Genomic DNA, 71,116 nt, shown 5'->3' on the forward strand with positions numbered 1-71,116 from the left:
TTTCTGAGCAATTAATCTAAGTGGCAAGTTTCCTTTAAGCGTATATGTTTCCTTGTTGGCACAGCCTTTTAATCAAAAGAGAAATTGGAGAACTGTTTCACCTGAAGTGCTCTAAATCTTTGGCTGGGGTGCTCAGTGGTAGACAGTGCTTTCCTCAGCATGCTGAGTTTGATCTCCAGTGGTACATAAAAAAGTGCTCTAAATCTTATTTTATTGTTTTTTTTTTTTTTTTTTTTTTTTTTGGCCAGTCCTGGGGTTTGGACTCAGGGCCTGAGCACTGTCCCTGGCTTCTTCCCGCTCAAGGCTAGCACTCTGCCACTTGAGCCACAGCGCCGCTTCTGGCCGTTTTCTGTATATGTGGTGCTGGGGAATCAAACCTAGGGCCTCGTGTATCCGAGGCAGGCACTCTTGCCACTAGGCTATATCCCCAGCCCCCTAAATCTTATTTTAGACCAATTATCCTACCTGGTCCCTTCCCTTCCTTCCCTTCCTTCCCTTCCTTCCCTTCCTTCCTTCCTTCCTTCCTTCCTTCCTTCCTTCCTTCCTTCCTTCCTTCCGTCCTTCCTTCCTTCCTTCCTTCCCCTCCCTCCCTCCTTCCTTCCTGTTTTTGTGGTACTAGAGCTTGAACTCAGGATAGTTGTCTTTGGATACAAAAAAAGATGCAGGGCTGGGGGGCAGCAGTAGCTCAGTGGTGGAGCATATGCCTAGAATTCCTTCTCCACGAGGACCAGTGTTCAATCCCTAGTACTACCAAAAAAGGGGGAGAAAAAAACCCTGAATATCAGTTCAACATGGTTATTTAGGGGGTTAACAAAACATCTATAGTCTAAAAATGACTTTAGTAGTCTTCAGAATTGTCATACTTTGACACTGCTCCTTCAGGGAGTTCCTGGATCTGTTCAGTTGGGCTGTGGGAAATCTGAAGAAGCATGGGACAGGAGGATGCTCCATCTTAACCTTGCTGGTTTGATATGCATCATTTCCAAGTTAATTCTTAAAATGGTAAGGTGTTACCATTCAAAGTCAAGAGAGAGGTGATCTTTCCACTCACATCCTTCCATCAAATGTGTGACTCAACAGAAAGGAATGAAACAGTGCAAATCAACTCCAGGGTGAGCCCCATTCTCAAAAGCATTTTGTCTCCATGTAACTGTCTTCAAAGTTAGTAATATATGATCAAAGTATCTTGTTAAACAAAAGAACAGCTGCTGTTGTGGTAACTGGAAGTCTGGCTGTTTGGGAATGCTATTTACATAAATGTGTGCCCATGGTACTTTGAGGAAAATTAGGACAGAATAGCAGCTGGAGAATCTCTGTTTGTGGATGTGAATGCATCTGTGTGTTTGTGCAGATGCTGTGCTAACGGCACTGCTACTCAGCTTCCTTTATGTCCTCTTGGTCTGAAGCACTGGAGATGTCATCGTCTGTTTGCTCTCCAGAGAAATAGAGCATCAAAGCATGTGTCTTATGAGTTATGGTGACAGTGCAAGGTCCTTGGGCCCAGGGCTCCCCATCTACTTGCATTGGCATCATTGAGCACTTCAAAATCAGCTGAAATCAGGAAACAAATAAGTAGAAAAAGTCAGTTCCAACAAAGTACAGAAAGGTCTACCTGACTAGTATTATTCACACGGTCTCTAACCTTTCTGCATTTCATCTTTATTAAGTTAATCTGATTGTATTTTTATTTATTGATTCTTCAGTGACTCTTTCTCAGCCAACAGTTTATTTCTTTAACTAGATTGTGGGCCATGCTTCTCGTTTTTTCCTTCCCCATTAAAGTCCCAGCAAAAGCAATCAGCATAGGCATCTTCTATGTATCCATGGCTTGGAAGTGAACTGGGAACACTGGTCCATTAAGAAATTATTTCACCTACCCTCACTGTATGCGCCTGTCCTATTCGAAAAGGATTTGCCAGCTTCACCTGAATCTGAGCACAGTGGAAAGACCCATACACACCAACGACTTCCAGCAACCCATCGTCATGCCTAATAGTGGAAGAGGAAAACATGAATTATATGGTGGGACAAAATGGAAGTCAACCATGGAACAGCAGTTACTTTTTTAACATAAACTTAATAAAATACTGATGTTAATGAGATATATAGAAGCAAAAATCTAAAGAAAAACTGTGAAAGTCATATAAAGAACAATACAGTGCTTTAATGCACTTTAATGCAGCGAGACAAATGGCACACTCCTGTAATCCCAGTGCTTGGGAGGCTATGGCAGGAGGGTCTTGAGTGAGGACTCCCAGGGCTGAGTTCCAGTCTGGGCTACACGGAAAACGGCCTCAAACAGAATAGAGCGACAATTGAGGGTGCATCTATACATACCTGGCTAGAGGGTAAGTCTCATCTCCCATCCCTTCCCAGAGTCTGCAGCCACCGCCCCAGTAGCCAATATTCAGAACAATAATACCTTCCAAATTAGGCAGCTCGACTTGCTCACCGTCCAGTTCTAGCTTTAAGGAAATAGAAGTAGCTATTTAGTATAGAGCATACTATTTCTACACATATCTGCAGCAATTCACACCCACTTACACACGTGTGTTTACATGATGCATGAGTAGAGGGCTACTTCCCATCTTGCTTAAGGTAATCTAGCCTTTCCTCTTCTATGGTGGAATTATTTTTTATCAAGACATCAATGATGTCCTTCTCGCTAATTTTCCTCCAGTTGTGGGGCTTGAATTCAGGGCCTGTGTGCTATCCTATCCCTAGGCTTTTTTGCTCAAGGCTAGCATTCTACACTTTGAGCCACAGCACCACTTCCAGCTTTCTGGTGGTTAATCGGAGATAAGAGCTTCATGGAGTTTCCTGTCTGGGCTGGCTTTGAACTGCGATCCTCAGATCTCAGCCTCCTAAGTAGCTGGGATTATAGGTATGAGTCTGCCCCCTTTTATTTTTGGTATAACACACTGCTATGTAGTTCAGGTTGGCCTTGACCCAAGATCCTCCTGCCTTACTAACCTTGAGTGGCCAAATCCCATCATTTTTTCAGGCCCTATGTATACCACATTTCAGTGGCACCTGACCTTGCTGCTCCTCCTGCTCTTCTTTGCTTGTGGGACTTCACACTGCTCCTCCTCAGTCACTACTGGAAGCTCCAGTCCTGCCTTGTGTGGGTACCAGGCCCCTGCTCTCTCCCTCTCATGCTTCAGATTCTGAAAACTGTTAACTGCCATCTCTGTATCCATCCCCCTGGGGTAGGAAAGTGAACTGGGCTAAATCTACCCACACAACTGCTTATAGAACACTGCCATTGATGGTGCCATCCAACTCTCTCACGGGCAAGACTGCCCAGATGCTTTTCCCCAGCCTGCTATTAGGAAACAGCAGTACAGCCCCTCTTAGCTCCTTAAAAGCTCCCCAACTGGGCATTACCTTGATCCACCTAAAAACAGGTGATGCTTCTTTTATGTTTCTTTCCTAAACTTAGCTTGATAAAGAGCCATCATCTCTTCCCTAACCATGCCGAGCCTGTTGCCCCTAGCCTTACTCTTTTTAGGCGCCTTTATATGGCAGGTGAATGACACAGTGGAACCTGGTATTCCTTTATTCAGCCCTTTAGGGCTGGAGGTGTGGCTCAAGAGAGCACCTCACTAGCAAGTGTAAAGCCCTGAGTTCAAACCCCAGCATCACAGGCAAAAAAGAATAAACAACCCTGCAATGGTCATGACAAGTTTCCAAGTTCCTTAACAGGTGGGTATCACCTGCTTCCACTTGGCCTCTGTCCCTCTTTCTGCTCCTCTCTCCAGCCTTAGCTCCTGCCACCATCCTCCTAGCAAGCTAGGCTTCAGCCCGAGTGTCCTCCTGCACTTCCTGCTGTCCCATGCCTTGGGGCTGCTCACACTAGCCGTTCTTAGCCTAGAATACCAAGTGTTCCTCCCTTCTTCACTTGGCCCTTGCTTAGTTTCTCACTCTAGAAATATTTCCACATTACTGTCATACTTCCCAGATAGTCTGTATTTTGTGTGTGTGTGTGTTACTAGAGACTAAACCCAGAGCCTCAAGCATGTAAGTACATGCTCTATCACTGGGCTAAACCACCTTTCTTCCCCAGCTAAAAGTTTAGTATGAGATGGGATCTCACTAAGTTGTTCAACTGCTTCAAACTCCCAATTCTCCTGCCTTAAGCTTCAGCTGGGACTACAGACATGTACCATATACTGAACCACATGCTTTCCTCATCAGATCACTTCTTATTCTGCGTTGCATTGTGCTTTAAGTATTTTGCTTCTTCTTAGTTATAAACCTAAGAGACAGGACATTTTGTATTTTTATTTTATGTATTTGTTTTATGAGACAAGTCTTACTAAGTAGTTAAGACTGACCTTAAACTCACAATCTTCCTGCCTCCTCTTAAGTGCTGGGATTACAGATGTGTGTCACCTATCTTTATTTTGCTTTTTTTTTTTTTTTTTTTTTTTGCCTGTCCTGGGGCTTGGACTCAGGGCCTGAGCACTGTCCCTGGCTTCTTTTTGCTTAAGGCTAGCACTCTGCCACTTGAGCCACAGCACCACTTCTGGCTGTTTTCTGTATATGTGGTGCTGGGGAATTGAACCAGAGCCTCATGTATACGAGGCAAGCACTCTTGCCACTAGGCCATATCCCCATCCTATCTTTAATATCTAGGAAAGTGCCTGATATTTTGTAGACAGCTCCACAAACAACTTTTTAATAAATTAAATATCAGACAATAAAATAAAGGGCTTGTTATGTTTCATTCTATTGATAGTATCAAAGTTCCTCCAAAAAAGAAAATATGATAAAATAGCAAAAAACTTTCACAAAGCCAGGAATGGCTTTGTGTGCATGCCTATAATCCTACTTTTCAAGGCAGAGGCAGGAGGAGCCTGAGTTCCATATTAGCTTGGGCTACATAGGGAAATCATGTCTGGAAACCACTAAGGGCTGTGGAGGAAGCTCACGGCAGCGAGCTTGTGCAGCATGCTAAGGACCTGTGATCATCCCCAGCACTACAAAACGGTTTTATGAGGATGTTCTTATTCCTTCTCTGGGTGAGGACTCCCAAAGGCTTTTGGGGCCTACTGGAGAGCAGCCAGATTTCCTCTACTAAAGTATAAGTTGATTAGTTTGGGCTTTCTCTAAAATCTTTTTGTTAGTATTACAATTGGAGACTTTTTGGAGGGCTTTGTTTTTGTTTTGACAATCCTGAAGCTTGAACTCGGGGTGGGGGGCGGGGGAAGACATTGTCCTAAACTTTTGTGCTCAAGGCTAGTACTTTACCACTTGAGCCACAGCTCTACTTCCAGCTTTTTGATGGTTAACTGAAAATAACAGAGAATCTCATGAACTTTCCTGCTTGGGCTGGTTTCTAACCATAATCCTCAAATTTCAGCCTCCTGAGTAGCTGGGATTACAGGCCTGAGCCACAGGTGCCCAGCTCTTCTGAGGTTTAAAACTCATGGCCTACTGCTTGCTAGGCAGTTCTGTCACTTGAACCATTCTGCTAGTGTCTTTTTGTGTTGCTTTATTTTCTTTAAAAAATTCTATTATTATTAAGGAATTGTACAGAGGGGTTACAATTCCACAAGTCAGGTGTTGAAAACAGTTCTGCTTGAACAATGTCACCCCTCCCCTTGCTTTCCCGCAAGTTACCCTCCCATCCCTGTCTACAAATGGTGCATAGTTCATTTTTTTACATAGTATATATTGAATATCATGACTACAATTGTTCACTCTTCCTCCCTCCATTCCTGTGCTCCCCTGTTGTACTCCCCTACTAAAAATGTGTTGCTTATTTTCAAGACAGGTCTGGCTCTGGGGCTGGATTGATGTGAGCTTTGCTCCTATTTGTGCTTCTCTTTGTTCCTTGGGTAACAGGCACATGTCACTGTGTCACTGACTGAAATAGAGTCTAAAAATTCCTGCTCTCCCTACTCCCTGTTCCCCAGCTGAGCTGCAACCCCCCTATCTCTTCCTCCCAAGTAGCCAGGATTATAGACTTCAGACGTTATATTCAGCTAGGGTCTTTGTTGCAGTAAGCAAGAAATATATTCAAGATTTTGCCATATCACAATGCAAAGAATACAATAGCAATAAGCAATCACTAATATTGCTTATATAAAATTTAATATACTGTTTAGTATATTGTTTATTCTTTAAGGACATAGAGATGTCACATAAAATAATTTGAATTAGGGGCTGGGGATATGGCCTAGTGGCAAGAGTGCCTGCCTCATATACATGAGGCCCTGGGTTCGATTCCCCAGCACCACATATACAGAAAATGGCCAGAAGTGGCACTGTGGCTCAAGTGGCAGAGTGCTGGCCTTGAGCAAAAAGAAGCCAGGGACAGTGCTCAGGCCCAGAGCCCAAGCCCCAGGGCTGGCCAGAAACAAACAAACAAACAAACAAAAAATAATTTGAATTAGACTCTGAATTTAAATGCATCTTGAGCATTTATGAGTCAGGCACTGTATTAGACAACTTGAAATTTGTTATCATTCAGCATGCAAATTAAGCCAATTCTGGAGTCCAAATCCTGATCTAGCTACTTGTGGACTCTGTATGAAGTCAGGCAAATTACTTAATTTCAAACCGTTTTTCTTTTCTGCATAGTGAGACTATAATAACCTTTTCCTTACAGGGTTGTGGTAAGAATTCAGAGGGGAAAATAAATTCTCCATATAATTAGTAAACTATGATAACAGAAAACTCAGCATTTGGAAAACTAAGTCTTAATCATACAGAAATTACTTAATGCTTTAGAAAAGGGGTTAGTAGCTTACCTCAACTTTTTTATTCAAATCTTTACATTCTTGCACTAAACAATCTTTGGTTCCATAGAATAAATAAACAGCCTGAAACACAGATAAAAATATCCTGTTAAAATAATCTCACGAACACTGTAAACTATAAGTAGAAGTGAGCATGGCTCCCTGCTTGCCTGTTGGACACTGGTGGACAGAAGTGGCCCAAGGCTTCTTCCTGTGTGAGTCCCGGGGCACTCTTTCCAGTTTAACACTACATCCTGTTACACTGTTCATTGTTGTATAAACTCTGTTACAACAGACAAAATGTTAATCATCCCTCTCTTTAGAAGGTGACTATCACTCTTCAGTTAAACTAGATTTTTTTTTTTTTGAGAGGGGAGGTATAATGTGGGTGGTTTGTGTTTCAATGGTGGTGTTGCCTGATTTATCAAAAAATCTGCATTCTATCAAAAATATTATTTTGTAACTAGAAAATTATACTTTTTCCTAGTGCTTCAGATGCAAGTAACTTTTGAGTACAGGAATACTGACAGAAGTAATAAAATGCTAAAAGTTAATTTCCAGTTGATAAATGGTAATACTGCTGTATTAACACAAATAGTTTAAATTCTGAACTTTACAAAAGAGAACCAGGAATGCAAACCAGAAACTGAATTTCACATGTTGTTGCTCAATCAGCATCAAAGGAATCAATCAGTCTGGAGACCAGGGTGCTGACCTTGCTAGGAGCCAGCTGCCCTGTTCTTTCTTATCTGCCTTGTGCAGTTCCTCCATGCTAGTGGAATGCACTTTCATTAATGACTAAACCAGAAACTTATTCTTCTTAAATTTCTTTCCAATTTTAGTTGCCATTTACAATAAGTTACCATATATTCCATTTAGTTTCTATCCAAGCAAAATATGCTTTAAAACATCCCAACTTTGGGGCTGGGGATATGGCCTAGTGGCAAGAGTGCCTGCCTCGGATACACGAGGCCCTAGGTTCGATTCCCCAGCACCACATATACAGAAAACGGCCAGAAGTGGCGCTGTGGCTCAAGTGGCAGAGTGCTAGCCTTGAGCGGGAAGAAGCCAGGGACAGTGCTCAGGCCCTGAGTCCAAGGCCCAGGACTGGCAAAAAAAAAACAAAAAAAAAAAATCCCAACTTTGAATTCTACAAATTTTATTACAGTTAATAAAATATATTTAAGGATCTAACTTGAGAGTCTAGTGTTACACAAAAGAGAACAGGAAGATATTTCCATAAATTGGTTGAATCTGAATCTAAGAGTGCCAAGTATAATTGAACGGCTGATTTTTACTATACCTTCGGTGATAAGCAGGAAATGTTATTTTATCCAACACACCTTATTAAGAATTCTGCTGGAAAACAGAGACGGTGCCTTCTCACGGTGAGCATGAAAATTGAGAGCCATGAGAGCATCAGGTCCAATAGAAAAATAGTTGTTCATTGTGAATTCCTGTGGGAGAGGGCGAGGATAAGCAACAGATGATGCTCCTATATAAGCTGGTGTCAAACTTGATTACACAATTCTCAGTCCCTATGGTTTTTGACTAGTGAATACTTTCTCAATTTAGTTTTCCCTTGCATCTATGTTTATACTGTCTGGTTAACTTACCAGAAATAAAGCTTCAGTTCCAAGCTCCTGTTTTCCAATTCTGTCAACATGCCACCTCTCAGAGCTTACCATCTAGAGTAGCTCTGATTTTTGTGTACAGGCTTTTCACTCCTGTGTTCTCAATGCTTTTGCTTTCTGTCTTCTTTGTAGTTCTCTGGTTCTAAGCTTTGGTCAGTCTCAACAGGCTATTGGTATTTCCTTAGTCTATCCTACCCAACCTGCCTAGATTGCTCAACCTACATAACTTGCTCTGTTCTTGCTCTTGATGGAAGAGCCCAAATTTCCAGCTTCTTGTTCAGCACTTAGAGCTGTTTGTGTTATTCCCCAAACCTACCTAGCCTGAGATGAGACATTCTAGTTTTCTTATCTTGGTTAATGTTTCCATAAGTCAACCATGAAAATTAGGATCTAGTAGCAATATGTGAGTATATATGCAGTACTAGGGATTGGACCTAGGGTCTCAGACATGTGAGGCATGTGAGCCACCACTTGAGCCATGTCCTGGCCTGTTTATGTATTTTAGATTTTTTTTTAGTTTTAAAATTTAAATTCAAAACAGCCTGCTCTTATCTCTGCTTGCTCTGTAGCTCCATTTTATATATTTTCTCTCTTGTTTTTGGTATCAATCAGCTCCCAAATCTTGATCAATTCTGACTTTAAAACGTCTTTGAGTTGTCTAATCCTAAAATTTCCCACAGTTTCGCCCTGTATAGGCTTCTAGGGTATTTTCACACTATCTTTAGAGATCTTTTTTAAAACACATATTTGGGGTGAGGGTGTAACTTAGTGATAGAGTGCTTGCCTACCTGCATGGGTGAGGCTCTGGGTATGATTCCCAGTACCAAACAAAAACAAAAACACAGGTCGCTGTATTATATTTGTTATTTGCTAATAACCATGTTTCACCTTCTTGTCTTTATCCTTCTGCCTGGAAAGTCCTTGGCCAACCTTTCTCTGCTAATCTAAATTGTGCTAAGGACTGCTTCCTCTGCAATCTTCCCAGCCTGATCTGCACACCAAGACAGATACAAGTGTACTTGTATCCCCACATCATGTTTTACAGGCCAGCTAGGAGGCTGGGGAAGTGGCTCAGTGGCAGAGTGCTTGCCTAACACAACACAAGAGGCTCAGGGTTTGATCCCCAGCACTGAAAAACAACAACAAAAGCACAGGAACAACAACAAAGAAAACGCCAAATGCAGTCCAGTTAATGAGGTGAGCACACGAGTATCTTTTCTGCTCCATAATCAGCTGGCTCAAGACCCTGGGTCTCTGAGTGCTCCCCAGGTGCTGCTGTGCCTTGTGTAGTGAGCATCAATGTGTGTTCACAAAAACTACTCACAACTGAAGCAATGAACACATACCTTGGGTTTTCTTAAGTTGTAGTATCCTTTATTTGTTACCTGAACTTTCCATCTAAAAAAACAGAAGTGTTAAAAAAATAGTCATTTTTGCAATAAAAACTGTTTTCTGGGTGTCTGATGAAGGTTTTCTACTAAAATAGTAGTTACTTGAGAAAGTAACCACATCCAAGTAAGTGTGCAAACTCTGTGGAAGTAGTGAGCGTAATTTGTGACTTAGAACAGGATGTCAGAATCTGTGTACAAGTACTATTAATAATCTTTTACATTTAAATTGCATTTAGTTTTTATAGTTATACAAGTCTTAATTTGTAAACCAAATATCCTCCAAGTTCAGGAAATATATATGTGTTTTTCCAAAGTGTAACTTACCGATCTAGTTTGATTCCATCGGCTTCCATTACATTTCTTAGGACCTGTGCAACAGGGATTTCTCCTGCATAACCGGTACCCCAGCCCAGCGTATTGGACAGATCATTGCCTGTTCCCAGAGGCAGGACGGCAACCTGTGGAATGTATTTCTCTTGTCCCTAAAACATGGGAGATAGTTTAAATTTTCCTTTTTAGAAAAAAATTTGTAAAATTTCAAGACCAAAGAAACACACTTGTGCCAACCATAGACTGTGCTAACTGCTTAATTACAGTGTCTCTTTTTTTTTTTTTTTTTTTCCCCTTGCTGGTGCAGGGGCTTGAACTTAGACATGGGCATTGCATTGTCCCTAAGCTGCTTTTTCATTCAAGGCTAGTGCTCTACCAGTTGAGCCACAGCACCGCTTCTGACTTTTTCTGAGTAGTTTGTTGAAGAGTCTCAGGGACTTTCCTGTCCAGGTTGTCTTTGAACGGTGATACTCAGATCTCAGCCTTCTGAGCAGCTAGGATTATAGGCATGTGCTACCCACACCTGGCTCACAGCACCTCATTCTTATCTATTCTGGAGATGATGTCTAATAGTCACTTGCATAATAAAAAATACCATATATCTAACTTAGAAGTGCTTTTTTTTTTTTTTTTTTTTTGCCAGTCCTGGGGCTTGGACTCAGGGCCTGAGCACTGTCCCTGGCTTCTTTTTGCTCAAGGCTAGCACTCTGCCACTTGAGCCACAGCGCCACTTCTGGCCATTTTCTGTATATGTGGTGCTGGGGAATCGAACCCAGGGCCTCATGTATATGAGGCAGGCACTCTTGCCACTAGGCCATATCCCCAGCCCTTAGAAGTGCTTTTGTAGGTTTTTTTTTTTTTCTTTTCCTGTGGTGCTGAGGATTGAACATAGGGCTTTGTACATACTAGGCAACTACTTTACAGTGCAGTCACATCCTCAGCCCCATTATGGCAGTGTAGTACTGAAGAGACGAGATACCTTAATCTTCATTTCATCAACTGCATCCAGGACCCAGCCCACAGTACCATCTCCTCCACACACAAGCACTCTAGCTGAGTAATAGGGAAGAAGAGTACAGAGTTGCAGGGCTTTGATAGGGGGAGTTTTTGTTACATCAAAAACCTAAAAATGAAGACAGAAGAAAAAAATATTTGTATCCAAAACCATTTTCCATCTGAGTACAATTTCTAGGTTAGAGATGTGGTTAAGTAAGGACATTATTTCTGTGTATCTCCTTTTAAAAATAAGCTAGGCACAGTGCCAGATCTATTCACTGTGGCTCATTCCTGTAACTCACATACAAAGAAGTTGGCATCATTCTACTGACCAGGATGATAAGGCATAGAAAAGTTATATTGCTTGCTTGTGGCCCTGCAGAAAATTAAATACTACAATACAAATTAAAACTATAGTCTATTATTATATTACAGTACCTCTTTCCTACACATGAAACAAAAAAATGGCCAAGTTCACTAATTTGTTTTTAAGCCAGGATCAATGTAACTGAGGCTGGTCTTTAACTTTTGATCCTTCTGTTTCAGCTTCCCTCACGCTGGGATTACAGGCCCGCAACACTACACCTAGCCTAGGTTCACTTTTACCTACAGTTTAATATTTATGGTAGTTTTTTTTTTCTTCTCAATTTTTCTCTCACTAGTGCAAGTCACTACAAATATCTGAAAATAATTTAGAAAAAAAATAAAATGACTTTTGATATCTTTAAAGCTGTAAATGAGGGCTGGGGATATGGCCTAGTGGCAAGAGTGCTTGCCTCGTATACATGAGGCCCTGGGTTCAATTCCCCAGCACCACATATACAGAAAATGGCCAGAAGTGGCGCTGTGGCTCAAGTGGCAGAGTGCTAGCCTTGAGCAAAGAGAAGCCAGGGACAGTGCTCAGGCCCTGAGTCCAAGCCCCAGGACTGGCCAAAAAATAAATAAATAAATAAATAAAAATAAAGCTGTAAATGACCCTAGGAACATATTTCAAGAGGCTAAAATGTCCTGTGTAAGATCCTTTAGCGATAGTCTCAACCTCTGGTAGCAGAACACTATAAAAAGAAATTATGATATATCTCTTCAACTATTTAAGTCAGTAGATAGGTAATTATGAGGACTATATTACAACAGGGTAAATACTGACCACTAAAAGAACAGAATGCAGCTGGGCATTGGTGGCTCACACCTGTAATCCTAGCTACTCAGGAGGCTGAGAGCTGAGGACTGAGGTTCGAATCCAGCCCAGGCAAGAAAGTCTGTGAGACTCTTATCTCCAGTTAACCACTAGAAAACTGGAACTAGAGTTGTGACTCAAAGTGGTAGAGTGCTAGCCTTGTGAAAAAATGCTCTGGGACAGTGCCCAGACCCACAACAACAATAACAACAATAACAAATACAATTTTTTTTCCTTGCCATCAATTTAATGTCAATCTCATTTTGCACACTTTATGGAAAATATAGAAATACAAAAAACATCTAATACTATGTCCAATCCAGGAGATACCTGATTTTCCCAAAACAAAATTAAGCTCCTCTAATCCTGCGTAAGTAAAGTGCACATTAGTCTTACTATTTTTTCCACTTTTAAATTCTCCTCCCTTTCAACTGGAGTGGACCACTCATTGGCTCCCTCTAGCACAACTGCTTACTAAAATCTGCTGAAGACTGAACTCAGGGTCACATGCATGCTAGGTAGGCATTTACCATTGGGCTATCCCCTCAACATTCAAAATGTAAAAATCTACAAATTGGAAGGAAAAAACCAATTATATTTCTTTTTTTTTTTTTTTTGGCCAGTCCTGGGCCTTGGACTCAGGGCCTGAGCACTGTCCCTGGCTTCTTCCCGCTCAAGGCTAGCACTCTGCCACTTGAGCCACAGCGCCGCTTCTGGCCATTTTCTGTATATGTGGTGCTGGGGAATCGAACCTAGGGCCTCGTGTATCTGAGGCAGGCACTCTTGCCGCTAGGCTATATCCCCAGCCCTATATTTCTGATTGTTGCAATAAATGGCTTTAGTGTTCTTATTTTAAAAATCATGGGGCTGGGAATATGGCCTAGTGGCAAGAGTGCTTGCCTCGTATACATGAAGCCCTGGGTTCGATTCCTAAGCACCACATATATAGAAAACACCCAGAAGTGGCGTTGTGGCTCAAGTGCTAGCCTTGAGCAAAAAAAAGCTAGGGACAGTGCTCAGGCCCTGAGTCCAAGGCCCAGGACTGGCAAAAAAAAAAAAAAAAAAATCATGGTATAACTTTTATATCACAGAATTCCCCCAAAGGTGAACAGATCAAGTTTTTGTAGGTTTGTTGTACTGTGCAGCTCCCACTGTAATGCCTCAAGGTCCCTCTGCCGACACAACACATTTCTAGACTCAGACTCAGGCAGTCAACAGTCCACTCTGTCCCGAATGAATTTTGTTTTCTGGACAGATCACTTAAATGGAATTATACAGTTTCTGCTCCTTTGCGCCTAGGCTTTTTTCACTTAATATGTTTCAAAAGTTTATTTACTGTAATAAACTTATGGGTTTATATATCACTGACCACATTTTCACTTTATGGGTACATGTGATTTATCTATTCACCAGGTGATGGACAGATGAGCAGCATTCACTTTTTAGTTATTAAGAATAATGTTGCTATAAACATTTGCATCCAAGTCTTTGAGGGACATATGTTTTCATTTCCTGTGGATATATAATATTCCTGAAACTGGGAATGCTATTAAGTGATAAGATTTCTGTTTGTCCATATATTTGAATCACTTGATTCTTTTAGAGTTGCTATTCTTGTTATAACAAGGTGATCACTAAATGTGTGTGTGTGTGTGTGTGTGTGTGTGTGCGCCAGAACACTATCCCTGAGCTCAAGGCTAGTGCTCTACCACTTGAGCCACAGCTCCACTTCAGCTTTTTTGGTGATTAACTGGAGATAAGAGTTTCATGAACTTTCCTTCTTAGGCTGTCTTCAAACCTCAATCCTCAGGTGTCAATATCCTGCGTAGTTAGGATTACAGGTGTGATCCACCAACGCCTGGCTGTGAACAGTATTTTAAAGCACCAATACTCACTCCCACTGCATTTTAGGGAAAATTAAAACCTAAGAATGCAAAGATTTATAAAGAAGATTTTTTTTATGTAGTTACCTGGACTGGATTTAACAGGATTCTAAATTCTCCTAATAATCCTTCTCCCATATTAGTTCCACTGCGAGAGTTGGCCAGGATTATTAACGGGGTCCACTGCTTTCCAAACTTAGAGGCCAGCTAAAAAAATTGACATGTATGAAAGGGTTAACATTTCAGGGATGGAAACACTATTCATTCCTTGATAACAATGTAATTTATTGAAACAAAAGCAACTATATGAGTAGTATCAATACAGTAATACAAAAACCAAATAATCCTAAGACTGGAAGAAAACATCTTAGAATATTATTCTAGATAAGTCACCCAGCAATATGCTTGGACACTTGGATTAAAATAAAACTCAGTAAGGTAGCCTGTCCTACTGAAAAATTAAGTACAAAGTTCTGACTTCAACTGCATTGAACATTTGTCTCTCAATAATTTGTATTAATTGTTCTACTTGTATTTCTTTTTTTTTTTTTTTGGCCAGTCCTAGGCCATGAACTCAGTGTGTGAGCACTGTCCCTGGCTTCTTTTTGCTCAAGGCTAGCTAGCACTCTGCCACTTGAGCCACAGCGCCACTTCTGGCCATTTTCTGTATATGTGGTGCTGGGGAATCGAACCCAGGGCCTCATGTATATGAGGCAGGCACTCTTGCCACTAGGCCATATCCCCAGCCCCCTACTTGTATTTCTAAAACACTAAAATCACTCAGATGACTGCTCTCCAGCACTGGATGCATTGTACAGGGTGAATAAATAACCCTTAGAGGGGCTGGAGATATGGCCTAGTGGCAAGAGTGCTTGCCTCATATACATGAGGCCCTAGGCTCGATTCCCCAGCACCACATATACAGAAAATGGCCAGAAGTGGCGCTGTGGCTCAAGTGGCAGAGTGCTAGCCTTGAGCAAGAAGAAGCCAGGGACAGTGCTCAGGCCCTGAGTCCAAGCCCCAGGACTGGCCAAAAAAAAACAAAAAAAAAAAACAACCCCTTAGAACCAGAAGGTTGCTTTCTAAAAATTTTGAAATATTTGCATATACATGAAATATCATATGGACAGTACTGAAGCCCAAACACCAAATTCATTGCTTTCTATATACCTCCTTATAGCACAAAGGTAATTTTATACAGTTATTTTTAGTAGGCTTTTGTTTTGATCACAAGTTGTCACATGAGGTCGGGCATGGGATTTTATACTTTTTGTGTCAGGGCTCAGAAACGTTTTATTTTGTATTTTTAGATTAGTTACTGAACCTGTATTATATATGAGTTTGTCCCTGGGCAATACATTCAAATTCTTTCACTATTCTAGCTAGAATAGATATTAGTTTTTCTCTGATTTCCTTTGATTTTACTTTTCTGGATGTACCATAGTGTTACAAAAGTTTCTTCTTTTTGTAAATGAAGTCTCTCATGTAGTCCGGGGCTGACCTCAATCTGGAGATCCTACTGCCTTGGTTCCCATGCTGGTATTACAGGTGTGTGCTATCACAACTGGCCCTGGTTAGGGCTTGATGGCTTACCATAATGGCATCTACATCTCTACTTAAAGTATTTAAATTTATTTTATTCTAGGAACTGATTCTTCTTGCATGCACAGAATTAACTATCTTACATACTGACCTAAACACCTTTTGAGAAACCAATTATAGAATAAACAAATTACCATTTCATAATCCGTTTTTTTGTCTTTACGCATCTGGTGAATGGAAGTTAAGTAACTTGGTGGAATGATAAGGTTTTTAAATTCTCCGAAATCACACTTTTCATTCTTTAAGCTGTTCTTCATGCATTCATCGTGTACAGTTTTCTGACACCAGATGCACCTGAGGGAAGAAGGAAGACAAGGCATCAATTTTAAACCATTACCATCTAACAAACCAATTTTTTGTCACAAACATTAAAACAGTAATTCCATCATTACTAGGCATAAAATCTGGCAAACTAGATACGTACCTGCATAATGAAATCAGACCTATAAAGGTTTGTATGTATTTGGCAACTTAATCTAACAGTGGTTCTTAAAATGTGGAGTCAAGATTCTTTCTGTGAGTCTGAAATCCTTTTTTCTTTTTTGTTGTCAGTCATGGGGCTTGAACTCAGGGACTGCATGTTGTTTCAGTTCACTGGCTCAAGGTTAGTGCTCTACCATTTTGAGCCACAGTTCCTCTTTCCATTTTCTAGTGGTTAATTGGAGATAAGACTTTCCTGCCTAGGCTGGCTTCCAACCTTGATCCTCAGATCTTCAGCCTCTTGACTATCCAGGATTACAGGCGTGGGCCACCAGTGCCTGGCTAAAATCATTTAAATAATAATACTAAGCCACTGTTTTACCCTCATTCCCCCAGAATGAGGTGTTTCCTGGAGGAAACATGACATGTGCTATTACAGAAGCAGAAGGAAAATTTAGCTGCTAACCCAAGGCAATGTGTACAAACGTACCATGTCATTGCTTATTTTTCAGAAAATACATTTGTTACTTTAAAAATTAGAAATATTCCAACAATTCCTAGTTTTAACTGCAACATGGCAGACATCTATAGACATACTCCACGCAAATACAAGTGACCTAGAACAATGGTTGTGTTAGCTGTATTTTGCTTCAGGTATGTTCATGAGATCTACAGTCCTTGCTGCCTCAGTGGTCCCTGGCCTGTGCCTTGAAAAGTTCTTTGGTCCAGTTGAGACTTCTATAAACTTGTAGATATGAGTAAAGAAAGCAATCCATTTCTTTCTGGCAGTTGATATTTAAACAATAGGCCTTTTTTTCCTCTTTGAAATACAGGTAGCAGAGCCTCAGCTTTCAGACTTGCCTGTGTTTGTAGTGGTTGGGAACAGTGCTGGCAATGTCTGAGGATTCTATTATTAATCTGCTAAGTATTTAATCCACTTACCAATGAGGCAGATTTGACCAGACAGACAAAAGCAGGTTACCAGAAAAGAATGGTTATAATTAAATACGTCATTTTTTTTAAAAGAGGAAAAACACTGTTTTTGCTTTGATAACTAACTCTCTTGGCCTTCTACTTTAAAGGTGTGTTTTTCCTTTGGATCCTCAAATATGTCAAGTTGACTCAGAAGGTCTGTTGACTGCTAAAACAGTAATATGAATAACCTATTAAAGAGAAAATTATGGCATAACTTGGGACAATAACATTTGTTGACACTTGCTTTCAAACTGAGCTTGAAAAACTGTAATAAAGTATAACACCTCCATTTATGAGCCTACTATTAACTTTATGGTAGTAGTGTGCAAATCTTTTTCTCTAATTGTCACCAATATATTTATTTGTGGAAGACTGGGTCAAATCTTTTCGTGAGCTTGTTAACTGAGTGGACTAAAGACAGTTCTGCCTAACTGGTAACTAGATCCCATCCACACACAGGGCGCCACCATCACAGAGACAAGCACTAAACAAACTGATTCTGAGGAGTCACATGCATTCCCACTCAGAAGGTGCTGCCCTTGTAGCAGGACCTAGCTTCAGCTTCCTAACTCAGGGCTAGGCGGCATGGTGGCTGTGTGAAAGGGGAGCACACTCTAAAAAGTCTTTATTGAATGTAATCTGAATTATTTACAATGGTTTTCTCATCAAGGAAAGAACTGATGAAAAGGAAAATTTTCAACTTTTTACCCTATATTCTCTTGTACTGCTTACATTTCAATATATTAAAAAACCCAGGGGGCTGGGAATATGGCCTAGTGGCAAGAGTGCTTGCCTCGTTTACATGAAGCCCCTAGGTTCAATTCCCCAGCACCACATATATAGAATACGGCCAGAAGTGGCGCTGTGGCTCAGGTGACAGAGTGCTAGCCTTGAGCAAAAAAAAAAAAAAGCTAGGGACAGTGCTCAGATCCTGAGTTCAAGGCCCAGGACTGGCAAAAACAACAACAAAAAACAAAACCCAGAATATGTTCATGAAATTCTTGAGTAAAGCTTTAAAATTAAACTTTCATTAACACTTTGTGATACTTGAAAACTCTGAAACATAGAAAGGCATAAAAGAATCATCTAAAGATAGAGGCTTTCAGGTTAGGGACATGAATTGGATATTGCTTTTCTTCATCATACCATGAATTATTTTTTCCTTTTTTGAACTGGGGTCTCTTTGTTGTTGTTGTTTTGGGTTTTTTTTTTGCTTGTTTTGTTTTTTGCCAGTCTTGGGCCTTGGACTCAGGGCCTGAGCACTGTCCCTGGCTTCTTTTTGCTCAAGGCTAGCACTCTGCCACTTGAGCCACAGCGCCACTTCTGGCCGTATTCTATATATGTGGTGCTGGGGAATCGAACCCAGGTCTTCATGTATATAAGTCAAGCACTCTTGCCACTAGGCCATATTCCCAGTCCCACTTCCAGCTTTTTCTATATATGTGGTACTGAGGAATCAAACCCAGGGCTTCATGTACATGAGGTGAGCACTTCACCATTAGGCCATATTCCCAGCCCCATTGAACTGGGGTCTTGAGTACGCAAGATAAGTAAGTGCTTTACCACTTGAATCACATGCTTAGGCCCATCATGAATATTTTCATATGATTTGTAAATAATGTGTATTATGTCATGTAGACATAGTACAATTTATTTAAGCTATTTATTTTGGTGACTTGACTTTTGCCCAGGACTGGCCTCTGACTGCAATACTACCTACAAGATGTGGGCTCTTGTGTAACTGTGATGAAAGGAGTGAAGTTAACATAGTCACTTAGTTTTACCTGGGCTGGTCTAAAATCATGATCTTCATGATCCTCATGTCCTAAGAAGCTTGGATTACAGGCGTCAGCCACATTCATAGCCCCTTTTCTAATAACAGTGTGTGTGTGTGTGTGTGTGTGTGTGTGTGTGTGTGTGTGTGTGTGTGTGTGTGTGTGTTGGTACTACGGCTTGAACTCAGGGCCTAGGTACTTCCCTTTGCTTTTTTGCCAGAGCTATACTTCTGGCTTTTTGCTCATTGACTGGAGATTAAAGTCTTTTGCAGGCTGATGCTGATGACTCACACTTGTAATTCTAGCTATTCAGGAGGTCCAGATCTGAGGATTGTGGTTCAAAGCCAACCCGGGCAGGAAAGTCTGTGACTCTTATCTCCAATTAACCACCAGAATACTGGGAGTACAGTTGTGGCTCAAAGTGGTAGAGCGCTAGTCTTGAGCCAAAGAGCTCAGAGACAGAGCCCAGGCCCTGAGTTTAAGCCCACAACTAACAAAAAGAGAGAGAAAAAAAGAAGAAAACGTAGCAAGGAAGAACATTTCCTGGCAATGATGATTATTACTTTTTCTTAGCAACAGCATGTGGCCTCTCTCAGCAATGCTGGTGATTAAACCCAGGGCCTTGTGTATGCTAAGCAAGCACTTGGGAGGTAGCTATACCCCTTGTGTAGGTATACTTGTAGGTAGCTACACCACTAGGTTCACCCCCCCGCCCCGCTTTTGCCATGTATTTAGTTATTTTGCCGTTCAGGCTGTTAGCCTTGAATGCACTTAGGTAGTCCAGGCTGGCCTCAAACTCTATATCCTCCTCCTCCCAAGTGCTAGAATTACAGGTATGTGTCATTTAATTGAATATAGAAATATAAAATAAACTATATTTAATGACTGAATATAGAAATAGAAAATTCAAGATCAAATCTGAGGCAAAAGTGGCCAACGTATTCTTTTAAGGGTGGGGCTAGGTTTTGTTTTACTGATCACAGGGGCGAGTAGGTAGGTAGAATGGGATGAAGAAAAAGCATGACAGAACACAGATCACTACATTCTCTCCCTTCACTAAGATAGAATAATATAGGGAGACAGGTTTATTTAATGAATGAATATGTAAATCTAGCCTAATTCCTTATGATGATTAAAAGAGAAGTGCAAAGAACAAAGGGGATGGCTAGGGCAGAGGTGATAAAGAGTACCTGGAGAATTGCACGGTAGTGGTTGGGTAGAGGCAGGAACATACAAAAAGGAAAAAAAGCCTATGGAGGTAGATGCTAGCACAGTGTTTGGCACAAAATAGATGCCCAGTAAGTGCAACACCTTTGGCAATTTTTTCCTTTTTTTTTTTTTAATGTAATGCTTCACGAATTTGCCTGTCATCCTTGTGCGGGGCCATGCTAATCTTCTCTGTATGGCTCCGACTTTAGAATATGTGCTGCCAAAGCCGGCACCTTTGGCGCTTTTTTTTTTTTTTTTTTTGGCCAGTCCTGGGCCTTAGCACTGTCCCTGGCTTCTTCCCGCTCAAGGCTAGCACTCTGCCACCTGAGCCACAGCGCCCCTTTTGGCCGTTTTCCATATATGTGGTGCTGGGGAATCAAACCCAGGACCTCATGTGTAGGAGGCAAGCACTCTTGCCACTAGGCCATATCCCCAGCCCCTTTGGTGCTTTTTCTGATAAGAGTTTAAGAGTTTCAGAATCAGCCATGACCTGTCATCAGACTCTTTGGAGTGCCAAGTTGCTGACCAGTCTCCAGGATTCACCAACTTCTCTAAGAATGACGTATAGAGAAGGAGTCCATGCCAACGCTGACAAAACCCAGAGGGAGACAGTCTGGTTTGTGTTCAAAGGCTCTAAGCAGTGGTGCTTTCCAAAATATCTCATTGCTAAGGAAGACTGTAATTCTGATGAAATTAAAATGCATCATAATGAAATCATTGGCTAAACCAGTTCAGAACATTGTAGAATATATACAACTTCAGGACAGTGTGCTCTGTTCTCCTGAAAATAAACCCTTCCTACGTTACATGAAGACTGTTTTTACCATGGGTGAGTGATGCAGCATGCTGGGAACAGATTGCTCAGTAACCTGTAAGAGCACGTTAATGAGGACAATGTGACCTGACCTATCATTACAAACACCTACTGTGCTCAATCTAGTGCGCTAAAAAGACAGGCTCATGTTTTAATATAGCCATGGTTTCTAGTGCCAGAATTATCTTCAGGACCTGTGAAGACAAAGACTTCTTATCTCCAGCCCAGGTTTCTGATTCAGTGGGTATGGAGTGGGACTAGATAAAAACAGGATACCCAGAAAAATGTGAATTTCAGGAAAAACACATTTTGGGGGGCTGGGGATATGGCCTAGTGGCAAGAGTGCTTGCCTAGTATACATGAAGCCCTGGGTTCAATTCCCCAGCACCACATATACAGAAAACGGCCACAAGTGGCACTGTGGCTCAAGTGGCAGAGTGCTAGCCTTGAGTAAAAAGAAGCCAGGGACAGTGCTCAGGCCCTGAGTCCAAGGCCCAGGACTGGCAAAAAAACCACAAAAACACAAAAAACACATTTTGGGGGGCACATTTTAGTTTTATTTGCATTTCAATTTGCATTTCTAACGGATTCAGGGACCTTACTTTGAAACCCCAGAGATACAAATTATTACATCATTATCAAGGAAAATTTGGGGGGGAAAGGAAGGTGAGTAAAACCAGGTAAAGGAAGGGCTGGGGATATAGCCTAGTGGCAAGAGCGCTTGCCTCATATACTTGAAGCCCTGGGTTTGATTCCCCAGCATCACATATACAGAAAATGGCCAGAAGTGGCGCTGTGACTCAAGTGGCAGAGTGCTAGCCTTGAGCAAAGAGAAGCCAGGGACAGTGCTCAGGCCCTGAGTCCAAGGCCCAGGACTGGCAAAAAAAAAACAAAAAACAAAAAAAAAAAAACAGGTAAAGGGTCCTAGAAGCTAACAGCTTTTAAGGGTACTCAGACACTAGCAAGGAGGATGCTGAGAGGAAAGCTTTGTGAAAAAGAAGCATATAAGGAAAGGCCTGATATTTTAAGGAAACTACAACCAGGTGTTGCTGGTGTCTGTACAGGTGCATGCAGGTAGTGGCGAGTAAGCCTAGAAGAGCACAGAGGCGGAGAGCCTGGTATGCTGTGTTAGCATTTGGAACCTACACATTAGGTCACTGGTATGAGTGATGAGGAACACTGAAAGGGTTTTAGGCAGCGCAGGGATTTGACTAGATTGCAATTTTAAATCACTTGGAATCAGAAGCACTTGGATTATCTGTGCAGGAATATCTGAAACACAGTTAAAATATTCAAGGAAGCCTTTTTTTGGATGTGGGAGGGTTTGGCTCATGGTGGCATAGGAATAATCAGTTTCAAGGGAGCATTTATTTTTTCTTTTCCTAGTCCTTGGGCTTGAATTCAGGGCTTGGGAACTGTCCCTAAGCTTCTTTTAGTCAAGGCCAGCTCTCTACTATTTGAGCCAGAGTGTTACTTTCAACTTTTTCTGAGTAGTGTATTGGAGGTAAGAGTCTCACAAACTATCCTGGCGGGCTGGCTTTGAACTGAGATCCTCAGATCTCAGCCTCCAGCATAGCTGGGACTAGAGGCATGAGCCACCAGCGCCTGGCCCATGGAAGCCATTTTTATCTCATTCTGCACATAGAGAAGGAAAGATAACAATAGTAAATTCAAGGTATTACTGTTAGCAGCACTCACCAATCAGACAAAAGACAAGGGCATTCAGAAGGCCAATCTCAAAAATTTTAAAATAATGAATAAAAATGAACAGCTAGCTGGGCACTGGTGACTCACACCTCTAGTCCTAGCTACTCAGGAGGCTGAGATATGAAGATTGAGGTTTGAAGCCAGCCCAGGCAGGAAAGTCTGTGAGATTCTTTATCTACTATTAACTACTAAAAAAGCTGAAGTAAAGCAGTGGAACAAGTGGTAGAGTTTCCAGCCTTGAGCAAAAAAAGTTCAGAGATGGCAGCCTGGCCCATGTTCTAGCTCCAGGACTGGTGTATACACACACACACACACACACACACACACACACACACACACACACACACACAATGCCCTTCAAAAAACAAAGAACAACAAAATGTAGCTGCCCCAAATAGTGCCAGTTTTCTACTTTGGTTCGTAAATGTGTTTATGGGTCTTCCTACTCATCATAAACAAGAACCTATGACAACGAAGACGTCCAGACTTAAGGCTCAGAGGAGGCAAGGTATTAATGTTTCTAATCCTATTCTGGGTGTTCTTAGAGATCCTGGAAGCCATGGGGCTGGGAATATGGCCTAGTGGTAAAGCACTGGCCTTGTATACATGAAGCCCTGGGTTCAATTCTTCAGCACCACATATGTGGTGTGTGTGTGTGTATACATATATATATATATATGTATGTGTGTATATACACAAAGCTGGAAGTGGTGCTGTGGCTCAAGTGGTAGAGTGCTAGCCTTGAGCAAAAAGAAGACAAGGACAGTGCTCACGCCCTGAGTTCAACCCAGGACTGGCAAAAAATAAAAATAAAAAAAAATCCTGGAAGCCAATCCTATTTTACATTTAATTTTCTCAGTGTGAAATGAGTTAAGATCAATGATTTGCAAAGCACCGTTGCCTTCTACCAATCTCTAGCAAGCAAAGGATATCTTCACCGATTTCAGGCAATAATTCACATCACAAATATTGTTTGGTGTGTATAAAGAAGCCATAAATATTTTTGGTTTAACGAAGCTCCCTTTTCTAAAATGCTTTAGTTTTGAAAGATTATGTCAAGGGAACTATTCCTCTCAGTTTTCTTTTTGGGTGTATTTCACTACAGCACCAAGATTAGCAAAAGACGTTTAAAAACATGTGGCAATAACACCTGTTCTATAGCTAAAAGATAAAGTGCTTCGTTTTTCCTTATGTAAGTTGAGGAAAAAGATGGCTACAATCCAAGTAGCCCCTAAGATACCTGTGCATGAAAGTTAAGAACCACATGTTGTCACCCACAAAGTTAGGTTGGCTAGAGTGAGGAGATGATATGTATAATTTCTGCAACTTGTGCGCGTGCGCGGGCGCGCCGTCCTGAAGGTTGAACTTCAGGAACTGGGCACTATCCCTGAGATTTTTTTTGCTCACGGCCAGTGCTCCACCCCTTGAGTAACGAATCCATTTCTGGCTTTTTGGTTATTAGTTGGGGTAAGAGTCTCAGGGACTTTCCTGCCCAGGCTGGCTTCAAACCACAATCCTCAGATCTCAGCCTAAGTAGCTACGACGGCAGGCGTCAGCCACCCGCTCCCGGTTTCATCTCTGCCAACTTTTGCAGAGCTGCCAACAACCAGGAACGTAACGCACAGCAGCAGGCATGCGAGGGGAGCGCCTTGGGCCCTGTGCCAAGAGGCACGCAGGTCGTACCGCGCAATGGTGACAGCGCTCAGCGGCTGGACGGGCACCCACCACGGCCGTCCTTACCTGTAATCGCAGAGCTTGGGCTGACAGCCGCACTGCTGCTTGCAAAGCACACAGTAGCTGCACAGGGGGACGTTGCCGCGGATCCAGTGGTGCGGCATGGCGGCGTCGGGGCCGCCGCCGTCGCTCTTGAGCATGATCTCCTTGCAGGGGAAGCGCTTGTCGGCCTTCTTGAGGCAGGCCTCGTCCACGCGGAGCCCGCAGCAGTCGCAGAAGGCGCCCTGCAGGATGTGCTGCGCGCAGACGCAGCAGTAGGTGGGCTGGCCGAATAGGTCCGTGTCGTGCCACCCGTGCTGGCTCCTGCGGAAGATGTCCCGGCGGTGCAGCTGCCGGCGCGAGCGCTGGAGGCTGCACCAGAACGTGATGAACACCGGCAGCAGCACCGAGCACAGCGTCCACAGGACCAGGTGTCCGTCGGCCAGCAGGCTCCCGGCGGGCGGGCCCGGCGCGGACCGTCTCTCTCCGTCCATCCTCGCCTGCCCCGGGTCTACCTAGGAGAGAGCAGGCCGGATCCATCGGGACGCGCCCTCCCCGCTCTCCTCGCCCCGAGGGTCTCCGGAACGCGTTCGGGAATCGGACCCCACCGCCTCGCGCGGGCCCGGGGTAGAGCGCAAGAAACATTGGCTGGCTTCCGCCACGGGCAGGCCGGGGGACCGCGTCCGTAACGGTCCGCCAGCGCGCGGGTCTCGCATTCGCACCCACCGCCCGCGACCCTCTCGCGAGGCCTCCGCCCGGCAGCTTCACCCCGTACACCCTGGGAACATACCTCCGGCCTAGGTTTCAGGCCGCCGTCCCGCCTGCGCGACGCACAGCCCAACGCAGGGTCTGCGTGAGGTGATGAGGACGCACTGGCGGAGCGCACGAGCGCCGCGGGCACGCACGGCGCCGGCCGACCGGCGCGGGCGGAGGCGGGGCCTGCGGCGGTGCACCCCCCGCGGCCGGGCGGGGCCTGTGGCCACTCACCCCGCGGCTGGGCGGAGCCTATAGCAGCGCAACCTAAGGATGCGCGGGGCCATGGGTGGGGCGGGGCCTGTAGCTGCGAATCCCACAGACGAGCAGGGTCATATCAAGGGCAGGACTTGAAGCAGCGCGCCCACGGGTGGACATACCATGCACAGGGTGGGGCCTGTAGTGGTGTGTTTTCCCCCCCACACTGGGCGGGACCGTGGTGGGGCTGGGCCTACATCTTAGCGCCGGAGATTGGGCCAGTTCAGTGCTGGGGCGGGGCCTGAGGTTTAGCGCTTGGTGACTGGGCCGGGCCAGGGCTGGGGCGGGGCCTACGGCTTAGCGCCAGCCCTGTGACTGGGCGAAGCCAGGGCTGAGGCGTGGGTCCGTGAAGCAGAGGTCTGAAAGGCTGGGGCGGAGACCAGAGAAGGGGCGGGATTCCGTGGGCGTGGGGGCGTGGTTTAGGGAAACTGGGGCAGGGTAACAGAGGATGCGTAATTTCGTAATCGCAGGTAGTTCTATGTGAATAAGTTACAGCAACTGCTTGGCCTTCAACCTGATCCTCCCCTCCCTGGTGGAGTCAGGGTAGGCGTGGTTTTGAATATGGGGACAGAGAAAACGGGTTGTTTTTGAGGGTGTTACATATTATGAATGTGAGAGTCTAAGTAAAAAATTAATAAATGTCATCCTTGCTCATGCTGTTCTTGTTTATTCATTTGCGTATTTATTTTCTGGTTCTGAGTCTCACTCCCAGGGCCTTAGCACATGCCAGGCAAGAGCTTCTGGCTGAGTGGTACTTAAGGGCCAGGCACTATGCAGAAAATTCCACCTCTCTCGAGTGTCACACCTATTGAAATATTATTTTCCTGCCCTGTTAATAAGTACACCCCAAGATTTCACCTACACACTTGCTGGGCACGATGCTGCATTTATTCTCATCCTAAAACAAGAGACACAGAATGGTTAAGACCTGTGCTTCCTATCACACAGCTAGTGGTTGGGACTGAGATCACTGCTTTAACTTGGTCAACCAAGTGGGCTTCGGTCTAAATTAAGCCATGGAAGCAAACACTGCCCAGGCTGGCTTCAAACCCCAACCCTCCTATCTCTGCCTCCTCAGTAGCTGGGATTATAGGGGTCAGCCAACATTCTGTGTCTCCAAAAGCTCCCAGATGATGCTGATATGGCTAGTTCTGAGACCACACTTTGAGTATGAGGGTGGGTGTCTTCATATTCTGCATTAGGAGGGTGGGGAGGGTAGTGGGGTGAAGTGGGAGCAGGGTCAGATGAGACCTGAAGGCCAGGACTAGATTGTTGGTCCTCACAGACAGAGCTCTCTCATGGGCTCACCAGTTCATCTCTCTGGGCCTTGGTGTCTTGGGGAAACCTCTACAGCATCCTTTCTACTCTGATAGCCTACTGTGTATGTAACCTGATCATTTAGATCTGAAAAGGCAACAAAAGAATATGCTAAAGAAATTATTTCCCCGCTTATTCCCATTGTAGATTATTGCATACATACACAGAAGCAAAAAGAGGGAAGAAAAAAAATCACCATCTCTCATCTTAAGGAACCTGTGAACGTTGGGGCCTATTTTTCCTCTATTACTTTCTATGAAAATACTTTTGTTTGTGTGGCAGATATATTTTCTACCTAGCTATTTTAAATTTTGGTCTTTTTTTTATTCTAATGGTGTTACTGGGACTTGAACTCAGGGCCTTGCATATTTGGCTGCAAAAGCTCTACCATGTGAGCCACAGCTCCAAGTCTGGTCTTTTAGTGGTTAATGGACTTAAGAGCCTCATGAACTTTTGGGTTGACTTCAATCATTGATCCTCAGATCTCAGCCTCCTGAGTAGTTAGGATTACAGGTGTGAGCCACCAGCACCTAGAACCTTTTTAGGAAGGAAGATTGGTCTTCACCTGGGGAAGAGGCATGTGCCTCGTCAGTTCTGAGTGGTCAGGAGAAACAGAATCCAGGTGCATGCCTGTCCCAGGTGCACCAGTCGGTCTGGCCTCTGACTTGGATAAATGCTCTCTCTGTCTCTGTTGCTCAGGGCCTGCGTGCTGTCCCTGTGCGTTTGTGCTTCAAGGCTAGCTCTCTTCCACTTTGAGCCACAGCTGCATTTCCAGCTTTTTTTTTTTTTTTTAACGATTAATTGGAGATAAGAGTCTCAAGGACTTTCCTGCCTACGCAGCCTTTAAACTGTTATCCTCACATCTCTGCCTCTGGAGTAGCTAGGATTATAGGTGTGAGCCACCAGCTCCCAGCAAAAATGCCCCCTCCCTCGTGTGTGTGCGTGCGTGCCAGGGCTGGGGTTGCTCATGGTTGGTACACTACCTGGTGTCAGTCTCCTGAGTAGCTTGGATTATAAGTGTCAGGCTTGAGACAGGATTTTTTTTTTTTGTATTCCAGGCTGGCCTTGAACTCAAGAGTCCTCCTGCTTCAGCCTTTTGAGTGCTGGGATTACAGGTGTGAATATGTCTCAAGTTCTTTCTTTCTCCCTTCCTTCCTTCCTTCCTTCCTTCCTTCCTTCCTTCCTTCCTTCCTTCCTTCCTTCCTTCCTTCCTTTCTTCCTTCTCTTTTCTTTTCTTTCTTTCCTTCTTTCTTCCTTTCTTTCTTCTTTCTTTCTTTCTTTCTTTCTTTCTTTCTTTCTTTCTTTCTCTCTTTCTCTCTTTCTTTCTCTTTTTCTCTTTCTCTCTTTCTCTTTCTCTCTCTCTCTTTCTCCCTTTCTCTCTTCCTCTCTTCCTCTCGTTCTTCTCTCTTTCTCCCTTTCAATTTTGTCTTACCAGTGTCTGATGAAATTCTTATGCTCTATGAGGTTCGGGTCTCCTGATGTCCCTGAAGTTTTCTCAGCCAGGTTGATACCACAGAGAAAAACAACCGTATTGCAGTATTTTTCCCAGGACCAGCCTGTTCTCTTCCAATTAAAACCCCGTGCTTTTCTTGAAGGAAGCAGACTCTGACAGCCTTGGGAGAGGCTGCACAGATTATTCTGCCCATCTGCCCTCCTAGGGCCATTGTCCCTGTCCTCTCTGCCAGTGCTTCCTGTTTTGGTTGGACAGCAGCTGGCTCTGCCCTGCGGGAGGGACGGTGGCTGACCTCAGATGTCCTCACCTGCTGGGCAGGCACTCGTCAAGGCCAATGTCCTGGGCCTGAGGAGAAATGAAAGCCTGTTTGTGGAAGCCGGAAGGGCCCCAATGTGAGCCAGGCCACCTTGGCATTGTTCTGCTGCTCCAAACAGGAAGGGTGTGTGAAGGAATGCTGAAGGCAGGAAGGGGAGCCAGGGACAGCAGAGCGGATGGCTACGGACCTGACCACACTTGCTCATTGACTGAAGATGGGCTGGTAATTCTTTATTATTATTATTTTTTGCCAGTCCTGGGGCTTGAACTCAGGGCCTGAACATTGTTCCTGGCTTCTTTTTGCTCAAGGCTATAGCACTCTACCACTTGAGCCACAGCGCCACTTCTGCCTTTTTCTGTTTATGTGGTGCTGAGGAATCAAACCCAGGGCTTCTTGCATGCTAGGCAAGCACTCTACCACTAAGCCACATTCCCAGCCTGATGCACTTGTATTTCTACAGCTTGTAAAGTCATATATCTTAATTCGTGTATGATGAATCTGGGTATCTTTGTATATTTGGTCTTTTGAAGTGGTTTTGTGGAATCTGCATCATGAGTCTGAGGATGGGGTAAGGACGTAAATACAATTCAGGATAGCTTCACATAGAGATGGAGGAACAATGATAGATATATGACTCCCTCCCTCTGTCCTCCCTCCTTCCCTTCCTCCTCCCCCTTCCTACTTCCTCCCTCCTCCTTTGCCTCTCCTCCCTTCCCTTCTCCTCCTCTTTTTCTTTCCACTCCCTCTCTCTTTTCTCCTGGCTTCTCTTTCCCTTTCCCTTTCCCTCATCCTTCTTTCTGTTAGTGTCTCATTATGTAATCCAGGTTGGCCTTGAACTCTTGCTCCTCCTGCCTCAGTTTCCTCAGTGCTGGGATTACCGGTATGCACCACCACACCTGGATAAGCTCAGCTCTATTGATGATGCTACAACCATTGTACTCTATCACCTACCTAGTAGACATGAATATGATTTTGTTTTGTTTTGTTTTTGGCCAGTCCTGGGGCTTGGACTCAAGGCTTGAGCACTGTCCCTGGCTTCTTTTTGCTCAAGGCTAGCACTTTACCACTTGAGCCACAGTGCTACTTCTGGCTTTTTCTATATATGTGGTGCTGAGGAATTGAACCCAGGGCTTCATGTATACGAGGCAAGCACTTTACCACTAGGCCATATTCCCAGACCCATGAATATGATTTTGAATAGGCATTCTTACAGGACCCTATACTTATTATAATTATTATTATTATCATCAAGACTTTATTGAGTGGGCTGGGGATATGGCCTAGTGGCAAGAGTGCTTGCCCCGTATACATGAGGCCCTGGGTTCAATTCCCCAGCACCACATATATAGAAAATGGCCAGAAGTGGCGCTGTGACTCAAGTGGCAGAGTGCTAGCCTTGAGCAAAAAGAAGCCAGGGACAGGGCTCAGGCCCTGAGTCCAAGCCCCTGGACTGGCCAAAAAAAAAAAAAAAAAAAAAAGAAAAAGAAAAAAAAAGACTATTGATAATTTAGATACAGTACAATCCTAATCATCCTGTTAAAATCTCTTATAGGGAGATGTTGTTCAAAAAGAAATGTACTCATTACCTGACATATGTAACTGTAACTCCTCTGTATATAACCTTTATAATAAATAACAATTAAAAAAAAACCCTCTTGCATTGATGTGCATTGTGGCACATGCTTTTAATTCCAGTACCTAGAAGGCTGAGTCAGAAGAGTTAAGAATTTGAGGCCAGCCTTGTAAATACCTAGCAAATTCCAGGCCAGCCTGGGCAATAAAATGAGACCCCCCTGTTACAACCAACCAACCAACCAAAAAAGCAACCAAAAACTCCTGTATCAGTTACTTACTCTCAGGGTAATGCTATGTAACAAACTACTCCTAAACCCAGTGAGTTGCAATAACAATCACTTATGTCATGTCTGTCATCTTTTCATTGCTCAAAACAGGTCACTTGATTAAGTCTAAAGTCACAAGATGCAGATGGTTAAGAATTTATGAGAACCAACCTAATGCACTTTCCCTAGTCTCCATCTGCCTGCACTGTGGATGTGTCAATGACTGTGTGTATTTGTGAATGTGCAGCTTCTGTGTGTGTGTGTGTCTGTGGGGTTGCCAGCCCTACTTGAAAGAAGTAGAAAAGAAGCTGGGTGTAGTGGCTCAAGCCTGCAATCCTAGCTATTTGAGGAGGAGGAGATTGATTCCAGCTGGGTATAAACCTTTATGAGACTCCATCTCAACCAATGATTGGGTGTGGTGATGTATGTGTGTTATCCCAGCAACAGAAGAAGCACAGTGGCTGGGCCCAATGGCACACGTCTGTCATCTCCAGTGACATGGGGAAAGACAAGTATGTCTAGGCCAGCTGGAGCATAAAGTAAGACTCTACCTTTGAAATTAACCAAGGCAGGGGCTGGGGATATGGCCTAGTGGCAAGAGTGCTTGCCTTGTATACATGAAGCCCTGGGTTTGATTCCTCAGCACCACATATATAGAAAACGGCCAGAAGTGGCGCTGTGGCTCAAGTGGCAGAGTACTAGCCTTGAGCAAAACGAAGCCAGGGACAGTGCTCAAGCCCTGAGTTCAAGCCCCACGACTGGCAAAAAAAAAAAAAAAAGAAAGAAATTAACCAAGGCAAAACCAGGCAGGAGGCTTGGCACACATGGTAAGTGCCTGCCTACCAAACTCAAGGCCCTGAGTTCAATCTCCATTACAATTATTTGTCCATTGTAAAAATGTAGAGCTTATCTTCTAGTGGGAAAGAGAAATAAAGAACATGGAAAGGATTGTTGGAATTTATGTTATTGAGCCTTTGTCTAAAGCAATGTCGAACTATGATAATTCTCTTGGTCTAGACAGATTCGGTATCTTTCTGTATTAAAAAAAAAAAAAGATTCAGGGTGCTGGTGGCTCACACCTGTAATCCTAGCTATTCAGAAGGCTGAGATCTGAGGATCATACTTCAAAGCCAGCTTAGGCAGGAAAGTCAATGAGTCATTTTTTTGTTGGTCATGGGGCTTGAACTCAGGCCTGCACCTTTTGTGTTCAAGGCTAGCGCTCAACCACTTTGAGCCACAGCACCACTTCTGAGAGTCTCACTGACTTTCCTGCCTGGGCTAGCTTTGAACTGCAATCCTCAGATTTCAGCCTCTTGAATAACTAGGATTATAAATATGATCCATCAGCTCCCAGCTCTATGGCATTTTCTTTTTCATTGATCATTAAAAAAAAAACCCTATGTTATCTGAAAATTTCTTCAAAAAAGACTTGGGAAACTTATACAGATAAACAATTCGTTATGTTAGTGTTCTATCCTGTTCCATGAGGCTCTTTATCTCCAATTAATGAGAAAAAGCCAGAAGTGGAGCTATGACACAAGTAGTAGAGTACAATCTTGAGCAGAAAAGCTAGAGGGCAGCACCCAATCCCTGAGTTAAAGACCCAGTACAGGCACATACACAAAAATGTTCCATATCTTAGAGATTACCTCATAAAATTTGAAATGGTTACCTTTTCTTATTAAAATAATGCTCAGTGTGACATTGTTGAGTATTCTATGGCATTTCTCTCTCTTTTTTTTTTTTTTTTGCGTGGGTGGGTGGGGTGGGGTGGGGGTGACAGTCCTGGGGCTTGAACTCTGGGATTGGGCATTGTCCAATCTGAAAATTTCTTCAAAAAAGACCTGGGAAACTCACACAGATAAAAAATTAGTTATGTTAGGGTTCTGCAATCATAGGTATTAAAGTTTAACTATGTAGCCCAGGCTGGCCTCGAACTCCTGATCCCACTGCCTCAGCCTCCCAAGTGCTGGAATTACAGGTGTGCACCATCATGCCTCGATAGTATCATTCTTTATTGTTACATGACCTGTGGAAAGACTTTAAATCGGACATCAGCTAAAACAGTAGGGAGATGGTCTCAGGGGTTGTATCTCTCCCCACCTCCAGTGATTCACTGGGATCCTGGCCTCCCTTGAACAGTTCACCTTACTGACCTGACCGGTTTGTTTTCCCCTGACTTTCGTTGCCTCGGTCCTATGCTTCCGCTCTCTACTCTGCCACCTCGTGGACAAATTGGGAATTGCGTCTCCTACCAAGAGCCCTGGTTACCAACTCCTGCTTTCTCTGGAAATGGGAAAAAGGAGAGGTCCACTACTCATGACAAGAGACCTGCTCTTTCGGTCTTCCTGTAATACCTCCTCCCATTAGGACAACATTGCATTTGAATGGCTCTCCCAGTATCACAGCTATTGAGCCTCCTGGATCTGACCCAGTGTACCAGCATACATCTCCAGTATTCACCTCTGCCACCCACTATAAAAGCAATCCAACAACACTTAGGGCTTACACTCCAGTGGAGGAAATAGATAAAAAAAACCTACACAAATGCAATGTTGATAAATCTTGGGGTGTGCTATTATGGGAAGCAATAAGGATGGGGTGGAGGGAACTTAAGTTGGCCTGTCCAAGCAGGAGAAATTTCAAAATCTGGAAGACTAGGAGGATGTGGTTATGAAAAGAGCATATGCAAAGGTGCTGAGGTGAGACAGAGCTTGGTAAGTTGGAAGTAACTAAAGTGAATTAGAGGAGAGTGGTTAGAGCCGAGTTGGAAAGAGCAATAGGCACAAATAGTCCAGGGTCCTGCAATACCGGGTAAGGACTCTGAGTTTTGTTCTGAGTCCAGTAGGAAGATCATCAAGGTCCTTATTCAGAAAGCCTCACTTTCCAGAGTGTGCTCATGGTACATTATGGCGTGTGACTATGTGTGTGTGTCCTTGAACTTGGTCTTGAATGTGTGTGTGTGTGTGTGTGTGTGTGTGTGTGTGTGTGTCCCTGAACTTGGGCTTGAACTCAGTGCCTTGAGCTCTTGCTTGGCTTTTTCATTCAAGGCTGGTGTTCTGCCACTTGAGCCACAGCTCTACTTTGGCTTTTTGCTGGTTAATTGGAGAGAAAAGACTCCCAGATTTGTCTGCCAGTTTTAAGCTGGCAATCCTCAGATCTCAGCCTCCTGATTATCTAGGATTACAGGTGTGAACCACTGGCACCTGACTCATTATGAATTTTATTGAGCAGCACAGCACTGACATAGAAATTTACTAAATTAAAGACAGTTTTTAGAGTCATACTGCATATATTAGAATTTTCTAACTTGCTATAGATTTTTTTCAGACTATGGAAGATGTTTATTCGCTAAAACAGTATTGTTCTATCTAAGCACAAAGAACAAAAGGAACAAAAATTTGAATATACACATAAAAGTCCCAAAATATGTATATATTTATGCATGCTCCTAAAACCTCATAGTGCTTGGAAAATTATATGAAAACAGAGAGATGTGGATAGCAGCAGAGTGCATAAAGCCAAATATCAAATTTTGAGCAAATTAATCTGTGACACAGCTTTGCTAACAATACATGAGTTTTTTTCCTTGTTTACTACCCACTCAGAATATCTCATACCAAGCAAGCAGACAGGATGTGTTAGTTTAATATCAGTTACACAGCATTTGCATAAACTCTGACAACTACAGGTCAACTTTGTTTTCTTTTGAGCTGGCAAAGTGACCACAGAAAGACCATACCGTTCCTCTCTCTGAATGGAGAGTTTTATCCTGAAAAAAAAAAAAAGAGAAGGGAAGCCACATCTTTTGTAGACATATTTTGTTAGTTGCTTAATAGTTTCTTCCTGTGATGTTTATAGATGAATTTAAGAGGACTTTAGCATGTTGAGATTTTACTATCTGTATGTAAATCACCTTAAGTCAGGTGTAAATCTGCTGGTAGTGGCATTGGTAGCATGCTGCATAAGGCCCTGCAAAAGAGGAAGCGATGACTTTGACATCATGGGGCCTGTTACCTTTCTGTCACTATAATGAAATACTTGAGATAACTAACTTATAGGGAAGAAAGGTTTATATGGCTGATCGCTTTAGGAGTTTCATTGTTTTGGGGGTCTGTGGTGAGATAGCATATAATGACAGGAATTGGTGGTGAAGCAAAACTGTTTATGTTGAGACAAACACACACACACACACACACACACACACACACACACACACACACACCAAGGCCTTACAGTCCCTTTTGAGGGCATGTCCTCTGTGACCTTCAGACTTCCCCCATGGACTCCACATCTTACAAACACAAGGTGATGACTATTCAGCAAGACATCACCATCTCCCAACATTGGGGCCCTGGGCACTCCACCTGTAACATAAGCCCTTCTGTGTGGGGGCCATTCCATATCCAAACCTGGCATGGAGCATAATGGGAAGAGCATGCTTTAGAAGTCTGTAGACCGAAGCCTTAGACTCTCCCTCATCATCCATTAATGGATGAACTTGGACTTGATTTCACCTCTCTGGCTCTCATTTGTAAGCAGGGGGAGACTAGTGAGCTGTCACGGCTGCAAGGGAGTTCAGGCTTATTCCTCACACTTTTCTGGTCCCCACAAGGTAGTAAACGGACATCTCCACTGGCAGAGAAGAAAACAGAAGCTCAGAGAGGTGAAGTGACAGTGCTAGGAGGTGTGAAGCCAGGATTTTAATCCTGGTCCCAAAGTCTCCTCTATTTTTGGAGGAAATACTGGAGTTTGAGTTCAGAGTTTCACATTTGTTATGCTGGAGCTCTACTACTTGAGCCACACCCCCAGCCCTGTTTTTTGCTGGTTATTTTGGAGATGGGGTCTGCTCAGGCTGTCTGGAGCTCCTCCAGATCACAGCCCCTGGAAGGGGTAGGATTACAGGTGTGAGCCACTGGTGCCTGGCTGAAAAACCTCCCCCCGCCCCCCATCATGCCCTTTCACTCATTTCCCTGCCTACCTGTGAGATGATTAGGAGAATCAAACTAGGTTAGTGAGTGAGTGCTAGTGAATGCAAGTACATAATGAGGATTACCCAGCCAAACAAGAACATACGCCAAAGCTGCAGAGAAACACTCACACGCTAGCATAGGACGTACTAGATTGTTTATAGGAGATGAATAAATATCACACACAGCTTTCTCAAGTCAAGTTCCAGAAGTCATAGGACTGAGGGATAATTTCCTGCCTCCGGATGAAAAAATTCACAGGAATTCAGAGGAAAATATTTTGGCGGTCATTACTGCAACATCAAGTCAGCTCCACTTAGCATCATGCAGCAAACCCTGTTAACAAATGCCTGAACAAGCATTGAGCCTGACAGGGCTTCTTTCAAGTAGGCTGGCTCTGCTCAGAGGACCCAGGGAGCTGCAGGTGGAGCAGACCCTTTACGATGGGGAAGTCGGTAGCACTGGTCCTGGCTCTCGCCCTGCTGCCTCTTCTCTCAGGTGGGCTCTCCAGAAACAGCCTCGCTCTCCATGAATGGGAAAACTGTAGTACTAGTGCATTAGGTATCTTTCAAATAATATGGAGTATGGATCGTGTAGATATTTGAATGCTTTTTCTTTCCCTTAAGAGCAGGCTTCTGTAATGAAGCTCATTAAAACAAAAATAACAACAAAAAAACTTAAATGAACTGGGTGCCGGTGGCTCATACTTGTAATCCTAGCTACTCAGGAGGCTGAGATCTGAGGATCACCAGTTCAAAGCCAGTCTGGGTAAGAAAGAATGTGAGACTCTTATCTCCAGTTAATCAGTAAAAAACCTGGAAGTGGTATTTGAGTTTTAGTGATCAAAAATGATGATGCATCTTCAACTCCCTTTTCTTTTATAGTTTGTGTAAGATCACCAAAGTTTGGTTACTTTTAATTAAATTTTTTTTTTTGCATTTTCATGTGATTACCAAAGACAATTGTGTGTGTGTGTGTGTGTGTGTGTGTGTGTGTGTGTGTGTGCGTGCTGGTATTGGGGCTTGTCACTCAAGGATGACACTCTACCACTTGAATTATACCTCCACTTCCAGTTTTTTGGTGGTTAAATGGAGATGAGAGTCTCACAGACTTTTCTTCTCATGCTGGCTTTGAATCTCAATTCTCAGATCTCAACTTCATGAGTAGCTAGGATTACAGGCATGAGGCACCAGCAACCAGTGACAATGTAATTTTATTATTGTAATTTTCTCTAAGAGGTAAGTTGTTTCTTTCTTCTTCTTTTTTTTTTTTTTTTTTTTTGCCAGTCCTGGGGCTTGAACTCAGGGCCTGGGCCTGAGCACTGTCCCTGGCTTCTTTTTGCTCAAGGCTAGCACACTGCCACTTGAGCCACAGCACCACTTCTGGCTTTTTCTACATATGTGGTGCTGAGGAATCGAACCTAGGGCTTTATGTATACGAGGCAAGCACTCTTGCCACTAGGCCATATCCCCAGCCCCCTAAGAGGTAAGTTGTAATATGTGATTTTGTGTGTGTGTGTGTGTGTGTGTTGATTAGTTTTAACCTATCTGTTGGCACTGAGTATTTTCTAGTAATGACTTTAAGCTTGACTTTGTCTATTGAAGAGTTAAAAAAAAGACACATCTCACCAGAGCAAACCTGAGGGAGAAGAGAACTGAAGAAAATACTTTTGTTGTTGTTTGTTTTAAAACATACTCATCAAACGCATGCCTCCTCTCCCAGGGGTGGGTGATTGTAGTAGGTGGTTAGATTCAAATTGTGTAGCCTTCTGAGTTAACTGTATTAGAAACAACTTAAGATTCTTCCCTGGATCCTCTGGAATGCTCTGTCCTTTGGGAAAGGGTTCTGAGAGAGCACTTTGGTGTGGGAACCAAACTTGAACTTGCCAATATCCTTTGTATTGATCTGTGGCACAGGAGCCTGAATTCCTCTCCTGACTTTTGCAGAGGCCTCGCCAATTCTCTCGGAAAAGCAGGCCAAACAGCTCCTGAGATCTCGGCGGCAGGACAGGCCCAGCAAGCCGGGCTTCCCGGACGAGCCCATGAGGGTGAGTGCTGGGCCCCGGGGCATTTTAGAGAAAAGACCATCATCGGTATGCTCACTCATTCTGAAGCAGAAGTGGGTGCTGGTGGGGTGCACCCTGACCTTCTTCCTATTTGTTTTTCTCACCTGGAAGTTCTAACTCCTCTCACCTGCCAGGAACAAGGTCTTTTTAAAACGGAAACAGTGGAGCCTGAGGGACCCTCGGTTGGTCCTTCGGCAGTCTCACTGGATGTTGTTTTAACTTGGAGACAAGAGGAAACAAATGTGGTTAAAAACAGGAAAGACATGAGGTCCTGGCAAGGAGGGAAGCATTTGAATCTTTAGCAATGGCAGGTGAGAGGAAGGCAGTTGGAAGGCCAGACAGGCCCGGGGAATCAGGTAGCCATGGTTGGGAATGAATTCCCTTCTACCTCTTTGTGTTAGCTACTTTTGGAAAGGCAACCATAAGTGACCCTGTTTGGGTTCTGCTAGGAACTGTTTGTCCCTGCATCTGGGCAGGGTTAAGGGGTAAGTGCTGTGGTGTCTCCCCTCATTGCTGGGATGAGGTGTCCCGCCAGGCTGATCCCACATTGGAGGGGGGGGGGATGGTGACAGACAGATCAGGTGGGAGTCTATGCCAGTAAGATCCACCCCCTCCTTTGTTTTTTGGCTAATTCAATGAGCACTGAAGTGTTTAGAAGGAATAGTTTCCAAGCATGTCTTACCTGGAAACCCATTAAGGTTTCAAAAGCCAACTTAGTTTGACCTGTATCACATTCTTTGGGCCAGACTGCAAATGCTCCAGAGAAAGATTTAATCTGTAATAACAAAGGATCTAGAATAACTATGGTTACAATTTTGAACACTTTCTGGTTGTCAGTGGCTCTTCCCTGTGGTCCTTAATACTCAGGAGGCTGAGATCTGAGGACTGAGGTTCCAACTCTGCCCAGACAGGAAAGTCCATGTTACTCTTCTCTCCAATTAACTGCCAAAAAACCAGAAGTAGGGCTGTGACTCAAGTGGTAGAGCATTAGCTTTGAGCAAGAAAAGCTTATGAGTAGAGTCTGGGTCTTGAGCTCAAGCCCCTGGGCTGGCACGAGCATGTGTGTGCATGCACACACATACACAGTCACACATTTTTTTTTTTTTTTTTTGGCCAGTCCTGGCGCTTGGACTCAGGGCCTGAGCACTGTCCCTGGCTTCTTTTTGCTCAAGGCTAGCACTCTACCCCTTGAGCCACAGTGCCAATTCCAGCCTTTTCTATATATGTGGTGCTGGGGAATTGAACCCAGGGCTTCATGTATATGAGGCAAGCACTCTGGCCACTAGGCCATATTCCCAGCCCAGTCACACTAACCGAACAGTCGATGGATGCTGGTGTCTCACACCTTTAATCCCAACTTCTCAGGAAGCTGAGATCTGAGGATTGTAGTTTGAAGCTAGCCTGGGCAGAACAATCCCCAAGACTCTTCTTTCTCTCTAATTAACCTGTAAGAAGTTCAAGTGATAGAGCTTCATTCTGGAGGGAAAGAGAGAAACAAGAGAAAACAGAAGACCCTGAATTTAAATCCCAGCACTGGCACGAAAAGGATTTTTCTGAACAGTCCATTCCATTGCACATGGCATTTTAGGATAATTATGATTGACAGCATTGTGGGGACCATTAAGCTTTTGGTTATAATTAGGAACACATGCTCATGAGCCTACACAAGGCCATCATCACAGACAAGTGTAAGCTGGAGGGCTCTTGCTTATCAAAGTTTTCTTTTAAGCTTTGTACATAAGTCTTGGCAATACTGGGGCTTGGGTCTTCTGCTTACTGGGCAGGGCCCCACTATTTTAGCCAAGCCTTCATCCCTCTTTCCCCTGGTTATTTATGAGAAAGAGTCTTATTTTCTGTTCATATTGCACAATGATTCTTGTATTTGTGTCTTAAATTTTTAAAATAAAATAACTGCTCTAACGTATGAAACGGTAACCTCTCTGTACATCAGTTTGACAATAAAAATTTTTTAAAAAGCACTGCACATATTTTTGCATAAATGCTTTGTTATGGGTATATTTCTAGAAAATAATAAATGAAGTCTAAGGATATGCATTAATTAATTAATTAACTAATTAATTGTGCTGCCACCGGAACCTGAACTTAAGGCCTTGAGCTCTCAGTTTTTTCACTCAAGGCTCTACCCCTTGAGTCATATCTCCACTTCTGGACATAAATATTTTAGAAAGGCAGCTCATACCTGTCATCCTGGCTACTCAGGAGGCTGAGATCTGAGGATCGTGGCTTAAAGCCAGCCCGGGCAAGAAAGTCTGTGAGACTCTAATCTCCAATTAACCACTAGAAAGCCAGAAATAACCCTGTAGCTCAAAGTGGTAGAGCACTTGCCTTGAGCAAAAAGAGCTACGGAATAGAACCTAGCTCAGGAATAGGCCCTGAGTTCAAGCCTCATGGCTAAAAAAAAAGGTTTTCAGATGTATTATTGAATTACTTTGCAAAAGTTAAAAGATGGGAGCAAGATCCAGTGCTTAACTTGGAGGTCCCCAGTGGTTGTTTCTGGGGCAGTGAGGGTCAGGAAAACTGATACGTAGGGTTCTGTTTGGATACCACCATGTCGTTCACTGGCAGCCTCTGTGGGGTCATGGCAGGCTTCAGGTTCAAGATGGCGCCTGTCTTTGTACTTGCTTTTGATCTTGTCTATGTGATTAACTCTCACGCATCCTGACAGACTCACTTTAGAGGAGAGCTTTCTGGAAAGGCCTTCTTGCTGTTTCTCCTCTCCCTAATGAATCATAGCTCTCACAGCACAAGCTGGCGATTTATTTTTATGTTGGTCCTGGGGCTTGAACTCAGGGCCCAGGCACTGTCCTTGAGCTCTTTTTGCTCAAGGCTAGTGCTCTACCACTTTGAGCCACAGCTCCACTCCCCGTGTTTTGGTGAATAATTGGAGATAGAATCTCATGGATTTTCCTGCCCAGACTGGCTTTGAACTGTGATCTCCAGATCTCAGTTTCCTGAGATTCCTAATATTCCAGGTGTGAGCCACCAGTACCCTGCCAAGCTGGCTATTTTTGATGCTTTCATGTCTTTACTACTAGCCTGTTCTAAATTGCTTGAGGAAATGGACTATCTGCTTTACTTCTGGTCCCCAGTCCCTAACTCACTACTGATATTTACCAAATGTTCACAATACTTACTTTCATTCGTGCCTCCGCTTCTCTCTGGTGTGTGTGTGTATGTGTGTGTGTGTGTGTGTGTGTGTGTGTGATTTTACAGACTGTAACTCTAGTATAGAACCTGGAAGTTACTTCAAAGGAATCTTTTCTATTACCTCACTTAAAACTCATTAACTCCTCTTAATCCTCTCAAATTTTAGGGGAGAAATTGTTTGCCAAATGGCTAGGGGAGAACCGTGGAAATTCTTTAAAAATTGACATTCGAGCTCAAATGATGTCTTGGGTGATTGTGTTCGTAAGTACTTGCGTACCCTGGGATTTCGCCTTCATAGGAAGCTGGCCATTTTGGCTTGTGTTGTTTTCAGCAATGTTCTCATCAGGCACGTAGAAATCATCTTAGCTTTATGGCAAGTCATCTCTGTAAAATGTCTTTTCATGTTTAGCTCCTTGACAAATGTATGTAGTATGTCCGTCATCCTTTTGATCTCAAAGACGATTTGGAGTGGCTGAGATTAGTGTGCTATGGTAATCTACTTTCCCACAGGACCTGGCCTTGGGTGGGGAGGGGGCTCAGGACAGTTAGGTTCTGAGCCATCTTCCTGCTCAAGCGATGACCTTGCTTTTCCTAATGACCAGAATAATTCTTCCAAATGTTGATGGACTTCTAGTTCTGCCCAAATGTCGCATGAAGGATTTGCTTTCTTGGAAAAAGTTCCTCCCTTCTTGTATTAACTGACCATTTTATGATTCTCCGCTTAGATCAAGTTCGTGTGGATATTGCATTTCATTATCACCACCCGTCTAGGGCCATGCTGTGTCGACTTACAATTTCCGTTCTAATTATTGCAAAATTATGTATTTAAATCATTGCAGTTGGCATTTGATATGGAACACAAATATTGTTTTTTTCTTTTATTTTGTTTAGTTTTTCCCCCTCCCTTGGAGGAAAGAATCAAAAGAAATGAAAACCTTTTTTTTTCCATCTTGCTCTTCTTTCTGGTCCAGGAACATTTGAGATTATCATTACAGCTGGGTCATTTCTAACTCAGCCAATGCAATTGTTAAATTTGTGGTTTTTAGCAGATTTGCAGTTTGGCTTTTCATCTTTGACTAATGACCACTCTTAGGCCTTTGTGGCATATTCATTTTCCTAACATTTTAAATAAATAGTGAGATGTCATGGAAACCAGAGCTGACTTTTTTTTTTTTCTTGTTCTCGGTGTGGGTCTATTTTGGTTGTTTTTCTTCAACGATGATTTCAGCGGCTGTTTAGAGGAGTGTGAAATAGATAATACTTTTTCAAGGTTTTTCCATACACATTCTCCCATCCTAATGAGCAGATTGACACAGAGGTTGAGGAATCTCCTAAGGAAGATTTAGTGAGATTGTAGGGGAAAACCAGCTCTTTCCTTTGTTTCTCCAGTGAGCTGTAATGAGGACCTACTGTGCACAAGCATTAAGGCATACCAAGGCATCCCTTCGTTACTATCCAGGCTGGGCGCCTGTGGCTCATGTCTGTAATTCTAGATACTCAGAAGATTGAGATCTGAAGATTGTGGTTTGAAGCTAGCCCAGGCAGGAAAGCCCATGAGACTCATCTCCAATTAACCAGAGTGGTAGAGCACTAGCTTTGGAAAAAATAAAAACAACAACCTAGACCCTGAGTTCAAGCCCTAGTATTGGTACTCATGTGCACATACATATACACATACTCTGTCACATGCACACAAGTAATGCTGCTGCTTCCAATTGAAGTTGGAAGAACAAAAGAGTATCAGCACAGCCTGGATTTGAAGGCGTTCCAAGCCTCAGAGTCTCTGTACTACCCTGCCTGGCAAAGAGGCAAAAGTGAGAAGGGACTGGGGGTTTCCTTCAGTGCCACTTCCACAGAATAGTTTAATACCTAAAGCTATGTGCTGGGGAGTTGGGGAGCTGGGGGGCTGTTCCTTACTTGCAAGACTCCCCACTGCCTTCCTTTTTCTTCCAAGTAGGAGTCTCCTTACCAGAGACTCACTGGGCAGGGCAGGACTTGGCCTCAAGCTCACAAACATGTTCTGCAAGCAGCAGGGAAGTCATTGATTTGTCCTAGAAGGGATCCCTTCACCATCCACTCTTTCCCCAGCGAGTCACTGCCAGGACACCCTCAATGTAAATGGAAACCAAACAAATCAAACTGCATGGAGGAAAGAAAGGGGTTCAGGGAAAGAGGGCACTTCCTAATTCAATTCATTGCCTCTCCTCTCTCCCCTCCTTTCCCCTCCTCTCTCTTCCTTCACATTTAAAAAATTCTTATTTGTTTTGTGAGCCAGTTTTGCTATGTAGCTTAGACTGATGTTGAACTGATGACTTGGGATCTTTTTGTGTCAGCCCCTGGGGTGCTGGCCTTAGGGGTCTCTGCCACTTCTGACTTTCTGTTGGTTAACTGGAGATAAGGCTCTTGCTGGTTTGTCTGCCCCTATTTGTCTGCCTGGGTTGGTTCTGAACCTTGAGCCTTCGATCTCAGCTTCCTGAATAGCTAGGATTAGAAGTGAGACACTGGTACACTCAGACACTCAGATTTTTTTTTTTTTGTGTGTGTGTGTGACTATACTTAATTAGGATGTAGACTTCCTAGCAGGACATTCTAGAAGCATTAAAAAATTTTAAGTTCTAAACTGGGTCTTTTTAAAAAGCTTTGTTTTCCTTCAAAGCCATAGCAAAGTTCCCATGATTTAAGATTTTTTTTTTTCAGATATAAAGACATGCCAAAATAATTTACGATGGTCAGAAATACTGTCCAGGATGGGGCAAGGAGCTGCCTCCTGTGTGGACTTGTTAGAATGTGGGGGCAGCTACATTTCATAGATATGGCATCAGGCTACATTTGGCTGCAGTGCCTGGCTTCTCTCAACATAAATGTTTTCAAGGTTTGACTGACACCAGACAGTGGAATCTTGTGAGGAGGCCAGGCGACACCTTATGACAAGACCAGCAAGGCACTTTTCCCCAGGACTTCCGCTCCAGCAGAGGGGAGCTAGCACTCACAGGGCCCTCCAGGGGCTCTCACATGAACAGAGAGAGCAGTAGAATTTTTATTGATTCTTATTTATTTTTTGAGAGTGGGGGATGAAGTTTGGTAATTATCCATTCATCACAGGCATAGTTACAACACATCTTCTTGTGTGCAAGCATCCTGGCCTTAAAACTTGATGGGCTGGGCTGGGAATGTGGCTTAGTGGCAAGAGTGCTTGCCTCGTATACATGAAGCCCTGGGTTCGATTCCCCGGCACCACATAACATAGAAAATGGCCAGAAGTGGCACTGTGGCTCAAGTGGCAGAGTGCTAGCCTTGAGCAAAAAGAAGCCAGGGACAGTGCTCAGGCCCTGAGTCCAAGGCCCAGGACTGGCAAAAAACAAACAAACAAACAAACAAACAAACAAAAAACTTGATGGGCTAATGGGAAGTGTCTTAACCCAGGATGGAGTTGTCATTATATATATACATACATATATATATATACATATATATATATATATATATATATATTCTGGTCTTATGACAGGGCTGAAGGACTTCCAAAGCTTTGAGAAAGCACAGGGATGAGAAAAAAAAATCATATATCTGGTCCAATAGGCAATAGGCTGAGTTAACCCTGTATTACAATCCTGGACTAAATACTTCACAGGTGATCCATGTCTCTACATTGGATAGAGCTGAGTAGAATCTGACTAAGGATCTAAAGAAATAGATATACTATGAAGAAAGAGATAGCCAGGTGTTGATGGGTCATAGCTGAAATCCTTACTACTCAGCAGACTGAGAGCTGAGAATTGCAGTTAAAAGCCAGCCTAGGCAGCAAAGTCCATGAAAATTTTTATCTCCAATTTGCTAGAAGTGGAGTTGTGGGCTCAAGTGGTAGAGCACTACCAGCCTTGAGTGAAAAGAGCTAAGAGACAGTGCCTAGATCCTGATTTCAAGTCCTAGGACCAGCATACACACACACACACACACACACACACACACACACACACACACACACACACACGGATGCCACCATTTTAATCTTTTATTTGAGCTATTTTTCAGATATCCCAGTGAAGAGAGTGCCTTTAGCAGAGGTGGCCTCAAGATTTTACAAAGTAGGCTCGGGTGCTGGTGGCTCATGCCTGTAATCCTAGCTATTCAGGAGAATGAGATCTGAGGATCGTGGTTGGAAGCCAGCCCCAGCAGGAAAGGCTGGGTGACTCTTTATCTCCACCTACAAACCAGAAGTGAGCTGTAATTCAAAGTGGTAAGAGCACTAGTCTTGAGCCCAGGCCCTAAGTTCAAGCCCCATGACTGACAAAAGGAAAAAAACAACAACAGGATTTTATGAAGTAAGCTAGGCAACTGTTATCATAATTCACACATCAGGCAAAGGTGTTATCTGCAGTGAAGCTAGTGGGAAACCAATAACGCTCGGCTGTGTGACCTTCAACATTAGTGATTTTTTTTTTTTGGTCAATCCTGGGGCTTGAATTCAGGACCTCGGCACTGTCCCTGAGCTTCTTTTGCTCAAGGCTAGCACTCTTCCACTTGAGCCACAGCACCACTTCTGGCTTTTTCTGTTTATGTGGTACTAAGGAATGGAACCCAGGGCTTCATGCATGTTAGGCAAGGACTCTACCACTAAGCCACATTCCCAGCCCCAACGTTAGTGATTTTTAAGTCAGTCTTGAGCCAGTGAAGCTGAAGGCTTATTTGGGCCTTTCTTTGATAATACTTCCTCTTTTTTCTTATTTGTCATTTGTGGGGCTGTCCTGAACACCCCCTAATTTTAGCTTGATCTCGTCATAAGCCGCTCATAGTCTGTAAATGTTCTGGCCTTCTGTCTAATATGGTGTTTTTTTGAGAATGCCATTGTGAGAACTTGAAGGTGGGAGCAGAAGAAAACACAGCATGCTCTAAAAGGAACAAGTTCTTTTTTTTTTTTTTTTTTTGGCCAGTTCTGGGCCTTGAACTCAGGGCCTGAGCACTGTCCCTGGCCTCTTTTTGCTCAAGGCTAGCACTCTGCCACTTGAGCCACAGCGCCACTTCTGGCCGTTTTCTGTATATGTGGTGCTGGGGAATCAAACCCAGGGCTTCATGTATACGAGGCAAGCGCTCTTGCCACTAGGCTATATCCCCAGCCCCAGGAACAAGTTCTTTTGTGCTCGTCCCTACCTGTTTCATAACGCAACAAAAACGACATGGTTTTAAGTTGTCATGTAATATTCCATTGTAAAGAGGTCCCACAATATCCATTTGTATGTGTAACGACATTTGTATCCTTTTTCCTTTTTGGCTAGGATCTCTATACAAGGTTCTAATCTTTTTTTTTCTTTTAATTTCTTGCACCATTTCCAGCAGAACAATTGCTTGTAGTACAAAATGTAACTCGATGTGGAACATTTGGAGACTGGTCCTGACTATCTTTTTACAAAATACCCCTTTAGTGTTATGGTGAATAACTTTGTTTTATTGTTATTTGATTTGATATTACTACAGGGAAGCTAGCTTTCTTCTTGCTGTCTCTTACCTTTTAAGAAAGATAATTTTAACATAAATGTATGTGGTGATAGTAGCATGCAATATTAATTACACTTTTTTTTTTTTTTTTGGCCAGTCCTGGGCCTTGGACTCAGGGCCTGAGCACTGTCCCTGGCTTCTTCCCGCTCAAGGCTAGCACTCCGCCACTTGAGCCACAGCGCCGCTTCTGGCCATTTTCTGTATATGTGGTGCTGGGGAATCGAACCTAGGGCCTTGTGTATCCGAGGCAGGCACTCTTGCCACTAGGCTATATCCCCAGCCCTAATTACACTTTTTTTTTTGGATGGTAATTGGGGCTTGAACTCATGGCTTTGAACTCTTGCTTGGCTTGCTTGCTCATTGCTGGCACTCTATTACTTGAGCCGTGCCTCGCCTCCCATCCAGCATTTTGCTGGTTAATTGGAGATGCAGCTTCATGGACTTTTCTACCCTGGCTGGCTTGATCCTTGAACCTTGATCCTCCAGGCCTCAGCCTCCTAAGTAGCTGGGTTACAGGCATACATACACCCTTTTGCCTGTGTCTCAGATTTGTTTATAGTGTTCCCTTGTGGGTGGGCCTGTCTATCTACATGGACACAGTGAGTATTTTCTCCTCTCCTCTTTCCTCCTCCCTCCCTGGCGCAGGCCGCACCCTGTGTCAGAAAGCAGAGCCATCCTGGGAATGTGGGCTCTCACCACGGGGTGAGTCTTCTCACAGAGGCTTTGTCCCCACAGGAGTACATGCATCACCTGCTGGTGCTGGAGCACTGGGCTGAGGAGCAGTTCCTGGAGCACTGGCTGAACCCCTTCTGCAAGCCTCACTGTGACAGGAACAGGGTGCACCCTGTGTAAGGGGCCTGTGGCCCACGTGGTATGTCCCAGAGTTCCATGATGATGATGATGATGATGATGATGATGATGATGATGATGATGATGATATGTGTGTGTTGCACATGGGCTGGCAGTCCTCTCTCTTTCTCTGGGCTTACCATACCCCTAGCCAGCCACTTGCAGTAGAGAGTTCCATATGCCCAGCACACCCTGCCCATGTTCTTCAATGATGGAGATCATTTCCTCCAACCGGGTAGTAAAATCCCATCTGAGGTTCAATCTGGTGAATTCCATTCCTTCCCTGAAATTTTTATGAACCAAGCAAGACAGGTTATAATTGGGTGGTTTATTAACTGTGTTAAAGGTGATGTGATGTCTTCGTTGCTGTTAATTTTGGGCCACTGTGATTTGGCACAGAAACATTCCCTCTCAGTATTACTGTGCAATTTCCAGGGCGGGAGCACATGTATTCTCTCATCTCATTTCATCCAGGCATTCATCTTAGCTGTGTGTGTGTGTGTGTGTGTGTGTGTGTGTGTGTGTGTGTGTGCATGCATGTATGTATGTGTGTGCCAGTCCTGGGGCTTGAGCTCAGGGCCTGGGTATTGCCCTTTAGTTTTTTTTTCCCTCTTAAGGCTAGTGAGCTATGTGAGCCATAGATCTACTTCTAGCCTTTTGTGGTTAATTGGAGATAAGAGTCTCATGGACTTTGCTGGATGGGTTGGCTTCAAACCACAATCCTCAGATCCCAGCCTCCTGAGTCACTAGCATTACAGGCGTGAGCAGGGTCATGGGGCTCCTGACATGACATTCTTATTCTTTTCCAGCAAGCAATGACCTGGTGAGCACCCAGGCAGGCAATACACCCTCTTCCATTTGATTTCAGATCGCCAGAACAGAAGTCTTCAGACCTGAGGACTGGCGACGCTTGTGGATGTGCCAAGGGAGAAAGATGCAAATATTGATTCTGCTTCATCCTGCTAACCTGCGTACATTATGAAAGCAAAGCATTTAAAGTGGAGAGTTCCGGAAGGCCTTCCTACTAGTTTGCTAGTGTGGGCAGAACTGATATTCCTGGAGTTGATGAATCTGGGACCTGTAGACCAGGAGTTGGGCCAGGCCACTAAGCTATCCATTACCTGCTTTTTCTTTTTTCTGCATTAATAAAAACAATAGTGTTAAATCTGCTCCTGGTGGATCTCTTTTCCAGTAAGAACAGATGTGGAGACTTTCTCCCTCCTTCGTTTATATTAGTTAATCCAGTATCAGAAAACTTACCTTTGAATACATGAATGGATGAAAATCTGAATACCTAGTAAATTGCATTCATTCAGGCTACTTTTTAAAAGCAGATTTGTCACTGGATGGTGGCCCATACCTGGACTTGCGGCTGTGGAGGCTGAGAGCTAAAGATCCCCAATTTGAAGCCAGCCTGGACGGGGCAGTCTGTGACATTCTCATCTCCACTTAACTCCCCCCAAAACTGGAAGTGGAGCTGTGACTCAATTGGTAGAACACCAGCCTTGAGCAAAGAAACTAAAGGACAGTACCCAGGCTCTGAGTTCCTGTCTAAGTCTCAGGACTAGCATGTGTGCATGAGTGTGATACACACATATAAAGGAAGAGTAGGGCTGCTCAAGTCTAGCTCTGAAAATAGAACCATGCCTCAACACCACACCTCTACCCCAGTGTTCTAGCCAAGGAGCTATTTCTTGTGGATAGTGGTGCGTTGCTTCATATCCAGTATCCTTCATGGATTAAACACCAGTGACCAACAAAAGCAGTCATTCAGAGGGCCAGGAAAAGTAATTGAATGGTTCCAAGGAAAGGAGACTCTGGCCTCCTCCCCAAATAAAGTGGGTGCTCATGAGTACAGGAGGGTCTGCCTCCAGGGAGGAAGGGGGTACGTCTAGGGAGAATGTTACAGAACCTCTCCTAAAAATGTGACAGGGATGTAAAACTTGTCAGAGAAAAAATAGAATTGCTTATGTCAGCCCTACCAAAAAAAGAGTAAATAAAGCTGGGAGGTTGTCGGGTGCTGGTGGCTCACACCTGTGGTCCTAGATACTCAGGAGACTGAGATCTGAGGATTGTGGTTCAAAGCCAGTCCTGGCAGGAAAGTCATGAGACTCTTATCTTCAATTAACCACCAGAAAACCAGAGATGGTGCTGTGGTTCAAAGTGGTAGAGCACTGGCCTTGAGGGGAAACAAAAGCTCAGGGACTGTGCCTAGGCCTGGAATTCAAGCCCCATGACCAACAAAAAGAAAAACCTGGGAGTTTATGAAGGAGGATTCTTTTTTGTGTGTGTGTGTGCCAGTCCTGGGGCTTGAACTAAGGGATTGGGTGCTGTCTCTGAGCTTCTTTGGCACTCTACCACTTGAGCTACAACACCACTTCCAGTCTTTTTCTGAGTAGTTAATTGGAGATAAGAGTCACAGATTTTCCTGCCTTGGCTGGCTTTGAAATGTGACTCTCAGATTTCAGCCTCCTGAGTATCTAGGATTATAGCTATAGTATTATGATCCATCAGCCCCTGGCTAAAAAGAACTTCTTTTTAACACTCTTTTCTTTTTTGGTACTGGGATCAAACCTGGGACATTGTACTTGTTAGGTAAACACTTCACCACTAAGCTACATCCCAGCCTGAAGGAAGGTTCTTACATGATAGGAACTAACACACAAGACTACCAGAACTACCAGAAGTTTGCACAAAAAGTACATCTGTACTGGGGCTTGGTCTCAGGGCCTGGGCTCTGTCCCCAAGTTTTTTTGCTCAAGGCTAGCACTCTATCACTTGAGCCTCAGCTGAACGTCTGTTTCTTTGTGGTTCATTGGAGATAAGAGTCTCACCAACTTTCCTGCCTTGGCTGGTTTTGAACCGTGATCCTCAGACCTCAGCCTCCTGAATAACTAGGATTATAGGCATGACCCATCAGTGCCTGGCTTGAAATTCTTTGTTTAAAATTTCTGATATCCTTGTGGAGACTAATGGAGAGCTGATGTTTTTGTAGAGATGGGGGCACAGCTTATGGAGGGGTGGAATATTGGACAAGTTATAGAACCTGTTCTGCCTCTGTAGTAGAGGATGGTCATGAAGATGCAATGACTTAGAGTGGGTTAAGCTTTCAGAACATTGCCTGGCTCAGGGTGGGGGTTCATGCCATGCAATAAATAGCCCTTGTTAGACATGAGAGACATGAGATGAAGCTAGTAATGGTAACCACACAAGAAGCTACCAGAGATTAATAACTGCTGGTACATGAAACACTGATGCAATAGAGGCTGACTGGAAGGCTATTTTAGGTTGGGTGGACAGGGAAGGCTTTTCGGAGGAGGTGATACTTGAGCTGACACCGGAATGACAGGAAGGAGCCAGCTGCCTGAAGATCCAGTACAGGAAGGGCATTCTGGTCTGAGGGGCTGGCTAGGGCAAAAGGTCTGCAGGCAGGAACAACCTGGCCAGGTCATGGAATTGCTGTAGGAGAGGAAGAGCTGCTTGGGTGGGGGACAAGGAGGTTGGACTCCCCCTGGGTGAGGGTCTTGGTTGACTGTGACAGCATGGGAAGGCAGCCACTCTGGTGTCAGGAAACCAAGGATGTGCTGCTCTTTGCTTCTTAGTTAGGAAACTTGAGACACGTTCTGAGCCCACTTGGAACAGGCCTCTGTCATCTCATTAAAACCTCATCACATCGAGCTGCTTCTATTCACTTCATGAGGCTACTATAGAACTCCAATGAAGCTGGTGGCTTACACCTGTATAATCCTAGCTACTCAGGAGGTTGAGATCGGAGGGTCAAAGTTCGAAGCAATTCTGAACAGAAAAGTCCATGAGGCTCAGCTCCAATCAACCAGTAAAAAACTGGAAGTGGAGCTGTGGCTTAGATGGTAGAGCATTAGTCTTGATTACAAAAACTCAGGGACAGTGCCCAGGCCATGAATTCAAGCCCCAAGCCAGGTACAGAAACTAAAACCAAACTCCAGTGAGGTAAATACAAGAAAGGTACACATTTCAGGTGGTATGAGCCGCAGCTGTGTGCAGTGGGGTTCACTTAGCAATTGTGTGAAAAGTGAACAAGCAGCATGGGCGTGTTTGAAAATCCCTTTCACAGGACTGTCCTGCAGAACAGTGCTTGTGTGCTTCCATCTTGACTCATCTGTGGCTCATGCAGCTCAGCCTCCCTCTTGATTTCTGATCTTTCTTGAACCTTCCTCCAAGGTCTATCTCACTGAGCTGTGATTGAGCATTTGTTTCTATGCGCTGGGCATTCATTCCTATGTGTCAGGCACGGGGCTCTGAAGGTGAAGACTCTGGATCCTCAGAGAGCTCATTGCCACCTTGGCCATGAGCTTTCTTTGTTCGTTTCCTCCAGCCTTGCTTTATCCCTTCATTTTTAGGAATAAGGAGGTATACAGAGCAGAGCGTGGAGGCTGGAACCTAACCCAAGAGCAACATGGTGGGTAGCCATGGTATATACACCCCAGTGCAGTGACCAGGAGCCCTTCGAAGCCAAATGGCCTGGATTTAATACTAGCCTTATGATCACTAGCTTTGTAGCCTCTCTGTGCCTCAGTTTGCCCATCTGTGAAATGGAAATAATAGTTCTAACTGCACAGGGTGGTGATAGGATTGCACATAAGGAATTTTATGATACGTAAAGGACCTGGTAAGACAAATATATATAAATACTAGCTTACTAAAAATCAAGAAGAAGCTGGGTGCCAATGGCTCATGCTTGTAATCCTAGCTACTCAGGATGCTGAGGTCTAAGGATCATGGTTTGAAGCCTGGTTTCCAAGCAGGAAAGTGTGTAAGACTCTTATCTCCAATTAACCACCAGAAAACCAGGAGTGACACTGGAGCTCAACGTGGTAGAGCACCAGCCTGAGTGAAAAAGATCAGGGGCAGTGCCCAGGCTCTGAGTTCAAGCCTGACTTAAAAAAAAATCAATAAGAAAATTAAGCTGAACACTTGTGGCTACTCAGGAGGCTGTGATCTGAGAATCAAAGCTAGTCCTAGCAGGAAAATCTGTAAGACTCTTATGTCTAATTAACCCCCCCAAAATGGGAAGTGGAGGTGTAACTCAAGTGATAGAGCACTAGCCATGTGTGAAAAAGTGAGGGACAGTGCCCAGGTCCTGAGCTTGAGCTCAAGTACTGGCACACACACACACACACACACACACACACACACACACACACACACACACCCCAATAAGAAACATTAGCTTGACCTGGGAATGGCCCTTGATAGGTGAAGCCTCAGTTTCCAAATCTGTGTGCTGGTGTTGGGGTGGGACACCCTAATGGGCACGGCTGTGCTAGGCTGGGGCATGATCTTTCCCATCAACTCACTAACAGAGAAACCTGCCTTAGCTGAATCCTTGCTAAGATCCTTGCCCAAGATGCTTTGGGAACCTGTTTTCTGGATCTATAGAAGAGGAGGAGAAATGGCTTTCCTGGCTTGGAAGTGCATGCATGTACTGGGGCTGGCAATGGAGTAGCAGCACCAGACACCCACACTTCTCCTCAGCCAGGTTTGAGCTGCGAGGACTGGGAGAGCCCAGGCCCGAAGGCCTGCAAAATCCCGGCCGGCCACTAGGGGTCAGTGTGTCCCCGCTGCAGGCGCCCGGGGCAGGCTCACCTGATTGTGGCCAGTGTCCGCAGACAGTTCTGCAACATCTCCTGCCTGGCATTAAGGACACAATGAATGAATGAATGAATGAATCTTTCTCCAGAAGGGAGCCCAGACAACCTAAACAACAAGCCGACTCTCTTTTGCAGGGGAATGCAGAAGGTAGTGGAACCCTCCCATCCTCTGCATTCCTGGGAGGAGGGAATAAGGATTCAATTGTGGTTTTTCCTCTGGTTATCTTGGTGCCGCCGAGGGTGCCATGGGGGAAAATCTGCTGAATTCTTCCTTTTCTATTTTCTGCCTCGCCGAGGAGGAGGGCGTTAATGCCGGCTGGCAGTTACTTGAAACTGAGATGGCTGGTAATGGGGTGTGTTACCAAACACAGGCAGGAAATAAAGTATCATATTTTCTGGAGAGCAAGCCTCTCCTGGGAGACAGATCTGCATTGAGGAGACATGGAAGGAAAAAGAAAAAAAATCAAACCCTCCAAAACACCCCTTCCTCCCCCGCCCCCTAAAAAAGAATCCCATGTAATTGCTCTCTCTCCCTTCATTTTCTGGAGCTTCTAGAGTTTTATCCTCAATCTAGCTAACTAGGCAAATAACTGGGAGGATTTACATCCAATTGTTGTTGCTTCAGTGATTCATTTCTTTTTCTTCCTTCCTTCCTTCTTTCCTCTATGCCAGTATTTGAACTCGCAGCTTGGGCACTGTCCTTCAGCTTTTTCAATCAAGGCTAGCACTCTCTACCACTGAGCTACACCTCTACGTCCAGCTTTTTGGTGGTTAATTGGAGATAAAAGTCTCAGACTTTCTTGCCTGGGCTGTCTTCCACCCAGGACCTCCACATCTCAGCCTCCTGAGTAGCTAGGATTACAAGTGTGAGCCACCAGTGCCAAGATTCAATGTTTAGTTATTCTTGTGCCAGGAGCTGACACGGATAAAAATAATGTCAGGACTTGGAGGTTGCCTTGGCCATTTCAGAGCAACCTGTTTGGAGCCCTGTCTAAATCTGGTCTGTGTGTCTCCTTGTCTCTTGTGTCTCAATTACACTCCCCTGGGGGTGGGGTGGGGGGAGCAAGAGCCCCTGAAATTCTCTTTCAGGTACTTACTCACATCTGAAATGTCCTCACCCTGTTCTGCATCCTTGCCACCCTCTCTGAGGCACCTTCCCTGATTCCTTCTGGAAGGACGCCACAATTCCATCTCTCTGGCAGTACTCTCATCCCTGCTGTCCCTTTCTCTGAACTTGTATTGCAGCCTTTTTCTGAACCATGAGCTTTGGACAATGCTTCTCTGTATCCTTAGCACCTGGCCCGGCACATTGGTATTAGGTGTTTGAGTATGTGTGTGGCTGAATTAGGGAGGATACCCTCAGTGCTCTGCTACAAATAATAGTGGCCAATTCCTGAGGATGTTCCTTGTCCTGAGCGTACTGCGCACTTGCTCCCCAGGTCATCCTTGCGGGAGAGGAGCGAGTGGGAAGGTCACCAGGGACCCCACTTCACAGGTGGGAACGCGGGTTCCTGATGTGTGCACAGTTGCAGAACCTGCAAAGGCGCGATCTGCTGCCATGTCTCACATCTCTCTCCACTACACCTAGAGACATTTTCACCTTCCATAGGCTCTTACGTGAGGTTGAGGCCCGGGCTGTGCTGAAGTTTCTCTGAAGTAGTCAGGAGAGAAAGGTCTGTGTCAGGGCAGGGCTCTGGGTCTGATTGGGAAGGAGGCCCCTGGAGCCCAATGCTTTATTTTGTGTGTGTGTGTGTGTGTGTGTGTGTGTGTGTGTGTGTGTGTGTGTGTGTTCTGGGGCTTGAATTCAGGGCCTTGGTGCTGTCCTTTAGCTTTTCCATTCAAGGCTGTCACCCTACTACTTGAGCCACAGCTCTACTTCTGGCTTTTTGGTGGTTAATTGGAGATAAGAGTCTCATGGACTCTTTCTGCCCAGGTTGGCTTTGAACTACAATCCTCAGGTCTCAGCTTCCTGAGTAGCTAGGACTACAGGCTTGAAGCCAACTAGTATTGGATTTTTGATACTGTCCAATTCTTCCTAGATGCTGGAGGAAGGATTCTTGGGCTCAAACTCCACCTCTGCCACCCATCACTTGGGCTTACCCTCGTTGTGCTTTAGTCTCTTCATTTGCAATATGGGGATAGTAGCTTACCTTATAGTACTGTCCTGATGGGACATTAATGAATATTGATTCATTTGCTTTAAAGGGAGCTTGGCCCAAGGACCTTAAAGTGCAAGTGGTTCTTTTTGGTGATACTAGGGATGGATTTGAAATTAGGACCTTATGCTTGTTAGGTAGATACTTTATTTACTATTTCTCTTGTACTACTATTGGGGCTTGAACTTGGGACCTGGGCTTTTTCATTTAAGACTGGTGATCTACTATTTGAGCCGTATCTTCACTTCAGGCTTTTTTTTTTTTTTTTTTTTTTTGGCCAGTCCTGGGCCTTGGACTCAGGGCCTAAGCACTGTCCCTGGCTTCTTCCCGCTCAAGGCTAGCACTCTGCCACTTGAGCCACAGCGCCACTTCTGGCCGTTTTCTGTATATGTGGTGCTGGGGAATCGAACCTAGGGCCTCGTGTATCCGAGGCAGGCACTCTTGCCACTAGGCAATATCCCCAGCCCCATTTCAGGCTTTTTTTTGTGTGTGTGTGGTTAATTAGAGACAAGAGTCTCCTGGACTTTCCTGCATGGGCTGGCTTTGAACAGTGACCTTCAGATCTCAGCCTCCTGAGTCACTGGGAGTACAGGTGTGAGCCACCAGCTCCCTGGCTTTGAGAGCTCTCTCTCTTGAGCCACTTCTGCATCCAGTGTGCGCGATCCTGATTTTTGAGACACTGGGTATATAATGTGAATTCTTTGCTTCCATTTCTTAATTGATTTTCAACAAATGACCATGGCTACCTCATTACTACTCCTCCCCTTTTTGTTTCATTTGAAAAGTAGTCATTTCATCAAAAAGACATAAGAGACCACACCAAGAAGCCTGTATGTAAAAGACACTGGGCATTCTCCTGGGCCCTTCAATTCATGTCTCTTTGTAACACTATGCAATTCTGCAAAGCAATAGAAGATGCCCATCTAAGGCCTGGTATTCAACACATTTAGGGCACGGCTGCTTTGGGTAGGCATACGCTCACAATTAATGAAGCCAGCCAGTCTCTCCGGATGGATATAAATACTCTAGGAAGAGAAATCCAAGACCAAAGGCTCAGGCTATCCTGCGCCGTCGGCACCAGCTCATGCTCTTCCTGTGTGTGATGTGGCATGACCGATACTTATTCCTTCCTGAGAGCTGGGTGAACCCACGGCAGCCCCAGTGTCCCCAGTGGTGTCACCAGATACCACGTTCTCTGCAGCCAGAATGCATGCGATTGCAATCCTCCAGGAGGTGGGCTGGGAGGACTGGGCAGATCTCTGTGTGGACAGGAGATCACAATGCTTGGGAGTAGTTCTTGTAGTTATCGTGCAGTCTTTGACTCTTTACAGAGCATTTGCTATACCCTTGGGTGCCATGCGAGGTATGGGGATGTCAGGAGATCCTTGTCCTCAGGGAGGGTGCAGCCTGATGGGAGATGGCCAGTGGAAATGAGGCATTGCTTTGATGAGAGTTGAGAAGGATAAAGCCAGGGTGTTCTGAGTGCAATGGAGTTTGTGTGGGGAGGAAGGGACCCTAACTAGGCCTGGCGTTAGGGAGAGGGCTACGTTGTGGAGGCCTAGCTAGGCAAAGAGAGGAGGTGGACTGTTTCTAGGCTGTGCAAGATGGGAAGCTGAGACTGTGGAAGGATGGAGACTATTGAGGGGCAGGGAGAGGGAGTGGACCTTACAGAGGTTGGAGTGGGCTGTCTAGAACTTTGAGAGTCAACTTTGTTGCAAGGTAATAAAAAAATAAGGTGATGAGATTTATATTTAGAAAGTAGCCATGCCAGGCGCTCGTGGCATAAGCTTGTAATTCTAGCTACTTGGGAAGCTGAGATCTGAGGATTGTGGTTTGAAGCCAGCCTGGGCAGAAAAGTCAATGAGACTCTTATCTCCAATCAACCACTAAAAAGTCAGAAGGGGAGCTGTGGTTCAAATGGCAGAGCCAGCCTTGAGTGGAACATATGTTCAGTTGGGGCATGCTGAGCTTGAGGTTGTGGCGAGACAGCCTCATGGAAGCATTGGGTATGGTCTGGGGAGCCTTAGTCATTGGCTTACCAGTAACATTTATTTATTTATTTATTTATTTTTATTTTTGCCAGTCCTGGGGCTTGGCCTCAGGGCCTGAGCACTATCCCTGTCTTCTTTTTGCTCGAGACTAGCACTCTAGCTCTTAAGCCACAGTGCCACTTCTGGCTTTTTTCTGTATATATGTGGTGCTGTGGAATCGAACCCAGGGCTTCATGTATGCAAGGCAAGCACTCTACCACTAGGCCATATTCCCAGCCCCACTGGTAACATTTTTTTTTTTTTTTTGGCCAGTCCTGGGCCTTGGACTCAGGGCCTGAGCACTGTCCCTGGCTTCTTCCCGCTCAAGGCTAGCACTCTGCCACTTGAGCCACAGCGCCGCTTCTGGCCGTTTTCTGTATATGTGGTGCTGGGGAATCGAACCTAGGGCCTCGTGTATCCGAGGCAGGCACTCTTGCCACTAGGCTATATCCCCAGCCCCCCACTGGTAACATTTAAATAAAATTATATTAAGTAGAGAAAATCAGGCTCAGAGAGACAAAAGGCACATGTTTCTGTCATATGTGGAAGTTAGATCTAAATTATTAACATACCCAAGGGTCATATACATGTATATGTACATATACATATATACATACATACATGCATGTATATATACACAATGCTTATTATACATATACACATACATACATATTGATTAAAGTGCGATCTACACAGGGGAGGATTGCAATGGTGTAACTCCTTTGAACAACGAACTCTTAGTTTAACAAGATGAATTCCAGGAAGCTGAAAAGTTTTTTGGGGTGAGAGGAGATCAAGGGGAGGAAAGGCAAACAGAGGAAGAAAGCAAGTGTAGGGTGCATATCACCATACTATTCAATATACATATGTCAAACTGGAATCAGGTCACTTGAGGGGGTGGGTGGGAGAGATGGGGAGAAGGATGGAAGCAGAGACAGCAATCATGATGCACTGTGCTCATAAGCTGACATGTTGAACGGAAACCCTTTTGTGCAGCTACTTAAGTGATAACAACGGTGCCACTGCTGCTGCTGGTAATAATAAACAAAAGAGAAGTCAGTCCTGGGAGGACAAAGAGAACTACCTTCGTGGAATTGGAGGGCTGGCGAAGGGAAGATCACAGATGGTGGCCTGGGCTCCTGCACAGGGCCACTTATCATTTGTCTGGGTGACCTGTCTTAGTTGGCAAACCATTTTATTTCGATACTTTTGTTTTTAGATGAAGCAGTAAGTGACAAGTAACCTGGACAGGGCAGCAATACAATGTGTTTCCACAGTCCTCTCTAGCCTGCTTTGGAAGCTGGCAGAATCAGGCAGAGGTAGAAATGTGCTGCTTAGCTGAAATTCTTCTCACCTGATGTTATGGGCACACGGCCCACCCTTGGACCTCTCCAAGCATTCCCCTTTCTCGGTCCATTGTTGTGCATCCTGGAGAGTCAGGTGGGGATTCCCAAAGAAGGGAGGATGTGGCTGGCTTGTCTCATTGGTATTAACTGGCGGTAAGAGCCACCCTGAAGGCAGTCCCTCTAAGATCTGAAGATTTAAATGCACAATCTGTCCCTTACCTTCTCACCTTTATTTTGTTTTTGTTTTTGTCAGTCCTGGGCCTTGGACTCAGGGCCTGAGCACTGTCCCTGGCTTCTTTTTGCTCAAGGCCACTTGAGCCACAGCACCACTTCTGGCCGTTGTCTATATATGTGGTGCTGGGGAATTGAACCCAGGGCCTCATGTATACAAGGCAAGCACTCTTGCCACTAGACCATACTCCCAGCCCCACCTTCTTACCTTTAGACTGTCCCTCATCTAGACCTCCTTCTGTCCCTCCCTACCTCCATGCCTCCCTGCCTGCCTCCCTCCCTCCTTCCTTCCTTGCCTCCGTCCCTCCCTCCCTTTCTCCCTTCCCGCCTTCCTTCTGACCTCTCCCCCTTCTCTCTTTGTCTCTTTCTTTCTTTTTATTGTTATTATTATTTTTTATACTGGTACTGGGGCTTGAACTCAAGAGCTAGACTTGCTTGTTTGGCTGGTGTGCTACCACTTGACCCACACCTCCAGCCTGGATTTTGGTTGGTCAATTGGAGATGGAATCTTGTAAACTTTTTTCCCCAGGCTGGTTTCAAACCTTGATCCTCCGGGTCTCAGCCTCCTGAGTAGGTAGGATTAATTAATTATTTAAAATGTTTTTTTTTTTTTCTAGTACTAGGGTTTGAACTCAGGGCCTTTTATATGCTCAGCTTTTCTTGCTCAGCTGGTGTGCTTGAATCACACTGGTGGTAGGGATAGTATTCTAGTGGCAGAGAGATGTGATATTAATTGCACTAAATCAGTGAGTGATAAGCTATGATTTACTTGTATTCTCTTTTTTCTCTATTGTCAAGGTGAAGTACAGCGGGGTTACAGTTTCATACGTAAGGCAGTAAGTACACTTCTTATCCAACTTGTCACCTCCTCCCTCATTTTTCCCCTGCCTCCTCTCTCCCCATTTCTTCTACCCCTCGTGAGTTGTACAGTTGGTTTACACCATATGGTTTTGTAAGTATTGCTGCTACATTAGTTTGTCTTTTTATCCTTTGTCTCTCAATCTTGGTATTCCCTTTCTCTTTCCTAGTTCCAATACATGTATATACAATATCCAGGGTACTAAACTCAGTTACAGTGATATCAGGGGTAAAAACACAGGAAGGGAATATGAGAAAATAAAAGGGGTACGGTTTCACATGGCATGTTGAAAATAACTACAACAATGATATACCACTTGTTTCCATAATTTGAAGTTCATTTCTCTTAGCATCATCTTATGTGTTCATTCAGGTACTTACATTCTCTATATGGCAAGTGACACTGTTCTGCTTTTCTAGTTATAGTACTGTTGGTTGCATATTCCAGCTCTGTGTTTTATAGAAATACTTGTCAATTCAGCTGCCATAACTTATTCTGACTGTCACAGAAATGAAATAGATGTGTTTTAATGATTTTATAGCTCCACATAGTTAGGGGAAATACATAAAGGTGGTAATCTGAGTGGCAGAGTTAGAAGAATGATTATAAAGTAGTGGTTTTTTTTTTGGTCCGAGACTAGCACTTGAACTCGGTATCTGACATTTTCAATATTTGGCTTGTGCTCTACCACCATGAGCCACACCTCCAACCTGATTATAAAAATTTTAAAGGAGTTGGCCATTAGGAGGGTCTACCATCCTGGTTTTCCTGTCATTGTGCTCCCGGGAATGTAGCACTTCCGGTGTTAGAACTGAAAAAGTCCCAGCAATCTCAGGGGAATGAATCAGGTTGGTACTGAGTGAAACTAACTGGACATCAAGGCTAGCTGGTCTTAGTCCAAGCCAGGTGGCTAGAATATGCTCCTTAGACTTTTTAGGGGTTTCAGGCCATCTAAAGAAGGCTGTGGGTCTTTGCCAACTGCTTCATTCCATACAATGTGGTTGAACTCTCACCTGACAGATGAGGAAACAAGTTCAGCAAAATAATTGATCTGTTCAAGATAGCCCAGAAAATAAGCAAGTGGTGAAGTTGAAGTTGACCACTTCTCCACTTTCTTCCTCCTAGATTCCCAAGGATCTGTGAAGATCTTCACAGTCCCTGTGAAGATCTTCACAGATCCTTGTCTTTTCCTCCCCAACTCCGTTTGCTTTCTATCATAATATAAAAGCAATTGATAACTAGATGGTATTTATGAAGTTGAGATTCTCTCCTGAGACTCTTTTATATATCAACTGACCATCTTTTTTTTTATTATCAAACTGAATTACAGAGAGGTTACAGTTTCATACATTAGGCATTGGATACATTTCTTGTACTGTTTGTTACTTCATCCCTCATTCCCCCCCCCCCCCCGCCCCATGAGTTGTTCAGTTCATTTACATCAAACTCAACTGTCCATCTTTACAATAATTTGGTGGGGTAGGAAGTTTTAGTATTTGCTTTTGACCCATATGAAAATAAAGGTACCAAAAACTTTAGCCATTTCCCCAAGGCTATCCAGCTAGTAAGAGGCAGATGTGATGTAGAAGCTAAGTTCAGGGTCCTGGATGCTCCTGCCTCTGGATGTGGACAGGCTTCTTCCAGTACCACCTGTTGGCTTCAGCTTCCGGAAGATGCTCACCACATTTATACCATGTCCTGCTGTGGGCAGAGTGCAAGGTTAGGGATCATGAGATCTGGGTGTGAATTCCAGCCCTTGCCTTTAAATGCCTGAGCCTCTCAACCTCAGTTGTGCAATGAGAAAAGTCATCGTGATATGAGGAATACTTTTGTGTCTTTTTTTTTCAACTTTGATTAGTTGTTGTAAGGATCTCATATAAGTTTATATGAAACCACAGTGTGAATCACGAACTCCAAAGACTGCTGTTACTTAGTATCTGTAAAATAGACAAGGAAGAATGAGAGGCTTGCTCCAGGCATGAGAATAAAGTGTAAAGCCCATGGAGAGAAGGCAATTGGTTCAAGAATTAAAAAGACCCTAATTGCTGGGGCTGGGAATATGGCCTAGTGGCAAGAGTGCTTGCCTCCTACACATGAAACTCTCGGTTCGATTCCCCAGCACCACATATATGGAAAACGGCCAGAAGGGGCGCTGTGGCTCAGGTGGCAGAGTGCTAGCCTCGAGTGGGAAGAAGCCAGGGACAGTGCTCAGGTCCTGAGTCCAAGGCCCAGGACTGGCCAAAAAAAAAAAAAAAAAAAGACCCTAATTGAAAGTCTAGATGACTGGGCACATGCTTATAATTCTAGCTATTCAGGAGGCTGACATCTAAGGATAATAATTTGAAGCCAGCCTTGGCAGAAAAGTCTATGAGACTCTTATCTTCAGTTAACCACCAATAAACCGGAAGCAAAGCTGTAGTTCAAGTGGTAGAGAGCCAGCCTTGAGCAGAAAAAGTAAGGGACAAATGCCCAGGCCCTGAGTTCAAGCTTCAGCACCAGCACACACACACAAAAACAAAAACAAGCTTTAAGCAGAAGGATGTTGTTCAAAACCTCTTGCAGCTTGTCTGAGATACAGCCCATCCTCTGGGCATGAACCTCTTTGACAGCCAATCTTTTTGTGCTTTAGTAAAAAGGCCACCCTAAAAAGAAGCTAGCTTCTGTCCTGTCCTCCTCGCTCACTCCCTTCAGTGACCATCTCGGTGCTCACCGATGGTCTTCTGGACACCCAGAGGTCAAGAGCACTGGTTTCTGTGTCTGGGAGCAATGGCAGGTTTCCTTGCCCTTTCCCCTCTCCCCACTCCACCCCAGAACATTATCTTTCAATGGAGATTGGAAAACCTCGATCGAAACAGGCCCCATCTGTTATAGAAGTCATGGAAGAATACTTGTGGGATGAATTCACGGGGTCACTGATGGACCCTCTAATTTTCTGGGAAATGACAAGGCGCCTGTGGCCACATTGTGCAAAATTTCCTCTTTTATACCCAAGTTACATGCCATGGACTGTTTGCTCGGAGTCTGAGGGTGTATTTACCATCCACACAACATCATAAGCTGTCAAAGAAATCTTCTCAGAGTAGGATGTGTTGGGTGTCTCGCCTTTCTAAAAATGATGTTGGGTTCTTTTCTTCTTGTTCTTTTTTTTTTTTTCAGTAAATCTTTTTAAGGTGCTATGTTCACAGCACAAATAGCTCAGAAAGGGTACTGGTAGGGAGTCAAAGTTTAAGTCAGGGCAGATGTGTGGCATGGAAACAAGACTCAACTTAGCAGCTTTGCTCAGAAAAGGCAGCTGCTTATGTACTTGGTGATTCTTCTATGAGCCACTGAGGCAGATTACTGGGGATGTGGGGGTATTGATTCACTTATTCAGCTCCTCATGTGTTTGAAGGCTTGTGTGTCATGCCTAAAAAGCAAAGGACAGCCATTGAGTTCAAAGAAGTTACTTACAATGTCAATAGCTGAAGGAATGCTTTGGGGGGGAAGTTGGAGAACATGATGTCGACCCCCCCCCCAATTTAGACCCACTCACATTCATGGCTTCTTGACATTAATATTGACTTTAAACATAAAGCTCTGGCAAAACGCTATTTCCTAATTCCTGCGAGGGTGTCTTCGAAGTGCATGGTCTCTTACAAAATAGCCTGTTGGAGGATTTGAAAGTGAATGAACCAGGGCCAGACAGATGGCATTTCCTTTGAAATCCATGTGGCTTTGAGAATGAAGCAGGAGAAGGGTGGTGGGGGAAAGGAGAGGAAGAGAGAAAGAACTCTGGAAAAAAAAAGAAAAGTGCATTTGAGGTTTTGCTGATCTGAAGACATTCGAAAATTAGAAGGAATTCTCTTGCTAGGTCATGATGTTCATGAATTTTACTGTCTTAGTTTTCAGTCTGATATATAGCCAAGAACTGTTGGAGATCCAAGTAGGCATTAAACTACTTCCCTGGGACATAAGAATAGCCATCCTGGGTCTCTGGCTTCATGGTGTGTGTGTGTGTGTGTGTGTGTGTGTGTGTGCACGCCTTTACTGAATTTAGTCCTTGAGCATTGTTCCTTAGCTTTATCCACCTCAAAGCTGGCTCTCTATTACTTGAGCCACAGCTCCATTTCTGGTTTTTTGCTGGTTAATTGAAGATAAGAATCTCAATCTCGGGGCTGGGGATATGGCCTAGTGGCAAGAGTGCTTGCCTTGTATACATGAGGCCCTGGGTTTGATTCCCCAGCACCACATATACAGAAAACAGCCAGAAGTGGCACTGTGGCTCAAGTGGAAGAGTGCTAGCCTTGAGCAAGAAGAAGCCAGGGACAGTGCTCAGGCCCTGAGTCCAAGGCCCAGGACTGGCCAAAAAAAAAAAAAAAAAAAAAAAAGAATCTCAATCTCAGGGGCTTTTCTGGCCCTGGCTGGTTTCAAACCACGATCCTCAGATCTCAGCCTCCTGAGTAGTTAGGATTATAGCATGAGCCACCAGCACCCAGTACGTCTTTATCCCAGGTCCTTAATTCTCCAGATTTCTGTGCCTCATACCTACTCCTGGGAAGTCTCACCCATGTGAGGCTGCAGATAGATTGGTCATGGTTTTTCCTCTACCTCAGTTGTTCACCTGTAATCTCTTTGTAACACAAGAATGAGATAGAGGAATAGAATAATCAAAGGCCTGGAAACCAGAGGGAGCAAGGCTCAGCAGAGAGATGGCAAGAAGGTATGTGTGATCGGAAAGTTTATTTTGAGGGAGGAGGCAAAAGTAGACAGTGTACCTGGAGAACTTTAACCAGGGGTCAGATCCCCAAAAGAGTTTGTATCTGTCTAGGCCTTTACACTGTATCCGAAGAGCAATGGGAGCAATTGAAAGGTCTTGCTAGGAGCAAGATCTTAGGACCTTTGTATCCCACATCTTTAAGCAGATGTCCCTTTTAACAGGTACTTTATATCTACTCTGCTTAGATTTTGCCAGATATCAGCAGGAAGCCCTACCTCAGCAAGAGGAGTCAAACCTGAACATGGATACCAGGGTGATTATGAAACTTCACTTTTTCAGCTGTGAACTGAGTGACATTGGTAGAATCATTTCCCCTGTGCCTCAGTTTCTTAACTGGAAAGTTAATTGACCCAGCGCTGGCCTCATGCTTGTGCAGCATGTGTGAAGTCAGGCACAAAGTTTACAGCAATCCTATACTTGGTTAGATATTATGTCTTGCTGTCTTGATATTCTTATTGAGATTGGAATCACAAGCTCTAGGTTTCCTTCTGCACCAGGCACCACAAATTACACAGCTAGTCCAAAATCTACCCTGTGTGGATGTGGAGGCCATAAGGCCATAGCCAGTCAAAGGACCAGTGGAAGGTCTTTAAAATAATAAGGTCCTAAGCAACTGGAGCCTGAATGATATTATCCAAGTTTGTGTCATCTTTCTAACTCTGTCAGTCTCCCTGTGTGCTAGGTGCTGCAGCCCAAGGTACTTGAACTCAGTCATTGTCCCCAAGGAACAATGGGTTGTTCAGTAAGGGGAAGAACTCAAACACACTTTCAATACCCAACTCTGTTGTATTGTTTCTCATATGTCTTTCCACTCAGCTGTTCTATATGAATCTTAGTGGCCAGGACATCTTTTCTACCCTTACAGTGTGTGAAAAAGCATTTTGTGGAATGAACTGGGCACCAATAGCTCATGACTGTAATCTTAGTTATTTGGGGGGCTGAGATCTGAGGATTGTGGTTTGAAACCAGCTAGGGTAGGAAAGTCTATGAGACTCTTATCTCCAATTAACTGCCATAAAGCAGGACGTTGAGGGGTGGCTCAAGTAGTGAAGTGCCAAGTTTGTGGGAAAAGGTTAAGGGATAGCACTCAGGCCCTGAGTTCAAGCTCTGGTACCAGCACAAAACAAAACAAGAATGTGTGGCAACACAAAGAAAGTGTTCATTCTACTCCTCCCTGGACACTACAACCCCTTCCCAGCTCCTACCTCCCTCTACCCTGAGTCGCCATTTGATACCTTAGAGTTGCCCAATGATTTGGAGAAAAATCGGTTTTACTTTACGTTCTACAGCTGTTGCAAAGCTAGAGTGACTCCATATATTTAAAAGATTAAAATGGCTTCCAGGCTGAGGATATTTCTTATTCAGTGTTTGAAGATCTTGGTCCTGCTATCTAGCCAATCCCTCTCTGAAAAATAAAATTTGAACATAAAACACTAAACTTTATCCTATTCCTGTTGTCCTGGCATAGTTGAGAGAGGTTTAGGCAGAACGAAATACTGGCTGTCCTCATCTACTTTCTGGACCTGATTTTCCACCCAAAAGGGGGAAACCTTGGTTCTAACACTGGAAAAGTAGCCCCCACCCCTTTGGGTGAGATCAAGGGGCCTGGGAAGTCATCAAATCCCTCTGTTTGCCTCTGGGCTCACCTACCATCCACCACCCCACAAGAACAAGAATCCAAAGTCTCGGAAGGAAAGTGATTTCGCAGTCTCCCTGGGAGCTCCCCTTTCATGGTCCAATAAGCCCTTCTAGTCAGGAAGTCATTCCTGGGCCTGACCTAAGGCTCTGATGCTGCATTAAACCGTGTTGGTCTTAAAGCGTCCTGGCTTCCTGGATGGCACCTATCTTGGCCTTTCCTGGGGCTCTTCAAGGTAAATGAGCCACATTTAAAGGCACGTTTTAGAGGAAATCTGTCTTCCCCTGTCTAATGGCTGATCATCCCCGCTGCTGGAGCCTTTGATGATTTCTTTGCTTACCAAGGATGCTTGACCCCCCTCCCCCCCAGCAGGAGGCTGACCAAGTGTCCTGGGGCTGGGCTCTTAAGCCAGGTTCAGACGGAACTTGTTCTGTTATAGCCCAAACCTTATCCCTCCTTAAGGGCAGTGTTGAAAGCTGACTTAATTTTGTCCTTTAATTGTTTTACTAACCCACTGGCTCCATCTCATTCTTCATGCCACTCTTCAGGATTTCTCAGCTAGGAAGGCACCTCATTAGAAACTGCCTCCCAGTTCTGTAATGGTGTCATTGGAGGCTAAAGTCACTGCCCCTGCATTCAACTGCTCCTAGCACCATTGACTGCCCTTTCTACGTCTGAATGAACCTGCAAATCCTGAAAGATCTCGCATTGCAGGAGCAAAGGATGGGCACTGTGAATGGAGAGATGCATGCCTCTGGGTTTCCAGTCTCTCCTTTCTGTGCTCCATTAACTGAGATTAAAAAGAAATGCCCATCTAGTAAGTAGAGAAAATGTCAGTAAACTCAGGATGACAGAGACAATCCGCTGGGCATCCAGGAAGGATCTTGATCAAATTTTGGCATCAGCAGTGGGTCATGGTTGTACCAGGCAGAACATAGGCTGAGGACCTGAGGACACACAAGTGTCTCTGATGTTCGTGGCATCAGCTCCAAGTTGTTTTTATGCTATTGTTGGGATCCAGTAAACTTCATCATCTTCCTTTCCCAGAGCTTGTCCCACAACGACAAGCCCAACAGAGCCAAACTTAGAAGAGTGATGTGTTTAAGGATGGCCCATTGTGTAGAATTCCCTATGAATGAAGCATATGGTAGAAGTCTGTTGTCTGCGTCTCCCTAATTTCCTCTGACAGTTGCCTGCAAGGCCTGCTTCCAGGATGACATGCAGATCTAAAATTACTGGCCATGAGTAGAGTAAAGAACCAACTCCCACTCACTATGACGATCCATAGGGAAATTTTAGCACAAGGAATTTCTAGGTTTTGAACTCAGGTTTCCTAGCTTGAGAGGCAGGCACTCTACTACTTGAGCCACGGCCTCAAATCCAAGTTTCTCTCTTTAACTTTGTCTCCTATTAACATGCCACTTTCCCAGCATACATTCTGCCCCTCCAAATCAGCTCTTGCTTGTCCCTGGGTAGAGTAGACAACTTTGCCCCCAAACCTCCTGTGAGAGCACCCACTGGGATCTCAACTCTGTGTTACACTCAATGGACAAGTCCCACGTCAGTCCTCAGCAGTCCCACCAAGTAACACCCATCAGTCATCAGAGTACATACAAGGAAACTAGTGGGGACAAGCCAAGGAGCTATTGAAATGCTGAGATAACATATTTTTCCTGCTCTAGGAAGTTTGCTAGTTTTTTTTTCTAATTCTCTTGTTTCCTTTCTTTCTTTCTTTTTTTTTGCAACTAGAAAAACAGAATATAATATGGTTGAGTAAATCTTGAATTTCTTTCTCTCGGAAGTGATTTTAAACACCTTCTCTGTTTTCTCTGCGCTGACTTCCTCTCTCTTACAGCAAACAGGAAGCTACTTTTAGGATAGGGTATCTTCTCACTTGAGAGAATGTGTCAGGGCCTCCTTTTTAACTGCTGTGGTCAGTGATAAGTCATCTTTACTCTCTCTTCACCCATCTGAATTCTATCCTACTTATCATAATTGTTCCTTAGGGATAAAAGCTATCTTGTCTAGAAAAATAATAGGCTTTTTATTTCATTTCAATAAAATTATTTTATATGATCAGAGTCATATGCATTTTTAATAATACACCTAATTACAGTTTTGTGACTTGGCCACATAACTCAGTAGAACTTTTTGATTCAGTTGTCATACGTTTCTTTAGTTTACGCTTTTTGATTCTGACCTCCACTAAATTATATATAGCTTACACACACACGCATACACATGCACATATGAGAGAGAGAGAGAGAAAGAAAGAGAGAGCGTGAGAGAGAGTGTGTGTTTGTGTGTGTATCTTCTCTGGGCAGGGAAAATCTGACATACCTTTTTCAGCTGGACAAAAATCTTCCTATCCCAAGGTGGGTGCCAGCGGCACATGCCTGTAATCCTAGCTACTCAGAAGGCTGAGATCTGAGGATTGCTGTTCAAAGCTAGCCTGGCCAGGAAAATCTGCAAGAATTTTATCTCCAGTAAATCTGGAAGTGGTCCTGTGGCTCAAGTGGTAGTGCTAGCCTTGAGCACAGAGAGGTGCAGGGTCAGAGCTCAGGCTCTGAGTTGAAGCCCCAGAACCAGAAAAAAAAAAAAAAAGATTCCTAGACAAAATGAAAGGTATGACTCTGGACAGAATTACGAAAATGGTTTTTGTTGCCTGGAGTTAATGGAGTTCTAGTCACAGAAGACCAGCAACATTTCTGAGAGAGCTTTATTGTCAGAACTTCCTCCAGACCTATCTAAGAGGAGGGAGATGAGAGTACTGGAGGTCTGAACTTCGAAATCTCCACATTGCTGCTTGCAGGGAGCAGACAACAGTATTTTCTTGTCCTACTACCCAATATATTCTCCCAAAGTAGCCAAGGCTGGTGGGAAGGAAGACTCCTCAGAGGGCAAAGCCAAGAGTTCTGAGAAGGAAGGACTTCAGAGTTGCTCTGAGGAACCAGAGCAAGGAACAACTCCCAGGTTAGGAGGACCAGGTTAAAAAAAAAAAGGCCTGGCAGAATGTTAAAGCTTTTGCCAATCAATAAGTGCCATGTGCTTCACATTTCTTTCCTTTCCAAATGGAAGTATTCTTGTTGCAATTCTGTATAGCATATATGAGACCACAAATTGTCTTCTTTTTTTGGTTTTTGTTCTAGGTGCTTATCAAAGCCGCAAGGTCTTCAGTGAGGCCTGTAATCCAAAGTCTAGATCATGAGATTCTGGATTTACAAGTGAATGCTAGGTGGGATTAAGTTTTCCGCATATCATGGAGGTGCTGGGACAGAAGATTGTGGGAAAGGAATGAATATGGTTGGTGACACTTCCCTCCATTTCCATGGGGCAGTGTGCTTCCCTCCCCTTGACTTAGGTCTTCTCCCTTTTACTTGTTTTGGTAAATGAGATGTAATGGATGTGAAACAAGTGGAATTTGAAACCTGCTCGTGTGGTTGAACATGTCATCTTACATTTTCACCATCACCATGAGAAACATACGGCATGGGCCCAGTGGGATGAGAGCTGTGTGAAGTGTTTCTAGATGACCTGGAGACCTGTAGCAAAGCTACCCCAAAGGCCCCAAAGACAGGCCACTTCTTCTTGTAGGCCACTCTGATGTTTATGGCTATTTGTTAGGCAATTTTCAATGACCGAGCAACCTGGGGTTGGTCCTAAAGTTGCAAGTGGACAAGTGAAGGGCGAGCCAGCTGCAGTAGGAAGAAGAAACCCATCTCAGGCTTTGGGATGAGCTAAGGAAATCTTCCTAATGGCTTGGAAAACTCAGTGTTAAGTAGGGGGTCCTAGGCAAGGTGGGAGGTTCTGCAGAAGCAAGTGCACCTCCAAGTCAACCATTCCAGTCAAAGCAGAGGCAGAAAGAGCTGGTTGAGGTTGCGGGTGAGGTGAATAGGTTCATAGACTGAGGTTGCTCAGGAATTCTCAGTGTACATATACAGTGTACATACCTCGTGTTTGATATATTTATTATATAGTAATTTTCTGATAATTAAGCTTCTTAATATAACTTTGTGGTAAGCGTCCTTTCCCCACATTCCAGAGATTACCAGGAGTCTGACTTAAAAAAATCTTGTCATATTGTATATATTTTTGGAAGGAGGTAGAGCAAAAACAAATAGATTAACTGGGAGTGTTAGGATTGGGTGGGAAAGAAAAAAAATTGCCATTCAGAAATAAATCAGGAGACGCACTACCCAGATGAACCAATGTAAAAAAATCATTGTTTAAGACAAGGGTCACAAACTTGAATAGCTAAGGGGCCTTGTAGATAATGTGAACAGGTAAAACAGGCTAGGAGGGAAGTGCAGCAATATGGACACTGCAGCCTTGCCCCAAGGAGGGGGTCTGTGACTGCAGTTGTTATGTGGGAATTGGGTCTTGTGTTGCCACATCTTTTAGAGGGGCTTCCATGAATGCAGGTGCAGGTTGTACACTGCACAAAAGTAAGAAGGTAAGTTGAGATGGAAATATAGTCTAACTCCCACTTATTAAGGCCTGGGCTAGGACACATGAGTTAGGAAAGAGGTTAGCTAAATTTCTTTGCCCTGCCTAATTCCTTCAGCTTTCCTCTTCCTAGTATAAGATCATACAAGTTAGCCAAGAAAGGAGCCATTCCCCTTTTCCATTATGAAATCTGTATTGGGAATTTCCCTCCTCCTTTTCATCTTCCTCTTTCTCTTTGTCTTTTTTTTTTTTGGCCAATCCTGGGACGTGGACTCAGGGCCTGAGCACTGTCCCTGGCTTCTCTTTGCTCAAGGCTAGCACTCTGCCACTTGAGCCACAGCACCACTTCTGGCCATTTTCTGTATATGTGGTGCTGGGGAATTGAACCCAGGGCCTCATGTATACGAGGCAAGCACTCTTGCCACTAGGCCATATCCCCAGCCCCTCTCTTTGTCTTCTTTACTCTGCTCATCTTCTTCCTCTTCCTCCTCCTCCTCCTCCTTCTTTTGTTTTGGTATTAAGGCTTGAACTCAGGGCCTCTCACTCTCACTTAGCTTTCTAGCTCAAGGTTGGTACTCTACCATTTGAGCCACATCTTCCCTAATGACTTTTTCCTGGTGAACTGAAGATAGGAGCCTTGAAGACTTACCTGCCCTGGCTGGCTTTGAACTGAGATCCTCAGATCTCAGCCTTCTAAGTAGCTAAGGATCACAGGCATGAGACACTGGGTCTTGGCTGAATAAGGAACTTCTTAATTCATGCTTCTGGCAGCCCAGGTGCAGGTGCCCTTTCTAGGCTCTGCCAGTTAGATGCTCCCTCTCAAGACCCATAATCTTGTGTGACAAAAATCACAGAGGTGGGGAGAGCATTGGTTGTGTTTTGGTGACAGACTTGAACCTTTTGAAAAATGCTGAACTGCTGGACAAAATTTTAGGACATGCGGATGGGCCCTGTGTATCTCCCATTTGCCACTCCTACAATATGCCAGATACAGGGAGGGGCTGTGAGCACACTCACTTTGCATACCCCTGGGATTCTGCATCATGAAGTTCTGCTCACCAGTGTGTCTAGCATAGTGAGGTGTTTCTTCTTGGCAGCACCGTGTAGAGTGGTTTGCATTTGCTTCCTATTCTGCTGGAGCTTGCTCTTGGTTTTTGAATACAGCCAGGTT

At 44.3% G+C, this 71,116-nt stretch overlaps 2 protein-coding genes and 1 non-coding gene across 3 annotated transcripts; 1 reads left to right on the forward strand and 2 right to left on the reverse strand.

Annotated features, from left to right (window-relative positions):
• Nucleotides 1-435: 435 nt before the first annotated feature.
• On the reverse strand, nt 436-25,236 carry Dgke (diacylglycerol kinase epsilon). The gene is made up of 12 exons (XM_048366040.1): nt 25,163-25,236; nt 24,400-24,887; nt 15,894-16,053; nt 14,245-14,364; nt 11,081-11,224; nt 10,096-10,253; nt 9,727-9,778; nt 8,090-8,203; nt 6,759-6,830; nt 2,338-2,465; nt 1,878-1,989; nt 436-1,551 (listed from the first exon to the last, which is right to left on the reverse strand). Exons 2-12 carry the CDS (start codon nt 24,864-24,866, stop codon nt 1,372-1,374), a joined length of 1,707 nt encoding a protein of 568 aa, XP_048221997.1. The 5' UTR covers nt 24,867-24,887; nt 25,163-25,236; the 3' UTR covers nt 436-1,371.
• LOC125366667 lies at nt 20,266-20,371 on the reverse strand. Its single transcript, XR_007213952.1, has one exon. It is a non-coding gene; the product is annotated as a U6 spliceosomal RNA (small nuclear RNA).
• A 10,333-nt stretch (nt 25,237-35,569) lies between the features above and the next one.
• Nucleotides 35,570-48,001, forward strand: C17H17orf67 (chromosome 17 C17orf67 homolog). The gene is made up of 4 exons (XM_048365993.1): nt 35,570-35,778; nt 37,227-37,327; nt 46,742-46,877; nt 47,724-48,001. The coding sequence occupies exons 1-3, from the start codon at nt 35,724-35,726 to the stop codon at nt 46,856-46,858; spliced, it is 273 nt and encodes a 90-aa protein (XP_048221950.1). The 5' UTR covers nt 35,570-35,723; the 3' UTR covers nt 46,859-46,877; nt 47,724-48,001.
• Nucleotides 48,002-71,116: the final 23,115 nt, after the last annotated feature.

This window comes from Perognathus longimembris, chromosome 17 (assembly GCF_023159225.1).
Source record: "Perognathus longimembris pacificus isolate PPM17 chromosome 17, ASM2315922v1, whole genome shotgun sequence".
Taxonomy (NCBI): domain Eukaryota; kingdom Metazoa; phylum Chordata; class Mammalia; order Rodentia; family Heteromyidae; genus Perognathus; species Perognathus longimembris.

Bases quoted from the DNA above. Each gene is read 5' to 3' on its own strand.
- Dgke (XM_048366040.1), bottom strand. From the start codon at position 24,866: ATGGACGGAGAGAGACGGTCCGCGCCGGGCCCGCCCGCCGGGAGCCTG. The intron at 16,054-24,399 runs GTAAGGACGGCC...TTCTTCCCTCAG, and splicing joins CCCAAGCTCTGCGATTACAG to GTGCATCTGGTGTCAGAAAA. The intron at 9,779-10,095 runs GTAAGTTACACT...CTGTTTTTTTAG, and splicing joins GATGGAATCAAACTAGATCG to ATGGAAAGTTCAGGTAACAA.
- C17H17orf67 (XM_048365993.1), top strand. From the start codon at position 35,724: ATGGGGAAGTCGGTAGCACTGGTCCTGGCTCTCGCCCTGCTGCCTCTT. The intron at 35,779-37,226 runs GTGGGCTCTCCA...TGACTTTTGCAG, and splicing joins CCTGCTGCCTCTTCTCTCAG to AGGCCTCGCCAATTCTCTCG. The intron at 37,328-46,741 runs GTGAGTGCTGGG...TTGTCCCCACAG, and splicing joins TCCCGGACGAGCCCATGAGG to GAGTACATGCATCACCTGCT.